General features: G+C 36.2%; 4 protein-coding genes across 4 annotated transcripts; 1 reads left to right on the top strand and 3 right to left on the bottom strand.

The window, feature by feature from the left end:
* Positions 1-35,151: 35,151 nt before the first annotated feature.
* Positions 35,152-36,413, top strand: K441DRAFT_668895 (phosphoesterase). The gene has a single exon (XM_067650068.1). It carries the CDS (start codon positions 35,215-35,217, stop codon positions 36,187-36,189), a length of 975 nt encoding a protein of 324 aa, XP_067498014.1. The 5' UTR covers positions 35,152-35,214; the 3' UTR covers positions 36,190-36,413.
* Positions 36,414-59,745: 23,332 nt separating this feature from the next.
* Positions 59,746-60,214, bottom strand: K441DRAFT_668893 (uncharacterized protein; the record flags this gene model as incomplete). The annotated part of the gene is made up of 2 exons (XM_067650067.1): positions 59,746-60,018; positions 60,103-60,214. Coding segments are annotated over 2 exons (300 nt in total), but the record flags the coding sequence as incomplete, so codon positions are not given.
* Positions 60,215-66,768: 6,554 nt separating this feature from the next.
* On the bottom strand, positions 66,769-69,884 carry K441DRAFT_668892 (GTPase-activating protein-like protein gyp7). The gene is made up of 5 exons (XM_067650066.1): positions 69,696-69,884; positions 68,202-69,606; positions 67,866-68,128; positions 67,491-67,809; positions 66,769-67,436 (listed from the first exon to the last, which is right to left on the bottom strand). The coding sequence occupies exons 1-5, from the start codon at positions 69,837-69,839 to the stop codon at positions 67,069-67,071; spliced, it is 2,499 nt and encodes an 832-aa protein (XP_067498012.1). The 5' UTR covers positions 69,840-69,884; the 3' UTR covers positions 66,769-67,068.
* Positions 69,885-70,125: 241 nt separating this feature from the next.
* On the bottom strand, positions 70,126-71,509 carry K441DRAFT_668891 (uncharacterized protein). Its single transcript, XM_067650065.1, has one exon. The coding sequence runs from the start codon at positions 71,250-71,252 to the stop codon at positions 70,341-70,343; it is 912 nt and encodes a 303-aa protein (XP_067498011.1). The 5' UTR covers positions 71,253-71,509; the 3' UTR covers positions 70,126-70,340.
* Positions 71,510-72,089: the final 580 nt, after the last annotated feature.

The following is a 72,089-nucleotide window of genomic DNA, read 5'->3' as shown; positions in this document are numbered from 1 at the left end:
TCTCTATATTTAACTGTCTCCGTATTATAAAAGGAGATAAATGGCTTACTGTATTTCGTACCTAATATAGACTATTTAAGTACTTAGTAATACCCTTTGGCCTTATAAACGCCCCGAGCTCGTTTTAATATTATATAAATAACACCTTATATTCCTACCTAGACATCTTCTATACTGCTTATATTAATAATATCCTAATATACAGTAATAACCTAACCGAATATTAGAAATATATTAACCTTATTTTATAAGCCCTATATGGAGCTAGTTTATAACTAGATATAAATAAATGCAAGTTCTATAAAATAGAAGTCCTATACCTTAGACTTCTTATTTCTATATATGGTATATAAATAGACCTAAAGAAAGTTAAAGTAATTATAAACTGGTAAAAACCCGAGAACATTAAGGATATAAGAGCCTTTATAGGATTTGCTAATTTCTACTAACGGTTTATTAATAACTTTTCCGCCCTAGTTTTACCCCTTATAGCCCTAACCTGAAAGGATAAAGTTTTTGTCTTTAATAAGGAATATAAGAAGGCCTTTACCTATCTAAAGGTTATATTTACTACTGCGCCCGTGCTCTAATACTTTAACCTAAACTAAATAAGTGTTATAAAAGCCGACTTATCTAACTACGTTACTAAAGGCATCCTATTTTAATATAACGAGGATAGAGTATTATACCCCATAGTATACTTCTTAAAATAACTAAGCCTAGCTGAATATAACTACGAGATCTACAATAAGGAATTATTAGCTATTATTAGATATTTTAAATAATAGTAACCCGAACTAAAAGGCGCTAGATTTCTAATTAAGGTCCTTAGCGACTATAAAAACCTATAGTACTTTACAACTATAAAACAGCTAAGTTATTATTAGGCCCGCTAGTTAGAATATCTATCTTATTTCTAATTTTTAATTACATACCGCCCTAGTGTTTAAGGTTAGAAGCCTAACGCCCTAACCTAACGCTCGTAAGACACGCTAGCCCTAAAAAAAGCGCGCTCTTATTAAAATTAGACCCTACTTTGCCTTAAACTATTTAACCCTCCTATTAAAGATCTTATAGTACACGTCCTTAAAATAACTAATTAATTAATTAAATAGATTATAGTTAATAAATACCTAAATAATAAGTTTATCTAAGAGATGCTTAAGCTAATATAAGATGGCATTAGACGCTTTAAAAAGATTTCTTTAAATAAATATAAAACCCGCGGAAACCGCTTATATTACTAGAACCGCCTAGTTATACCTAACTATAACGAACTTAAGCTTAAGCTCCTTAAATATATACACGATTTACTAGTAGCCGGCCACCTAGGCTAAGGAAAAACCCTAAAACTGCTCTAATAAGAATACTATTGGCCGAATATATATAATACAACACGAAGGTATATCTTTAGCTGCTATATTTATTGACGAGCTAAAGCTTTATATAAGACGTATAACGGCCTCTTAAAGCTACTGCCTGTTCCGGACCGAAGATAGAAGGATATCTTAATTGACTTTGTTATTAACCTCCCCGTGAGTAAAGGCTGCATAAATATTATAGTATTTATAGATTCACTATCTAAGATAAGGTATTTAATCGCCTGCCCTAATATATTAACGCCTATTATTGTCTAACTGTTCCTAGATTATATATGGAAACTTTATAGACTCCCTAAAACGATTATCTCCAATAGAGGCAGCTAGTTTATCTCTATATTTTAGAAAGAACTAACTACCTAACTTTGCATTAAAGTACTGCTGTTTATTATATATTACCTAGAAATAGACGGCTAAATAGAACGTATAAACGCTATAATGGAATAGTATATCTGGATATACACGTCGTATTTATAAGATGACTGGATTAACTAGCTTATATTTACTAAGTTTACTATAAATAATTCCGTCTTGGAAATTATAAAGGTCTCCCTATTTCTAGCTAATTACGGCTAGTACCTATAAATAGGTTTTAAATCTTTTAGTAATATTCCTTGCCCTACTTATTACGCCTTATAAGTTATAGAAGTAAATAAATTTATAGAGAAGATAGAGGAACTATAATAGTTCCTTACTAATAAAATAATATGGGCTTAATCTGTCTATAAAGCCGCAGCGAATAAGAAACGAACCCTAGTACCGGCCTACTAAATTGGTAACTTTATTTAGCTAGATATAAGAAACCTAAATATAAAATAACCTGTTAAGAAACTTAATTAGAAGAACGCTGGCCCTTATAAGATTAAGAAGGTTGTTTCCTCTTACGCCTACTAACTAAAACTCCTTAATACGGTTAAAATCCACCCTGTATTTTATACGTTAGTCCTCCGCCCTACTACCCCTATATTAGACGCCTTACCTAAACAGATATAAGACCCTCCTCTATTAGTTAAAGTGGATAGTAAGAACGAGTACTTTATTAAAAGAATTAATAATATTAAGTATAATAAACGGAAACGCTAATATATATATCTTATGAAATAGAGAGGCTTTATTAAGCCCTTATGGGAACCCGTTAACTCTATAGGACTTATATAAGCCGCAGAAGACTTTTACAAACTCTACTTAGAACTACTATAGCCCCACCTTACAGAAGCTCGAGTTTAAAGGGGGGGTACTATTATAGGACATCTCTGTGACACCTTATATACGCCTACCTGCTTCCACCGTCTATAAGACCGTAATTTGCCATGACCTATGGCAATCTAATAGTAATCTACCATATTCTACTATATTCTACTAAGTCCTACTAAATTCTACTATATTCTACTAAGTTCTATTAAATTCTGCTAAGTTCTGCTAGAACTATATCCCGAATTCTATTCTGCTCTGTATATATATTAACTAAGCAACTAAGTTAACAATATGTACCCTTTCTTCCCGTTTTCCTACCTTCTTTCCTTATATAACGTCTTAACCTTATTACACAGTTTATGTACATAGCTTAATAATATCTACTTTGCTATATATTATCGTCACTTATACTCACTCTGTAATAGTCCGTAACAAGAAATAAGGTCTTTATTAGCTAGTTAGATAATTCCGCAATTAGGAACCGGTTATATTAAATTTAAAAAATGCTACTCTTTAGCTGCCTATAATCTCTTAGCTAAATAAGTTAGTAAGTGCCCGTTATATAACCTAAAAGACAGACCCTAAGCTAGAGAAGCTTACTAATTAACTCTAGAGGCTTAATCTAGGTTACCTCAGCGAGCTTAAACGTGATTTTAATTGGAGTGGATATTCCTTCGGCCCGTTAGCAAGCTGACTAATATCCACCAAAATCACGTCTAAGAGCGTTTGGCAAGTTTTATTAAAATCATAAGCAAAACTCTTAGTTTTAGCAATTTTATAAGGGGATTTCCTTTACAACATAATAAAATAAAATCTTTTAAAATCCGTCAAATTTTTTTTGGGGCTATTATATATATTAAAGGCCTTTAAATTACATTATCCACCCCTAAATTTAAGATTAATTTCGTTGAAGTGAAAAATTCCTACTGTTAAAAGTATAAGCGCTTTTAAGTACTCTTATATACAGCCCACGTAAAGGTATAAAAAGCTAAAAATCTTATCATTTTATAGAGCTAGATCTCCCGAGTAATTTAATATAATTTTTATTTAAAAAATGTTGTAGGGATTTTAATTAATTTCGTTGGAAATTATAAGTCTCCCCTATTAAAAAAGCTCGTGCTTTTATATAAATCTCGCTAAAGTCTTTTAGACTAAGAAATCGATTAAATATCTGAAGGAGTTTAGCGCGCCAGCGCAATCGATTTCTTAGTATAAGTCCACTGAGGTAATAATTTAGGAACAGTTAAATTAGTAGGCGTTGCGTCTTTAATACTATTCCTTAATAGGATTCGCTAAGATCTAATATAGTATATATAGCTTCTAAATAATATATTAGTGCGTTAAGAATAAGTAGGTCTATAACCAGTATTAAATAATAATAGACTACTACTATTCTATAAGGGGGCGCTATAAAAGCGATATAAGCTAGGCCTAAAAAGGTATAGAGGACTAGGGAACCTTAGTGTATAATTACAGCACCTATTGTACTAAACGCGTACTTACGCGTTTGGTGCACTAACCACTTACTTATAACTAATTAGGGGGGAGGGCGCGTTAGTATATAGATGATATAGTCTACCTTAATAGAATTAACAGTCACCACTATCTAAAAGAGCATACGATACTATACGTATTTCGTGCCCCTGGATATAATTTACTTATATTATTAAGTTGATATAAACACTGATTAGTGAGCGCGCACAGATCAGCAATTACTTAACACCTCCCCCTAAGCGATACACAACAGCGACTACCCGTTTATATCCTAGTACGACCTGCTAGAAGGTCGGAAGTTGGGGATTACGGACTATATCACCATCTCTGTATACTTATTTAAGTCTTAGTATAGTTTACCGGAAGTTTATAAATGCGAATACAGACCTTTACAGAACCCCCTACCCTCCTATAAACCATTATAGACCTATTAATTGCCTTTACGGACTATTATAAGACCTCTTAAACTATTACGGACCCGTTAATTAATTTTACGGACCGTTATAAGACCTCCACCCGCTATAAGCTACTACTACCCATTACAGCTTATATAGACATACTACGCTATATAATATAGCAGATATAAGTAAGTAAATTAACGAAGGTTAAAAGAAGTGGAGTTAGGGAGTTAACCTTATATCTATAAACGGCGTTAACGACTATATTAATTTCAAAATCCTTAAATACGGACACTTTAAGCTTCTAAACGACGATCTATGGGAATAATATAAGGAAGACTTTGCGAACTTTACAGAAGCTATCTTTAAGGCTTACAACCTTGTAGCTACCCGTAACCTACAAACCCTCTTACGCCACTAAGGTGTATAGGTTAAAAAGGATAGGCGAGTTACTATTGCACGGTCTCTATACGATATACTACGTAAGGAGGACTAAATAAAATGGACTAAAGAGCAGATCCTAGATTATATTAAAACCAGTAGACTCTTTACTTCTTTTAAACTTAATAGGATCTCTAGTCTTATAAACGACCTATTTAACTAAATTTGTCCTATAAACTAAAGAGATCTTAGAATTAATCTTACGGGCTAAAGTATATCCAGTACTTAAGTTACGGACTATAATACCCCTATAAACCAAAATACGGACCAAAACCCTTCCGTTACTTAAGTTACAGATCCGTAAACTACCTAAGTAAAGACCTATAGTAAGGAGCTAGCTAACCTAGCTAAGCTCTATACCAACAAATCTAAGTACAGCAGTAAAAACGATAACTTTAACTTTAAACTAACTATCTTTACGGACCTCTGCTAGAAGGCTAATATCCCTAAATAAGAGTTTAGCCAAGCCTACTCCACTATACTGCGCGGCCTAGCCCTTAACTACTACTACACCAACCTTAAGAGCAACCCCCTTGGTGTCCCCTTTAATAAGCTATATAAAGCTACACGTAATTACTTTAAAGGGCTAGAATATAAGCGTAATATCCTTACCTAATAAAATACAATTAAGTTACGGACCGTAATTAACAAGAATACCGAAAAATCGACTATAGAGTGCCTGTAAATTCTTATTAGAGACCTTCGGCACCTATAGCACGGTCTTAATACTAAGCTTTAAACAAACGATTTCCTATATAACAAACTCATTACAGCCTACTAGGAAGTGGAACCCTATAAATACGCCTATTATAAGCCTATAGACACCTTAACTGGCCTTATTAACAATTTATGGTCCTCTATTATAATATATAAAGTCTTAAACCCGCTAGGCAGTACTTAAGCCTTTATTACAGACCTATAAAACCTATAAACTAACTTAGATACCTACTTTACGGACCACCGCTACCGCTAGCAGTACCCGTACCGACTAAGTCCCACCTATAACCCCCGCAGCAACTCCTGTATAAAAGTATACCCCCATAGACGAACTAACCAGAAGTGCTTTATATGCGGTAAGGAAGAATATTAGTCTATAAGGTATACCCAGGAAGAACGTAACAAGTCTAAAAAGAGATTTAATAGTCGAATTAACTAGTTTATCTTAGACTACAAAGGAGAAAAAGTGGAGGAGTCTTTAGACAAGTCAATAGAAGCCCTTATAATTAACTTTAACTTAGATACCTAGAAATAAGAGACCTTAGAGATGTTCTTAACTACTTTTAGACCTTTTACGGACGGCCAAGCCTTTAATATTACGACCGTATTAGCCAACCGCTCCTTTATACACTTAATCGCACCTAAAAACCAACCCATAAGCACACTTATTAGACCCGTTATAGACGTTAAAAACCGCGAATAGGACCTATTTGCATATATTACTATAGAACGCTATACCCCCAAAGAATTCTATGGCGTTATAATCGATATAGGTGCCTTTAAAAAGTCTACTATAGGTTATAGACAATACCTTATATATAAGACCACTATAAATAATAATACGGATATTAATGCTACGTAAATTGGGGCCGTAAACGTCTAATTCGGCATTAGCTTAACCGCATTAATTAAATCAGTTGCAGTTAAGACCCTAATTGGCCCAGTTAACTTCCATATAGTAAAAGCGGACACCCCTTTTCTACTCTGTTTTACGGATATAGATAGGTTACAGGTTTACTATAACAATATTATAGACACCTTAATTAGCCCCGTAACTGCCCTAGGAAGCAAGTATATTACCCTACTAATTATATAATAATTCGGACACCCGTTTCTTATATAGGGAGAGACTTTACGGACCTACATTTAGGAATCTTTTAACTATAACCCGTGCTACCTTACCAGTACTAAAATCTACCGCCTATACCGCCATTTCAGCTACCTATTAGCCGAAAAGCTGTATAGAGTCCTTAAACGCTCTAGACATAACGACGTTAATAGGAAGGCAATTAACCACCTAACTAAATACTGCTCCTTCTACTAGAAATATAGACGTTCCCTAGGCCGATTTAAGTTCACTCTTTATAAAGACCTTAATTTTAACCACTTAGTGTATATAGACATTATATACATCAACGGTAGCCTAGTATTATATATAATTGACGAGGCAACCCGCTATTAAGCCGCCCGTTAGTTATAAAATATATCTATAAAATATACTTAGAATACTTTACGGACCTGCTGGATTAACATATACGTTAGATCCCCTAAGTATATTACCCATAACGCCAGTAGGAACTTTATTAGTAAGAAATTCCAATAGTACGCTACGGCTATAACTATTTTAATAAAAGCCGTTCTAGTTAAGGCGCACTGGTCCGTTAGACTTATTAAGTAAGCTTACCTAGCTTTACGGAAAGCTTACTAGATTATTATAGATGAGTATAAGGACATCTAAAAGGAACTGGCTTTATAGATGGCCGTAAAAGCCGTTAATAATACCGCTAGCCCTAATAGACTAGTACCCACCCTCTTAGTTTACGGAGCCTACCTAAGGATAAGCAACCTAGGCCCTCTTGCCCCGTCTATTACGGAACGAGCAGCTATAATACGGAAGGTAATAGCCGAAATAGTTAAATTACGGGCCAAATAAGCTGTTAATAGCGCCCTACACTACCGTAACGGACCTAACACGACCTTAGTTTATAACCTCCCGCTTAATTCTAAAGTCCTTATATAGCGTAAGAGCGGCAACTAGATTGGACCTTATTGTCTACTAGCTGTAGAAGACGAAACGTACTGTGTATAACTTCCTAGCGGACCGACTAACTTCAGAAGCATATCCGTAAAACCCTACCTTTAGTCCAAAAATACCTGTGCCGTTAAACTAGATAAACTAGAAGCACCTACTAAACCAGATAAACTAGAAGCACCCCTGCCTACTTTAGAAGTCCCCTAGAAACCCACTAAACCTACCGTAAAGCGCGGTTAAGGACGCCCCTAAAAGTACCCCATAACTAAGAACCCTATAATAAAGAATTACCTAACCTCCGCAGGTATATCCGTAAGGCAACTTCCACCTATAGATATATTAGTTCTAGTATAGGAAATACTTTTTACGGACTTATAACGTAAGGAGATTAATAAACTACTTAAAAAGGGTGTTTTTACGGCCGTAACGGAGAGAGATATTCCGCAAGGCGTCCGTATATTTAACTTACGCTTTATTAATAAAATTAAGCACCCTAATACTAATAAAGCCTTTAAAAAATTAAGGCTTATTATATAAGCTTATAACGACCAGGGAAAGGACTTAGTCCTTACGCAATTGCCTATAATTTAACAGGTTAGTTAACGGATTATACTTATACTTATACCTAGACTACAGTAAACTAAACCTATAGCCCTTTACTTACGGGATATCTTATAAGCCTATATACAGTCTAATACCTACCTAAGTAGAGACATCTTTATACAACTACCCCTTAAGCTTAATTTGCAACTAGGAACAATTTTATAGGTTGTAAAACCCCTTTACGGAGTGCTAGAAGCTAGAAACCACTAGTTTAAAACGTATTACCAGTATTACATTAGCAAACTTAAAATGGAATAGTCAACCTACAACCCCTACCTTCTATATACCCTATTAAACGGCCTTAGTATTATCGGACTCTAAATAGATAATACCCTCTTCTTAGCTGACCGGACTTTTACGGACGCTAAAGAGACTAAACTATAAGAGGTAAAGTTCTTAGTAAAGCCGCGAGAGTAGTTAACTAAGTAGACTCTAATTAAGTTTAATAGAGGCTTAATTATATAAAAGGGCAACCTAATCTAGCTAACTTAGGAACGCCAAGCTTAAAACCTAAGGCTTATTATAGCAAAACCTACGGACCTTACTAGTTCCTACGGAGAGACCCGTAAGACTGTAAATATAAAGGACTAATACGTTGTACAGCATATAAGAGGCGCCTATATTACTATAGTCTGTTAACCTAAATCTGCCTATAATCTATCCTTTATGGCTTAAGTAATAGATCTGTAAGAGGAAAATATTAAGCAGCTTAATAAACGCATTTAGTGGCAAATTAATAATGCAATAAGAGGACTTACTTTTGTACCACTGAACCTAAATTCCCTTAGCTTACTAGTATTTACGGACGCCTCCTTTACTAATAATAGGGACCTATTATTATAAATCAGCTTCGTAATTGTACTTACGGACCGTAATTAGGATGCAAATATAATCTACTAGTCTTTAATTAAGTGTAAACGAGTAACCCGTAGTATACTAGCTTTTAAGCTATACGCACTAGCTTATGGCTTTAATATAGGAGCCGCAATTAAGTCAATAATCCAGAAGATCCTATAATTGGAGCAATTACCCCTAGTTCTATGCACCGATTTAAAGTCTCTCTACGACTGTATAGTTAAACTAGGTACGATATAAAAGAAGAGACTTATAGTTGACCTAATGTGCTTACATTAGGCCTACAAACGACGTGAGATTATAGAGGTTAAATAGATTAGCAGCGGAGGCAACTTAGCAGACGCTATAACTAAGGCAAAGCCGTACCAAGCTTTTAAAACCCTAATCGATATAAATAAGCTCAATCTAAAGGTTATAGAATGGGTGGAACGAGACTAACGGAGCACTTGTGGTTCATTTACGGCCCGTTGGAAGGTCGTACGGTTCATTTTACGGGCCGTAAGTAGGACTTACGGCCAGCTTAAAGCACCGTTTGGAAGGCAGCCTAGAAGGCACCTTAGGAGGGATTTCCTATGTATTTCTTTTGTATTTTACAGCTCTATTAAAGCGATTACGGAGGTTATATACAAGTAGGTCTATCTTTAAGTACCGCTAGTGTATAATTACAGCACCTGTTATACCAAACGCATACTTACGCATTTGGTGCACCAACCACTTGCTTATAACTAATTAGGGGGGAGGGCGCGTCAGTATATAGACGATATAGTCTACCTTAATAGAATCGACAGTTACCACTATCCAAAAGAGCATACGATACTATACGTATTTCATGCCCCTGGATATGACTCACTTGTATTATTAAGTTGATACAAACACTTAGTATATACTAAGTATAAACTAAAACGTGCTATAGATATAGAGGCCCTTATTATTTTATTAACTAATACCTAAAGCTTTAAAAACTAGTTAGCTATAGGTTTCTATATATAAATAAGAATAACTAAATCTATACTAGAATATATAAACGCCTAAAAAACCTACTCCCATATTTACTAAGTGATAATTAAATTTAGTTTTTTAAAGACTAGCTAAGGTAAAATGCGAATATTAATTCTAATATAATAGTAATAGGCATTTAACTAAATACGTCCTTAGTAGAGCTTATAGAAAGCAATAGTGCTAAAAGTAAAGAAGAACTTAGCAAGTCCTAGGAAGATATATACTAAGTAGAGTTAGTATATATTAGTATCACTAGGGATACCTATTGCAATAGGCCGGAATCGTAGTCAAACAGTCTTTGCTAGTTAATACGATGATAGTTAATTAATTCTTAAAGCTGTGCGAGGGAAAGGGGCTTAAGGCCCCTTTGCTTCGCTTCGCTTTGCTTATTATAGCTTAGTGCCATATATAAATATTCCGATATAGGTAGTTCTTTCTTTTATAGCCTAAGACCAGAATATATACAAATTGTACTAGACAGTACTGGGCAGTATTAGGTAGATTGCTATAGACTGCCGCATATTGCCGTATATTGCCGCATATTACCGCAAATTACCTAGGACTAGGTAGGCTTTTCTCCTCTCTTTACCTATCCTTCTATTTATACCTTAAGGTAGTTAGTATCTAAGAACTTTTCTAATGCCTTATTAGGGTTAGACTTAGTTATAGTATCTACCGGGTTATCTTAGCCGTTAATCCAGCGGATCTCTAGTAGTTTTCTTTACTCGTATAATTAGCGAAGGGCTATAATATTTATTATTAAACGCTTTTCCTTAGTGGTTCTAAGCTTAATAAGGCATTTCTAGAGTAAGTAAGAGTTAGTATAGACAATAGTTGAAATTTAGGAAAGACTAAGTTAATCTGTAATTATCTTAAGAGTAATATTAATAACAATCGCTATATCTACTCCTCCTACTATGCCGTAGATCTCTAATGCTAGGACGCTCCTAGTTACTTACTTGCTCTTAGTTAAGCTATAATAGATTAAGTTTTCCTTAATCTAGAATTCCTCCTCTATTATCTTAGTCTTATTTATAATAATGATTTTATATCTAATCTAGGAACTAAAATCTTTATTATTTGCAAATAATCTATTAATAAAGATAAAGAGCTTTGCTGTAGATAAGTTAAGGGCAATATAGTTAATGCCTCGATCTATATACTTTATCTACTATATAAGTCTCTTATTTAAAGCAGTAATATTAGCTTTAGTTAGATTTTAGTGTTGGGCAGTAACTAAGAGGTTAAATGCGGCCTTTAGTTAATAGATGGTTGTAATATAGGCTCTATAAGCCCGTTACTCTCTATAGTCGTTTTAGAAGTTAGGAGATTTAGCATCTATATACTTAAGCTTCTTTACCTATTCCTTTTAACGCAACTAGATGGTATCCTTATATTGTGTTAATACACATCTATTAAAAATTAATAGGTTTTCCGGTGCTAGGGCTTCCTTAGGCTTTGCGAGGAACTTAGCTTTGCTAAACTTATTATCCTCTAAGACTAAGAATTCTTCTAATGCTAAGATAAGTGTGTTATTAGTTTACATTCCTATAAGGCTAAATACCTCCTTAGTTATAATTAGGAAGCAAGGGTTATAGGTAAATATAATTATAGATAGCTTTTCCTTATAATGCTTATAATATATAGCCCACTAATAGGTTCTAGCTTTAGGAATCCCATATAATGGCTTCAGAATAACTATAATGGTATTTAGTAGATATATATAAATAATTTCCTTTAGAAGATTTGTAAGAATCAGTTGTTAAATAAAAGTCGTTAATTAGGTATAAGCTTAAGTAATATTATATAGCCATATCTAGATCTTCTTGTCTAGAAGTTAAAATTAAGATAGCGCTAGTGCCGCAATAACTCGTTAACTAGCTCTCTAGATAGTTAGGGATTGTATAAGAATTATTTCCTTTCCGTCGTCATTATACGCTTAAATAACGAGTCTAGATTTTTCGTATAGGGTATCCGTAGCTTTACCCTTAACTTTATAAACGATTTTTAAGTTAAAAATCCTAACACCAGCATGCTTAATAGGATCCTATTAAATAAAGTTAAAGACTCCTCGTCTAGTTAAGCCATTAACTTCCTGTTTTATTAAAGCTTTAAATAGTACTCTAGGAGTAGTAATTTTACCCTCTTTCTATAGCTTTAACGCAAGTGCTATATTAGCTTGCTCTTTACTTATTATAAAAGCTATTAGGGTTATTTAAGTATTAGTCTCCTTAATAGTAGTAAGGAAGGCTTAGTTAAAGTTATCTTTATTAGCAAAATGGTAGCGGGTGCTTTAACAGGTAATAATTTCTTTATTAGATACATCTTTATTACATAATCCCTTTGGTTATCCTTAACCACGTTATATAATTGGTTCTAGGTTAACTAGTTTAGTTTCCTTATTTAGTTCTTTTTCCTTATTAGATTAGTTAACTTAGTCCTTCTATTCTAGAACATCTAGTATCTCCTCTTTTATATAGTATAGTTTAACAACAGTTAATTGGAAGTTAGTTGGTCTATACGGTATATTAATTATATATATTTCGCCGTTAATTACTAATAGTTTATACGGTCTGTTCTAACCGTCCTTTTTACGCCATATACGTACTTCTAAAAGAATTAGTAAACTTAGCGTAGATATAGTATTTAGGCCGTTTCTTATAATAAGCGCATCTTTAACCTAGCGCTCTGCTTGGAGATAATAAACTTCCTTAATAGCTGCATGGATTGCTTTAGCTCTTTTAGTAATGGATAGCGATAGAGTATCTATTTTAGTCATTTATGGATATACCCCAAAGACTAAAAGAGTAGGAATAATTCCATCTGGTCTAGCTAAATCGTTAATAGCCTTTACAGCTATCTATAAACTTATTTCTTTATTAACCTATTTATCCGTAAGCTCTTCTTAGATAATTTTATAAGCTTATTATAATAGAGTATAATATCTTTTAACCTTTCCTATACTGTTATGGGCTTCTACAGGAACTTCCTTAATCTTAATTGCTATTGACTTAGCGTGTTGTCTAAATTTAGTTAATAAGAAGTTCCTTCCTATATTGTAAACTAAGTAATCCGGTGGTCCTTAGTAAGTGTTAATCTAGTATATTCGTAGTGTATCCTAAGCATTCTTTACAGATATGTCCCTTAAGAACTTAGCAGCTTAGAATAATATTAAAGAGTCTACTACTTGTAGAACTGGCTTACCATCTAAGTATATAAAATTAATAATAACTTTATAATTAAATTCGTAGTTATCCCTTAAGGTAAACTTAAATCTGCCGGGCGATTTTATATATATCTGGCAATGGTAACAGTATTTTATAAGGTATTTAATAGCCTTAGAATTTACTTTATATCTAGCTTATTAAAGAACTTTAGTTAGTTATTAAACTAATAAATAACTAAAGCGTTTATATAATTAACGTAATTTAGCTTTAGTTAAGTAACTTTAGGCAATACTATATTCTGGTTAGTGGAGCAATATCTATAAATAGCCCCATTTTCGTATAACTAGGATAATCTTATTGCCTTAAATTAGAATATTTTAAAGATTATCTAGCTTAATACCTATTTTATCTATATCTTAGATATAAAATAAAAACGGTATATTTGCTAGGATAATATAGAAGGTAATAATGCCTAGCGGGGTAGAAACTTAGATAGTGCCTTAGGATAATGTAGTGCCTTTACTAAATCTAATCTTGTAAGCTCTAGCTATGGTAGTGTTAAGTTAGACACTAGTATTAAGCTTTTATAATGCCTAGAATTAAGGTTAGCCAGCAGTTAATATACCTATAGCTCCACTATCTGGTATAATGCCCTAGAAGACCTCTGACGAATATTAGTCCTTAAATGTAAATACTAAGGTCTCTGGCAACTGTAGTGGTGGTACCTTAAAGATATCTTCGCTAGTAACCGTGTACTAGGTAGACTGGTTATTTAAAATAGCTATAGTCTAAGTATTATTAACTTCTCTAAACTCTATAAAATACGTACTATATTCCTCCTTAATCTTTATACTTATTATTATATAGTCTACTTCTCCTATGTTATTATCTAGAAGATCTTCTACTCCTTCCTATATAGCAAGGAAGCCGTAATACTAGGCCAATATAACTTTCTGCTCTCCTACATATTAGGCATATTATTAATACTTAGTATATACTTATTATCTATCTTCTGCTATATACTTGCTTAACTAGCATCTAGGCTTATTATAGATATAGCATTACTTCCGATGGGGTGGGTGGTGGTTGCGATATCCGCTATAGTAGTTTCCTCTACTTTAGTATCCTTCTCTATATAGACGTGATCCACGCCAGGAGCCTCTTTGGGGTCCTCTATATATATAATCAGTCCAATTCTAGTTATACTACTTAGTATTGCTTTAATTGTCTTGCTTCTAGGGGGCAGTTTACATATAGTATTATCGTGTTTCTCGGGCATGTACTGCTATTCCTACTACTAATCGCAACTAAGCATATATACCCTTAAATGTAGTGGCCGGGTTATATAATGCAAGACTATACTTATTAACACCTCTATAGGCACTAATAACTTAATCCCAAAGACTATATTCTCTTTAGTATTCTTTTAATAGTCTATATTAGATCTTTTAGAGTTTGTTAAAGAGCATTTATAAATACTTAAGTTGTGATTTTTCTAAGTTGGCGTTAATAATTTGCTAATATATAGTCTCTCTCTATTCCGATATATACAGCTAGTGGTTTTCCTTAGTCTTAAAGTATGTCTTTACTATTTATACTATTATAATAAAGTTATATAATCTTCCCGTAATCTTATTATAGTAAAAATCGCTTACCCAATCCTTAAGCATAATTAGAAATGCTATATAATATTATTCCTCTAGCACTCTAACTATAATACAACAATTATAGAATACTTATAGCTTGGTATTAAGAATATCATATACTTCTTCTCTATACTTCTTAGCATCGTTAGTATAAAACTTTATTAAGTCTATAAGCAGCTTAGTTAAAGTAGTCTAGGGTTATTATCGGTTCTGTATATTCTATTTAGGGTAGTACTAGTAAGGTGGTTAAGCTTATTCGTTACGTGGTTATATAGGCAATATCCTTATTATAATTACGGGCATTTATAACGGTAATGGCAATTTAGACCGGTTTATTAATGCGGGTAGGTTATATGGTGTAGGTAGGTTCTGTAACACAGGTGTATTTAGCTATAATAGCGGTAGAAGAGGGTAGGTATATTAATCTTATAGGATATCTTATTAATGCTACTTTACTACTGCCGGTATAGCTAAGGTAGCTTAAGGTGTCTCTAGAGTAGTCCGGGGTATTAATACTCCTACTAATCTTAGTGCTTGCAACTTACAATTTATAGGGTTCTACTATAAATAAAATTCGCTACCTTCTCTGAGCTGCTAATCGATTTCTTCTTTAGTCTATTTATGATATTCTTCTTCCTTAATAGCAATTTGTAAGTTTATAGGGAGGGTTCTCCTATCTCTGCCTATATAGCATCTATACACTTATAAGTGATCCCATAATATTTGGACTAAATTCTTATAACTAAGATTAAAGATATCCTTTGTCTATCCTTTAAAATCTTCTTAAAAGTATTCCTATAGAATTCGGTCCTTAAACTTCTCGTCTTAGTAGTACTAGATATAGTATATAATATATCCATTCACTATTTCTGTGTTAAGGTTAGCTTTATTTATAAGATTAAATAATTCTCCCCATTTCTCTTTATTGTAGGCGTATTTGTCTTATAATAATATATTAATTAACTGGTTTAAAAGGGGTTAATATAGTTAAAAGTAATATAAGGTTGGGTTTGTAGGTGGGTTAGAGGTAAAGTTAAGGTTATTATAATAACGTTCTTAACAAAGACTTAGAGCGTTAGTAAAGGGAGAGGTTCTTAGCTCACTAATTCTACTTAAGTCCTTATAAACGTTGTTGTTCTATATAATAGACGCGACTTAGAGGATTAAACGGAGGGAGAGGTTCTTAGCTTACTAATTCTGCATAAGTCCTTAGAAATCTTGCGTAGCTTCTTTAATACTTACTAAAGGTATATACTAGCTTCCTCTAGGAGCCTTTAAAGTTACTTCGCTAATTACCTCTAGCACGTTCCTATAAAGGGGTAGGGATATAATCCCAACATTTATAGTTTAGCCTCTTCTGGACAGATTCCTTGCTATTCTATAGTTAATAATTAACAACTACTAATTAGTGTTGGTATTACTAGGGATACCTATTATAATAGGCCGGAATCGTAGTTAAATAGTCTTTGCTGGTTAATATAATAATAGTTAATTAATTCTTAAAGCTGTGCAAGGGAAAGGGGCTTAAGGCCCCTTCGCTTCGCTTCGCTTCGCTTGTCGTGGCCTAGTGCCACACGTAAATATTCCGACAGTATATATTAATTTAGTAAAAGCAATAACCTAGTTATAGCCTATAATGTGGTTATATAATCTTAGAAAACTATAAGGAGATATAAGGGTAATAAAACCGCCTCTAAAACTAACTAGTTAGTAACTAGCAATAGTTTAAAATATATAACTAGGAGGATATATCTAAATCGCACTATAACTATAATAGCAGGTTCCTTAATCGCTAAGAAATAATAAGGAGACTAATAAATTAGATTATACTAAGCAGCTAAGAAGAGAAGTAGAGTAAGGAATAGGTATAATAATAACCGCTAAAGCACCGCGACTAAAACTAGTTAGGATAATAGATATACTAAAAGGAAATATCCTAAGCCCTATTATAATGGCAGATAAGATTTTATTAAAAACTATTAAAGTTACTATTAGTGACTGCCTTATATATATACTTAAAGTCGTAAAGTTATTCTTTAAGCCTCTCCTACTACTACTTATAGAGCCTTACCAATAAAAATAAGAAGGTGTTAAAGCATCTATATTATTAGCGCACCTAATATTTTATACTAACTAAACTGGCCTAATAACTGCTAAGGTAAACTAAATTAAATAGAAAGTAGAATTTACTTAGTTTTAATAATAATATCTAAAGGTAGAAGCATAGATAGGAGATAAAAGGACTAGGTACTTAACCAACTTTAGAGCGGAGCTTAACCTTATTAAGGAAAGTGTAGCTTTATAATACGGCTTGCCGATATTAAGTCTGCCCTTATAGTTATAGGGCGTACACCTAACGTCCGCCAATAAGACTTAGTTTAAGTTTATTAGATTAGTATATACAGCCCCAATAGTAATTAGTAATATTTTAATATCTATAACTTTTATTACTATAGGAGAAATATTATATAAGGTAAAACTTAGTCAGCTATAGGTAGTAAGGGCTAGTTTAGTAATAAAGCGAACTATAATAGGCTAGGTATCTTATATTATTTAATTAAAAGATAGCAGAGTTAAAATAAGGGTTTTAACGTCCTATAAGAATGTGATATTCCTTAAACTAGATAAAAAAATTAGTATAGGTAGTAGTTTAGAAAACGTGTAAGTAGTATAACCGTTAGAATTGTATCTAGGGTTACTTATAACCTAGTATATTAGAATAAAAAGGACGCTAAGGATAGAGAGAAGGAAGAGAAGGGAAATAAGATACGATTTTAATAAGTATATTTACTATTTTAGACACCCGCTAGATATAGCTATTAATGAAAAAAAGAATATAATACTAAATAGAGAGAGCTTAGCGGCGAAACGTTAAAGGAAGTTCTAAAGAAGCACTTTAAAAAAAGTAGAAGCTAGTATTTAAAGTAAAGGCTAAATCCCTTATATATTAAATATTAAAGATAACGGATCTATTTATAATATAAATAAAAAGTTATAAAAGTAAGGCCTAATAGAACGCTATAAGTATAGTAACTACGTATAAATAAAAAGCGGATAAAGTCTGCCTAGTTAACTTGTTAGTACTAAATAGAATAGTTATAAAAAGCATATTAGAGTGGTAAGAAGTAGCCCTATATTAGTAAAAGGCGTCTATTTAAGGATTACTGCTTAGTGTATATAATTATTTCCTTAAGTTATAATATACTAAGCTGGCCTATAGTATATGACTAAAGCTAGAATAATTAGAGCATATAATTATAAAAGATATTGTCGTCGTCTCCCCCTTCGCTCCTCCGTCGTCGTCTCTATGGCGCCGCTGGCTATATAGCCCCTGAGGACACGTCACCAGACGCCAAATACCAGACACATCACAACCTCTACTACAACCAGTCTACAGCCATCACGCTGCAGACGACCTCCACTACCACCCGTCTACAGCTATCGCACTGCAGACGACCTCCACCATCACCTGTCTACGGCCATCGCGCTGCAGACGACCTCTACCACAAACTGTCTACAGCTGCCGCACTGCAGACGACCTCCATAACCTGTCTACAGCCATCGCGCTGCAGATAACCTCTACCACAACCGCCACTTCTACCACCACCACTACCGCTACAATATGCCACACAACACCGCACTATAGGCGTACCGCAGATGCGCAGATAGGGAACTACAGCAGGGGGGGAAGGGGGCCGGCCCGTGTTACTTTAGCACGTAAAATATAAGGTGTATGGGCGAATTGGTATTTATACCCTATACAGACAACCTCGTGAAAATTTTCCTATGGGAGTGGGTTTATGTAACGAGGTTCGCCCTTATAAAATACCATTAGTAGGTTACTTTTGGGGAGAGTACCTACTAATTACTAATTCCCTACCCTTTTCTTAAGCAAGGAGAAGAAATAGGGTACAGAATTCCAAAAAAAAGTCGTATGGGGGTAATTGGTAGCTGCTTCCAAGCTAGCAAGCTATTAGGTTTCTCTTATTCTTATATGCAAAACTATTTTATTAAAATTAAAATCTATCTTTTAGAGCGCTTTTTCTACTCTAGGAACGGCAGAATACGGCAGAAATAGATAAAAGAGCCAGGATTTCCTTGGTGCGAAACTGGATATTAGTAAGCAAAATACCAAAACGAAAAAACACTAGCAGCTAGAGCTCCCCTAGCATTTTAAAACCGGGCCGGAGTGTCCACTTAGTTACTAGTGCATGTTAAGCTGCCTTAGAAGGATTCATGTATATAGGACTATAGCGCCATAGCCTAGAGGCTGTATGCGCAGTATTGTACGTAGTATAATACAAGGGATAAAAATAAAATAAAATAAAATAAAAGATATTTAGCTAAGAGAATAAAAAATCTTTAAGGCTATATTATTTAACTAAGAAAAGGCTTTAATATAGGAGTTCTCTAAAATAGATTATATTAGTAAGGACGTAACTCTATTAAAGATTATAACTATACTACATAAAGTATAATAAGTATTAAACTTTCCTATACTAAGGGCCCTATAAGAAGAGGTAATAAATATATAATAAAAATAACTAGCTTAAGAGACTCTAGAATATTATAAAAGCCTATATAGGAATTTATGGGTTCTTATAAGTAAAATGGAGCATAAAAAGTACTGACTAATTAATACGGCGATAAATATTAACTAAGTAACTATTAGGGATATAAATCTACTACTATATACTAATAAGTTCTTTAAGGAGTTTATAGGGTATAAAGTTATATCTTTAGTAGATTTCTTCTCTAGCTATAACTAATTAGAGCTAGATATAAAAAGTAGGAATCTAATAGCCTTTATAATACCTCTAGGGCTTTTATACTAAATAATAGTACCTATAAAAGGTATACATTTAGTAGCCTAGTTCGTAAGGATAATTACTAGAATCCTAACGTAATATATCCTATACTATACCTTACCGTTTCTAAATAATATTATAGTAAAAAAACCATGGATATTATATAATAGAGAAGAGAGCCTTTTAGGTATTCGTAGATATATTTTAAAATATATTATATAGCTAGACGGAGTACTTATAGATTTAAAACAAGCTAGGTATATAATCTTAAGCATAAAGTCTTATTTCTATAAAGATAAGATTATAGTAGTTAGCTGCCGCTATAATAGAAAAGGATAATATCTAAAAGAGTTAAAAGTTATAAAAATTATTTACTAGAGAGACTATAAAGATATTATATCTGCCTAAGTATTCCTAGAAGTTATTATATATTACTAAATATATGTAAAAGACTTTGTAATAAAGGTAGAGCTAATCTTCTAACTACTATAAGTAAATATTCCATTTATATAGGGTATAGAGTAGATAATTGCTATAAAAACTCTAAAGTATATAATTACTACTGTACCCGTAATAGACTCCTATCCGGGTTTATTACCCACTATTTTATAGTAATAATAATAATTGGCCACTATATAGAATCTATACTCTTCTACGTTATAAAGTTATTACCCTTTATACTAGTAATTCTTAAAATACCATAGCTTAAAAAGCATAACCTAAGGGTAAACTTCCCTACCCTAGAGCTTAAGTTTAACTCTAATTACTATACTTATAACTATCTCTTATAGTATATTCCCAACTATAACTAAGTAGTACTATACGGACGCATTATACGGCTAACGCTTAGATACCGTTAGCTAATAATAAAAGAGGTGCTTAATACTAGTAAGCTAATATATATAGTAAACTAAGTAGAGATTCTAAAAGACTAGACTACTGCTTCATCTCTTAAAAAAATTAACACTACTAAAACTATAAGTCCCCTATATATACCCATTTAACCTAGGTTAGCTAGTAAGATACCTAATCCTAAGTTATTTGCTATACGTATATACGACCATATATATAATAGCTAAAGGCGTTATAGCTAAGACTAAAACTAGAGTAATTAAGACCTCCTACCTATAACGCCTAACCTTATACCCGTCTCCCGCGCGTACTATATAGGGCTACTACCTTATTTCCGCCCCCCTAGGCTAACTAAACTGTACTAGCCTAGCCGTAGCACTAGAGAACCAAATACGCCCTAACCTAGACGATATTAGATGCACTTATACTATTAATTTTACCTAATTCTATAAATAAAAAGACGAAAAGGTAATAAGGATTTATATAGCGGAGCTAGTAGAACTGGTTAAATAAGAAGAGTATTAATAGCTGCTTAAGGAGCTGCCTATAGGCCTAATAGAAGTACTAAACCTATTAGAAAGGTCTTTCTGCTAGCTAATAGAAGGTAACTATATAATAGACGAAGCCCGTAAAGCGCTACCCCCTTATTTTTATAACTTCCTTAAAATAAACCTAAAAATAAAGTCTAAGTTTCTACGCTAAAAGATAGTTAATACTAATATTAAGAAATTTCTAAAAGGTAAACTAGGATTAACCCGCGAAGATATTTTATAATACTTACTAAAAGAGTTTTACGAATATATTAAATACTTCCTTTTTAAGAATATAGATAAGCTACCCCCTTACTAACTATAGGACTATAAAATTAAGATTATACCTAAAAAGTAGGCCCTATATTATAAAAATAGACTACTTTTACCTACTAAATTTAGTTATATAAAGAAGTGGATTAATAAGATACTAAATAAGGGTTTTATCCACAAATTAACCTTACTAGCCGCCGTATTACTTCTCCTTATTATATAACCTAGTAGCGGTATATAAATCTACCATAACTATTAAGGCCTAAATATAGTTACTATTAAGAATTGGTATTTATTGCTATTAGTCCGCAAAATACTTAACGCACTCTATGGTGCTAAATACTTTACTAAGCTTAATATAATTGCTATGTTTAACTAAATTTAGATCGCGGAAGGCTGTAAGTGGCTTATAGTATTTATTACCCAGTTTAGGCTCTATAAAATATTAGTTATACTATTTGGTCTCTATAACGCACCCGCTATATTCTAAAACTATATTAACTATATTCTATATAACGCCCTTAATAACTACTGCACTGCGTATCTTAATAATATCCTTATCTTCTTAAAAACACGCGCTAAGCATATAAAATGTATAAATAAAATTATTTAGAGACTTGGTAATACTGGACTCTAAATTAATATTAATAAGTTTAAGTTTTATGCTACTAAAATAAAATACCTTAGCTTAAATATCTTAACTAACGGCATAATTATAGACCCTAAGAAGGTGTAGGCCTTATAGGAATAGAAGGACCTAACGTTAATTAAGTGTTACGGAGTAAGTATAAGCGACGATAATATATAGCAAAGTAGATATTATTAAGCTATATATATAAACTGTGTAATAAGATTAAGACGTTATATAAGGAAAAAAGGTAGGAAACGGGGAGAAAGGGTATATATTATTAACTTAGTTGCTTAGTTAATACGTGCACGAAACAGAATAGGATTTGGGTCGTAGTCCTGGTAGAACTTAGTAGGATTTAGTAGAATATAGTAGAATTTAGTGGAACTTAGTGGAATATAGCAGAATATAGTAAATTGCTGTCAGATTACCGCAGATTACCATTAGATTACCATCTTATAGTCGCTAAGTTAGTAAAAATAAGTAAACGCGTATAAGGTATTATAGGGGAGTCCTATAATAGTACCCCCCCTTTAAACTTAAGCTTCTGCGAGATAGGGCTATAGTAGTTCTGGGTAGAGTTTATAAAAGTCTTTTATAACTTATATAAGTCCTACGGAATTAATAGGTTTCCATAAGGGTTTAGTAAAGCCTCTCTATTTCGTAAGGTACATATATTAGCGTTTACTTTTATTATACTTAATGTCGTTAATTCTTTTAATAAAGTACTTATTCTCACTATCTACTTTAACTGGTAGAGGGGGTTCCTAGACCTATTTAGGCAGGGCGTCTAATATAGGAGTTATAGGGCAGAGGATTAACGTATAGAATATAGGGTAGATTTTAACCGTATTAGGGAGCTTTAATTAGTAGGAGTAAAAGGAGATAACCTTTTTAACTTTATAAGGGCCAGTATTCTTCTAATTAAGTTTTTTAGCAGGTTGTTTTATATTTAAATTTCTTATATCTAGCCAGATAAAGTTACTAATTTAGTAGGCCGGTGCTAGGGTTTATTTCTTATTCGCTGCGGCTTTATAGACAAATTAAGCCCATATTATTTTATTAGTAAGGAACTGTTATAGTTCCTTTATCTTTTTTATAAATTTATTTACTTCTGCAACTTATAAGGCGTAATAAGTAGGGTAAGGACGTTACTAAAGGGTTTAAAACCTATTTATAAATACTAGCTATAGTTAGCTAGAAACGGGGAGACCTTTATAGTTTCTAAAACGGAATTATTTATAGTAAACTTAGTAAATATAAGCTAGTTAATCCAGTTATCTTATAAGTACGACGTATATATCCAGATATACTATTCCATTATAGCGTTTACATATTCTATTTAACTATCCGTTTTTAGGTAATATATAATAAATAGTAGTGCTTTAATACGGAGATAGGTAGTTAGTTCTTTCTAAAATATAGAGACAAACTGGCTACCTTTATTAGAGATAATTGTTTTAGGGAGTCTGTAGAGTTTTTATATATAATTTAGGAATAGTTAGGCGATAGTAGGTATTAATATATTAGGGCAGGCGATTAAGTGCGTTATCTTAAATAGTTAGTCTATAACTACTATAATGTTTATACAGTCTTTACTTATAGGGAGGTTAATAATAAAGTTAATTAAGATATTCTTCTATCTTTGGTCTAGAACAGGTAGTGGTTTTAAAAGGCCGTTATATATCTTGTGTAAAGCTTTCGCTTATCGGCAGATATAGTAGCTAAAGATATACCTTTATATTATATTATGTATATTTGGCCAGTAGTACTCCTGTTAAAGTAGCTCTAGGGTTTTTCCTTAGCCTAGGTAGCCGGCTATTAGTAGATTATATATGTGTTTAAAGAGCTTAAGCTTAAGTTTATTATAATTAGGTATAACTAAGCGGTTTTAGTAGTATAGGCGGTTTCTATAAGCTTTTTATTTACTTAAAGAAATCTTTTTAGAGCATCTAATACTATTATATATTAGCTTAAGCGTCTCTTATATAAACTTATTATTTGGGTATTTATTAATTATAATCTATTTAATTAATTAATTGGTTATTTTAAGGATATACACTATAAGGTCTTTAATAGAAGGGTTAAATAGTTTAGGATAAAGTAGGGTCTAATTTTAGCAAGAGCGCGCTTCTTCTAATACTAGCGCGTCTTACGAGTATTAGGTTAGGGTATTAGGCTTCTAACCTTAGACGCCTAAGCAGTACGTAATTAAAAATTAAAAGCGTGATAGATATTCTAACCAGCGAGCCTAATAATAGCTTAGCTATTTTATAGTCGTAAAGTACTATAAATTCTTATAGTCGCTAAAAACCTTAATTAGGAATTTAGCGCCTTCTAGTTTAGGTTGCTATCGCTTAAAACATCTAATAATAGCTAGTAATTCTTTATTATAAATTTTATAATTATATTTAGCAGGGCTTAGTTATTTTAAGAAGTATACTATAGGGTATAATACTCCTTCTTTATTATATTAAGACAGAATACCTTTAGTAACGTAATTAGATAAGTAGGCTTTTATAACACTTATTTATTCTAAATTAAAGTATTAGAGTATAGGTACAGTAGTAAATATAAATTTTAGATAAGTAAAGGCCTTTTTACATTCCTTGTTAAAGACAAAGGCTTTATCCTTTTAGGTTAGGGCTATAAGGGGTAAACTAGGGCGGAGAAGTTATTAATAAACCGTTAGTAAAAGTTGGTAAATTTTATAAAGGCTCTTATATCCTTAACGTTCTTAAGTTCTTACTAGTTTATAATTATTTTAACCTTCTTTAGGTCTATTTATATACTATTTATAGAAATAAGGAGTTTAAGGTATAGGACTTCTATTTTATAGAACTTGTATTTATCTGTATTTAATTATAGACTAGCTTTATATAGGGCTTATAAAATAAGATTAACGTATTTCTAATATTTGGTTAGGTTATTACTATATATTAGGATGTTGTTAATATAGGCAGTATAGAAGATATCTAAATAGGGACGTAGGGTGTTATTTATGTAATATTAAAATAAGCTTAGGGCATTTACGAGGTTAAATAGCATTACTAAGTATTTAAATAATCTATACTAAGTATAAAATGCAGTAAGCTATTTATCTCCTTTTATAATATAGAGGCGGTTAAATATAGAGATAATATTAAGCTTTATATAGTAGCGAGCTTTACTTAGTCGGTTTAGTATCTCCTATATTAACGGAATTAGGTATTAGTTTTTAACGGTAATAGTATTAAGAGCTTAGTAGTCTATATAAAAGTATAGACCGCTACTAAGTTTCTTAATAAAGATTACTAGTACAGCTATAGGCAACGAGCTTACTCTAATAAATCCTTTACTTAGGTTCTCGTCTAAATACTTTTATAGCACTTAGAGTTTATTTTANGANATNNNNTATANGGGTCNAAATCTANNCNNCTTTNCTTNTTTAAGTATAATCTTATAGTTATATAGTTGGTATTCCGGTAGCTTATTAGCTTCCTTTTATAAAAATATATCTAGGCGGTAATAATACTCTACTAGTACCTTTATAGCAGGGTTAGTATACTTCTTTAGTGCTAAGGCCTTTTTAATATTAGCTATAGTAACAGCGAAGATTATATATTTAGGTTTCTTAGCAAGTTATCCCTTGAAACGGCAGTGTCCTTAGAGGAAGTGGTCTGTGCGCGAACACCGGGATCAAAACAACGCGTATATCTATATAGAATTCAATCATTAATTACATCACCACCGTGCCTTCCAATCATACTAGAATTGATGCAGACCTTGTTTAGAAGACTTAATATAATATTCCTCCAAATCGAATTGCAAAAAACCCCTGCCCTAAGCCCCGACCGTTATATAGGTTCCTACGGCGCAGCATAAGCTAATTAAGTTGTTTAATAAGCCAATTAACTGCTTAGCTTGCGTAGAGGCCCGCAGGCATACTTAGGTACAGCGTATGGGGCGTCGGAAAGCTCTATCAGAGCTATCACCAAATACTATAATGCAAGCGCGCGATAGTAAGGAATGGCGGAAACGGGCTCCGAGGACCAATTTTGGGTGCAGTTCTACAAGATACCGTTCTGCAGAAAGGACGAGTGCTGGTTACCTTATATCGAGCGACTCAATTCCAAAGAATATGCCTATATATCAAATAGCTATGAAATCAAAAGCTTCGTATTTCTAAGAACGGCTGCTCGATTCGGCTGGTTTGATTGGTGGGCTCTTATCGATACCGTAAGGCCCAATTTTGCCGTGTCAAGGGATACTAATAGAGTAGCTCTAATTATACGGATATTTAGGGTGTTAAGCTTGCTTAGATTGTCCATAGTTTCTTATTTAGGTTTAGGTTTAGGTTCTTTAAGTATTCTTTTTATTATAAGGTACTAGTTCTTTAGTAGTTTTATATACTAAGCTTAAGCTTCTACTTAGTTTAGGGTGGTGTAATACTTAGTAATAACTTATGGAATTTAGTGGAATTTTTAGATCCTTAGTGGATGTCGGTGGATTTCTTATATTAGTAAAATTTGGTAGAATTCCTATACTAGTGGAATCTAGTAGATTCCTTAGGTATAGAGTAGACATTAGTAGAAATCTTAGGCTGGTAAATCTTAGTAAATTTTCTAGATTTTAGTTTAGGGTTAGAGTAGTACGTTATAAAGCATTCTTACTTATATCGCAAGGCGGTAAATAGAAGCTTAAAGTCGTTTTAATTAATAGTTACCTTATATACCTTTATCTAGGGTTATTTAAGAATTACTAGGTAACCTAAGGTAGTAACAAAAAGCCTAATTAATTCTTTGTGGTTTAGGTATTAGAGTCTTAGGTATACTATATAGGTAATTCAGCCTAAGACTATACGTTTACTATTAAATCCAAATATATTAATATGCTGGTTAAGGGGAATTAGAGTAAAACTATTATCTTATATAAAGATCTTATTAATAAATCCTATACTACTAGTTCCTGTATTAATTAGGACTTAAGTATTAGCCTACTAACTATTCTACTAAAGGCGGCAGTTAACAGTTATGCTATCCCTTAACCCGTTGATTCGGGTCCTACGGTTATCGATAAGGGCCAGCCAATCAAATCAATAGAATCAAGACCCGTGCTCAGGAATACGAAGTTGGTGATACTACTTAATTCTCATACAAAATTGATATATAAGTTTATTCTTTGGAGTTAAGTCGCTCGATATAAGGCCTCCAGCAGTCGTCGTTCCTGCAGAACGGTATTTTGCAGATACTGCAGCTAAAAAGCGTCCTTGGAAGACGCCTGCGCCTATCCCATTCCTTACTATCGCGAGGCTTCCTTATAGTATTTGGTGAAAGCTCTAATAGAGCTTTTCGACGTCCTATATGCTCTACCTAAGTATATCTACTAGCCGTTGCGCAAGCCGAGCAGTGAATAGGTTTGTGAGATATCTTAATTAGCTCGTGCAGCTGTGTAGGAACCTATATGATATCGTCTATAGAGCGTCAAGGAAGGTGTTCGTGTTTGTGTGTAGGAGCCTTTCGCTTCCGAATTGAGCGTTCGAATAAGGCGTTGCGTAGATTAATTCGGAACTGCTTGTGGCTGTCGTAACGGCCTTCGCGACAATCGGTAGGACGGTAAGAAGATAGTAGGAAGCAGTTTCCAATTACTATATCAAGCAGGAAGTGTAATAGAGGCTTCCAAGTCTGCCTGTGGATCCTCTGCGTTATAAAATACTGTCGTAATTAATCCGCAATATCTATACCGCATATATAGTAATTATAGTAGAAAATAAAGGTAGGAATAAGCAACCACTTTTATACCTTATTACCAAAGACCTTCCGAGTCTGTTTGGCGCCGCTAGAGGTAAGGGTAAGTCGTTTTTATAGGTCCTTAATTTTCTATTGACCTGACGATATATAACGTTATTAGCTTTAAAGCGTTATTATAGAGGCGTTTAGCTTACCGTCATTAATAGTACTTATAAAAAGCACTATATTGGCGTCTTTTTAAGCAAACTCTATCACCTGGCCGTCTTTAGAAAGCTCGCCATATAATTCTCCCCATAAAATTTAAGCTATATGGGTTAATTTAAGCTCTGCAAGCCTCTAGCTAATTTACTTAGTAGGCACCTTCTTTTTCTTTTTTTCTTTTGTAGTTGCAACTATCTTAATATCGCCTTTAAGGTCCCCCTGCTCCTTACGTTATATTTTAGTTATGCGAACGGTTCCTGCGCCTCTAATACTAAGGCCTTATAGTCGTCTAAGAAGCTTAACGCTTATAAATAAATTATTAAGCCAAATAACGTGCTTTCTGGGTAGGTAGAGGCGTTTGTCTATTTTAGTATCTTTTTAGAGGAGCAAATTAAGGACTACTGCCTGCGTCTTTAAAAAGCCTTTATTATTGATAAAAGACTTATCTAAATTAACAGGGCCTTTTTTATTACCTTTGGCGTGCCATATAAAGTCTAATATATAGCCCTTATTCGCTAAAACCTATATTTTAAAGCCTTCTAGTGTAGGTTTAGATAGAATATTAACGATTTTAGGTGCGTGGCCTATAAAGCGTTAAATCGTCTTATTGATGGCGAGGTGTGTTCTAGGCATGTAGAGCTTTCTATAGGTAAGCCGAATATATTTAGCAAGCTCCTTAACTCTATTAAATATAGATTTAGGTACTTTATTGGTTTTTGGCTATAGTGGTAAGGCTCAAAAGTAACGGTTAAGCTGCTAAAATCGGACGACTAAAATGTACTTTTTGACAATATGCTCCGTACCATGCGTATTTAAATCCTTCCAGTAGTCTTCAATACACGATTCTATAGTAATGCCTATATAAATGAGCACCCTAAAGTACGCGTAGAGTTCCTCCTTACATGTTGGCTGCTATAGACGTAGGTGTTTATTTTCCTCATCCGATGGATAGAGCTCCGCGTGCTTGTTTGTCTACTCTACAAGCCTATCCATAATATCATCTATAAAGAATAAGCTAAATAGCTTATAAGGATCATGCTGATCGACGTCTGAGGGAAATTTTGGCGAGCTATGGTCGTCCCAATTGTTAATATAAAGAGGTTCGAAATGGGGGAGCGGCCAGGGCTTTAGGGGGGGTGTTTTCGCCGTTTTATTTGGTGGAACGTTATACTGAGTCTTCTAAACAAGGTCTGCATCAATTCTAGCGCGATTGCGAGGCACAGTGGTGGTGTAATTAATGGTTGAATTCTATATAGAGCACGCGTAGTCTTGAGTCTGGTGTTCGCGTACAGACCACCTACTTATATGACCCCGACGGGTCAAGGGATAATCCTAAAAGTTAGAGTTTATAATATTTAAAGCATTTAATAAGATTCTAAGACAGAGCCGTCTTAGAGAGCAACTTAGCTCTAAAACCTTTCTTTTATAGGTAATTAGGGCGGAGTTCTCGTAGTATATTAGTTATAGCTTTATCCTTATAAGTAGTGCTTACTAAATATGGGGCTAAGACTTAGTAAAGATTAGGGTTAGTAACCGGAGCTTAATTAAGGCGATCGGCCGTCTATACCAGTTATTTATATATATATTTTAGGCATTAGGATAGAGTAGTAACTTAAGATATAAGTGTTGCTTCCGCACTTAAAATAAAGGCCGTATTTAATACGTCGTTTATATTTAGTAAATCCTTTTAGGGTATAAGAGAGGGTTCTAGCGTTAATATCTATAGCGTTGGGGTCCTTATAGGTCTTAGGTGGTTAAAGGGCAGAGTATTAAGGTGTATATTTTAGGGTAAGGCGTAGTATATTATTATATAGGCCGTTAATAATATTAGCGTAGGCAGTAAGGGTATCTAGTAGCTTAACTCCTATAAAGGAGGCCTTTAGTTCAGAGTTTAAGAACTCTACTAGGCAATTAATTAGGGCGGGTTCGTTCTATTTAGTCTCTTTAGTATAGCGGTAGAATTTAGTAAAGTATAATAGGAAGCTCTTAGAGCCTTATATTATCTTATTTAGTTTTCTTTATACTATAGTAATTTAGTTAGGGTCGCTATAAGATACTTCTAGTATAGTAACTAGTTCTTTTATAATGCTCGGCTAAAATAGGTATATAGTTTCTACAGCGTCTCCTATTAGGCGGCTTATAGCGTAACGCAACTAGCTATTAGAAGTTAGGTAGCAATTATTATTATTATTTAGCTTATTCTTAAATTAGTTAAAAAAGAAGTATAGTTTACTCCTTTTACCTAAATAGGCGGGAGGATTAGGGAGATATTTAGTTAACTTCTTTTTAGGGGCACTAGTTAGCGAATTTAGGGTTAAGGAACTAGTTCTAGACACGTTCTCTCCACCTAGTATTTATAGGTTAATGCCAGTAGCGGCGAGTAGTGATAATAGTAAGGTAGATAGTAGGTTTTGGCAGATCTCTTTAATTTCTTTTTTTAGAGATTTAATTAACTTATAATATCGGGCTTTTTAACGGGTAAGAGTGTCCATAAAAGCTTATTGCAGAGTCTCTATTTATTTAGTAAACATAGTATATAGGTCTTTTATAGACATAGAGGCTTCTAGGTTATTCTATATACTAGTTAGGGTAATATAGAGTATAGGTTTAATATAACGTAGTATTACGGAGTAAGTATAAGCAACAATAATATATAGTAAAGTAGATATTATTAAGCTATATATATAAACTATGTAATAAGATTAAGACGTTATATAAGGAAAGAAGGTAGGAAACGGGGAGAAAGGGTATATATCGTTAATTTAGTTGCTTAGTTAATACATATACGGAGCAAAATAGGATTTAGATTATAGTCCTAGTAGAACTTAGCAGGATTCGGTGGAATATAGCAGAATATATCAGATTGCTGTCAGATTGCCGTCTTGTAGTCGCTAAGTCGGTGGAAATAAGTAGATGTGTATAAGGTGTCACGGGGGAGTCCCGTAACATTAAGAAACTATAGTAATTTCTTAGCTTCGCGAACTTCTACCAATAATTTATCTAAGGCTACTCTAAGGTAGTTAAGCCTATAATTAGGCTACTAAAGAAGAATATTAGCTGGTTATGCGGCCCTAACTAAACATAGGCGTTCCAGACCCTAAAAATAGCGTTTATTATAGCACCGGTCCTAGCGTATTATAACTATATAAAGAAGACTATGGTAGAGATAGATGCCTTAAACTAGGCTTTAGGTAGAGTGCTCTATTAAGCCGATAAAAGTAATAAGCTTAAGCCAGTTATATTCTTCTCTGCTAAGTACTTAGCCCTTAAATATAACTATAAAATATACGATAAGGAGCTCCTAGCAATTGTTAAGGTACTAAAAAAATAGCGCCCCAAACTGTAAGGAACTAAGTAGCTATTTAAAATTATTACGGACTATAAGAACCTTTAAACCTTTATAATAATAAAATAATTAAACTAGCGCTAAGTCCATTGGGCTAAGTTCCTTTTCTAATTTAACTTTGTTATTACCTATAGGCCTAATACTAAAGCTATAATCCTAGACGCTCTTAGCCGTCTCCTAGGCGTTATACCTGTGTCACGGTACGGGGGCAGTGGCTACAAGCGTATGTATTCGAGGAGTCTACAAGACGTTACGCGATCGATCGTAAGGGTCGAGGGCGTAAGGAGGTGATATACCTACGCGTAGCTGACATAAGCTGTACGCGAGGTGTACGCGAGAGCACGGGGCTCTCCTATGGAGGCCCCTGCGGTGGGGTTCCGTGACAACCTGCTAATACTAATAACGAATATCTATAACACTAAGACCGCGTTATCTTACTATTAAAGAAGTTAACCCTACTATCCTAAAAGAGCTACTAAGCGAATCCTAAGACTAGAGTATTAAAGACTTTATTATAGTAATAGACCTAGAGCCTAAGAAAAAACCCCTTAAGAAGCTTATTAAGAATGCCTATATAGAGAATAAACTCGCTAGGAATATATTAGCTGCGCTATGTAAATAGGAAGACTATAAAGTACTCTATTAGCCTAAGCAGATTAAAAAGCTGCTCCGCTATAATAAATCTAAATATTTAATTGTTAATGGCCTAATCTACTATAGGAATTAAGTATTTGTCCCTAATTTACCTAAACTTTAACTAGAAGTTGTATACCGTATATATAGTTTAGGCCCTACGGGTTACCTAGGCCGCGTTAAGACACTAAACCTCCTTAATTAAATATATTAGTAGCTAGGTATTTTATAGTTTATAGCTACCTTTATAAGAGACTACGCTTTCTACTTCTGTATAAAGACCCTATACTTAGCACCGCCTAATTTTCTAAAACTACTAAAACTACTAGTCCGCCTATAGACTAATATATCTATTAACTACATTATTAACCTACCTAAGTGCCTTTATAATAGCAAAATATATAAATATATCTTTGTTGTTATTGACCGCCTAATAAAGATAAGACACTTTATTTCTGTTATTAGCCTAAATACTAAGAAGCTTATTAAAGTGTTTACCTATACTATCTATAAGTTATATAGTGCTCTAAATACCATTATTTTTAATAAAGGCTCTTTATTCGTTTCTAACTTCTAGTATCGCCTAAACTAGCGCCTAAAGGTAACCCTAAGCCCTAGCTTTATATAGTACCCTAAAATAAATAATTAAACCGAGATTATTAACGCAGTAATAAATAAGTACCTATATGCCTTTGTAAGCTTTACCTAAAATAACTAGGTAGATTGGCTTCCCCTTACCGAGTTTGCTATAAATAATAAGGTTAATAAAACTACGGAAATCTTACCATTCTTTGCCAACTATAGCTATAACCTATGTCTAGGCATTAAACCAGTAGGCCCCTAGCTATTAGCCCTATCTATATATATAAAGAAGGAGTACCTATAAGCTAATACTATTACCAACTACTTTAAGCGCATCTTAACCCAACTTAAAGCCCTAGCTTATATCTCCTAGCGGCACTATAAAGATAACGCTAATATAAAACGAGATAAAGGCATAATTTTTAAAAATAATAATATGGTTATAGTTAACCTTAAAAATATAAAGACTAACTAGCCTAAGAGGAAGTAGAATAATAACTAGGACGGACCTTAGCCCGTCCTAACTACCTATAGAGAAGTAGTTATAGTTAACTTCTTAGACTATATCTATGTTAATAAGTCTTTTTATACTTTAAAAGTCCGCCTTTAGTTCCCTAAAGAGATCTCTAGTTAAGTATATATTAATAAAGATGAACGTTATAATATTATAGGTAGGATAATTAAAAGGGATAATAACGGCAATATTACGAATAAGTAGGAATTTAAAAAGATCCTTAATATATATAATAAATAAATAAACGAGCATGGCTTAATATATTGTATTAAGTAAAAGTATTATAATAAGGAAACCTAGAAACCTAAGAAATCCCTAAAAGGGTATAAGTACGCACTACTAAAGTTTTATAAATAATACCCTAAAAAGCTAGGACCCCTAGACTAGGCATAAGATAAAGGAGAGTTATACTAAAACTAAGGCCGACAACAAAGATAATTTATAGTGGTTAAGATTTTATAGAACTTTAACCGCCGGTTAAAGTTATCTAATTAGTTGGTTTTTTGCCAAGAAATGCTATATAGTGGCGATATGGAGTTCTACTAATTTTATTCGTTAAATTAACTAATTAGGATTTTCTATACCCGGTATAGAAAATTGCTATTAGCTTAGTTAAGAGCGGTAAGCGGAAGTAATATCTTTGCAGTAAAAATAAGTTATTTATTTAGTTTAGGGACCAAACCTTCTAAGGAGGGAAGTACTATTACGGCACTAACCTAACGTATACTGTTTTATACTGTCTTATACTATCTAGTACTATTTCTTACTATTAGCTAGCCCACCACTAGCGCCTTAGCGGCTGGCCCTACTATTTATATACAATACCCCCTTTTACCTTCTTCTCCTCTCTATACCACAATGTAGTTATTTAGTCTACTTTATTATAGCACCGTAATAAATATTTAGTTAAATCTACGCCTTTAAGTCGTAAAAGAAAATCTTAATTAGGTTAAACTTTAGAGAAAGATACTTAATAGAGACGTTAGCGGCGTAGAACTCTATAAATTCCTATACCTGGTTATATAATTACTCTCTTACCTAACTCTTATATATTAAGGCGTTATCTAACACTAAGACTATATACTAGGTATATATTATAGTAGAATAGAAAACTTAATCTAGGCATTATATATTTTAGAAGTAATTAAGCCCTACTATATAAGAGTCCTAAGGAAGAAACTAATAAGTAAATATATAAATAAAATACTCTATTATTCTAAACGCTTAATTAATACTATATCAATTGCATAAAGGTTTATAACTAGTTCTCTTATTAGCGCCTAACTCGCTAATAAATATAAGGCAATTAGAGTCCTATATATATTAGCGTCCCTTTTAAGTAGTACGAAGATCTTTAGATCGCTCCTACGCTCTACGCTATATAATCTCCTTACTCTATATTAACGATATTAATACTATGATATTGCAATAGTCCTATAGAAACTATGCCATCTTATTAAGGTAGGTAGTAGAGCGATCTTCTAAATAGGTACGAAGCGCTTATATATAAGATTAGTGTACTATAAAAAATCTTTTATTTCTTACTTAGGTGCATACTTAAAAGCTCTTAGGGGCTGCCAAGGCTAGCCAAAGGCTAGCCCTTAGCACTTCCTTATAAGGTCCTTGGGCTTACAGCCCTTCTCTTCTTATTAGTTCGTCTTTATACTAAGGTATTACTATACCTACTTTTTATAATATCGTCCTCTTCTATCGACTCTCCTATAGCTTATGCTTAGCTTACCTACTCTCTACTATATACCTAGGTAATGCGCCTTATATATACCTAATACTATAATATTATATATCACGAAGTTGCTTATATTCCGCTTATATATTCACTTAGTCGCCTAATCTTAAGATTTAGGAGGGGTATGGCTCTCCATAAAGGTCTAAGTTAAGCTAGATACGGTATATAGTTAAAGGGTATAACTGTATAGCTGCCGCGATATATTTAACCGTCTGATCAAATAGAAAAGCTACTAAAATTTAATGGAGCTGCTATTTAGGAATCCTTTTAGGCATAGAAGGCAGATATAAGCGTTGCAAGCATGGGCTCGCTTAATTTGATTTTCGCAATACTTTCGCGCTAGGTGTCCCTCAGCATATAAATCTGCGATTTAAGGACAAAGTCTCACATCGATTATCTTGTCCATAGAGTTCAACCTGTTTTTGCAATATTCTCCCCAGAACCCCATGACCCCCCAGAATTCCCCCCGCGTTGTCAAACTTCCGAAGCAACGCCTCCGCAACCTTGCAGCAATTCTACTCAAACTGCATCCGCTGCATTCTTCCCCTCTTCGGCCTCCAACAGATTGCTCATCGCCTATAAAAGTTGTTTGCATATCAGATACACATAACGCTCAACCTGTCCTCCCACCTGGTGACATTTTGATCCACGCTGGTGACCTTACCGAGAACGGGTCATTCGACGAAATCCAAGCACAGCTGACATGGCTGTCTTCGCAACCTCATCGCCACAAAGTTTATGTCGCCGGAAATCATGATGTATTACTCGACGAGGGATTTCTAGAGAAGTACCCAGAGCGAAAGTACGGACAGACTCAAACAATGCATCACTTGAATTGGGGAAATGTGCATTATCTACGGGATTCTTCCGTCACTTTCGACTTTCCGTCCGCCAAGCCTAACGGGGAAAATATCAGCGGGTTCAAATCAAGAAATTTAACTATTTACGGTAGTCCATGGACACCGCAGTACGGCATATCGGCCTTCCAGCACCCGCGAGAACAAGATAACTGGACCAACCGCATCCCCGCAGATTCGGATATAGTAGTCACACATGGGCCGCCACGACTCCATCTAGACACTCGCGACTTCCATCATGCGGGATGCCCGTTCCTTGCCCAAGAGATAGCCCGCGTACGTCCGCGTATCATAGTGTTTGGACATATTCATGCCTCGTATGGAAGAGAAGATATTGTGCTGAACAGTGTTCGGTGGGCTTATGAGGAGATTTTAACTGATTGGGCTGGCTGGGAGGCAATGTGCAGGATGGGTTTTGGTATTTTACTCGCCAGAATACGTGCAATCTTTACCACCAAGGAAAAGATGATTAAAGCGGAAAAAATTACAGCGTTTGTGAATGCAGCCGTTGTGGGTGGGATAGAGAACCAGCTACAGAATCAGCCAATCACCGTTGAGCTGTAATGATAGGTTCTTCTTCCGTGGTATGCCAATAGTACTACATCTTCGCACAGATTCCCTGAACCGACGGGACTAATGTGTGTTTATCCTTGGCTTGAAATATGTCATATCTAATTGAAGAATCATCAATCACCAGTGATCGCGTCAATTGGAAAACTCGAATATTAGCCGACTTCTTTAGTATATCATACCAGTAATAGTAGCACTCTATAGTATAACTGCTCTTGCGGTGTAGACTGGAAGAAGCTAGGTCAAAAATGGTGTTCTTGAGGCGCGGTTACCCCCAATCTAAAACCTATTGCGCTAAATATGGACCAACAGGGCGTCAAATGATACTTGTGCGCCTGGCTGCCTCCTTCACCGCGATAAGGATGTTCCTTAATATCGACGGTATAGTCAATAGCCGCCCGTAAAGTTTCTGAATCTTTTAGCCCTGACTCTTCCATTGGTCACATTTCACTCTAGGCAGCGTATCCGGCGTTATATACTTACCTAGTAAACGCTGCCTTAATTAATAGTCCGGGCTGCTATATAGCTATTAGTACTTTATATAAAGTAGTTTAAATAAAGGGACGTTAATATATAAGAGGCTATCGCGTATATAAGACAGCTAAGAGTAGTAAATAGAGACTATTTTAATAATACCTATCGCATTCGCTAAGATGGATTTGAGGTTAGGGATATATTATATATAGCTTAAATAAAAATATTTTAGTAGTTATAAGTTAGATCTAAAGTAGCTAGGCCTGTTCTATATATATAAGAGCTACCCTATAAGGGATAGTACTTAATTAAAGATTTTAATAGTACGATATCCTGCAATTAAACTCTAGGGAATATTTTAAAGAAGTTCTATTAATAATAGATATCTAAGGTCTATTAGGAAGATCGGCTTGACTAATTAGGCGGAACTATACTATAGTTACTTTTCTACCTATTTATCCTCTTTTTAGCCTCTATACGTATTTACCTTATATACTAATGGTTTTACGTTACTATATACTATATAACGCAGTTTTAAATACTAGTGGCGTAGACTAAGTAGAATAAGGAAGCGTTAATAGTATAGTACCAAATGGGACTAAAGGCGAAGGTTAAGGCAATAATACCTATAGAAGATATAAAAACTATAAGAGAACTAATTGACTAAGTAATTAGGGTTAATAATAAACTCTACTAGTTTAAGAGAGATAGTAAGAGTATAAGTAAACTAATATAGACAAAGTAAGCGTTATAGTAGGTATTAAAACTATAGTATAGCGAACTAGACCTACTAGACCTAAGTAGTATTAAAGAATCTAAAAAGTAAAATAAGAAACTATAGAAACTTAGGGGTTAAGAATTAACTAATTAAATGACTAAGGGGTAAAGGCTAAACTAGGGATCTTAGTAGTAGAAGACATTTAGACAGATTCTATAATAAGATAAGTAGTTTAAAGAAGGAGCTTATATAAATTATAGAAAATAAAGATATTACGCTAGAGACGATAGAAGCGGTTAGAGTATTAATATAGTAAAAGGTACCTAAGATATAAACGTATAAGAAGACGCTAGTGTACTATAAAGAACTAAGGAGTATTTAATTAAATACTTTGTATTTTATTATAATAACGTATACTAAATTTATAAGGACGCTAAGTACGGCGTAAGCTATTAGCTATAAAAGCCTAAGTTATAAAAACTCCAAGGTACGCGAAAATTAAATAATAGGTAATATGGGCTCTATTATAGGAAAGATATTTATATATATATATATAATATCTATCACATATTAGGGGGGCTAATTTGGCGCGGTTACGACCCGGGTTAATACGAGGTTAGGGCCACCCCTGCTAATAACGCGCCCGAACCCCACACGAGGTCGCGCAGCGACCGCCCCCGAGTACTTTCGCACGCGATTTTGGGCGAAAAGGTACATAATTTGTGTTAGATCGGTACTTCTAGACGGTCGCGTAATGTTGCTCTAAATTTACAACACCTAAACGGGCTCTATTCCTACATTAAGGCGTCTTAGTTACTATAGTGCAGTCCTATATTAAGACATCTCGGTCACTATAGTATAGTCCTACATCGAGGCGTCTTAGTTAATACAGTGCAGTCGTATATTAAGGCGTTTTAGTTACTATAGTGCAGTTCTACATTAAGGCGTCTTGGTCACTGCAGTACAGTCATATATTAAGGCGTCTCAGTTACTACAGTGTAGTCCTATATTAAGACATCTTAGTCACTAGTATAGTCCTATATTAAGGCGTCTCGGTTACTGTAGTAAAATAGGTATTATCTACTACTTAAGAGGGAGCCTCCCCTGCCCTAAATATTCTTATAAAGCCAATCTAAAGAATACCGGCCTCGTAGCTATTCCAGCTGGTCAATAGCCTGTCTCTCGTCTCTTGCCGTACCGCCTTCTACGCGCCGTCTTATATCCTTAATAATCTTATAGCAACGGCTATAGAACATAGCCTCGCTGTCAACCCGCCAGCGTGCCCCCTAGTAGCAATTAAGAGCTTTAATTAACGGCCTACCTACTAGCCCTAAAGTCTACTTAGTCCAGAGCTAGAAGACCGAATTACCGCCTTAAAGCATTTTATATTTCCTTAGCAGCGCCTATAGGTTAAGGATAAATAGGAGAGATAGTTGAGTATTAGCTTGTGCCTACACTAGTAGGGGCGATGCGGATATAGTAGACGGCTAAGCGGGCGGTGCGGATATTATAGACGGCTGAGCGGACGGTGCGGATATTATAGACGGCTGAGCGGACGGTGCGGATATTATAAATAGCGGCTAAGCGGGTAGTACGGATATTGTAGACGGCCGAGCAGGCGGCGCGGATATAGTAAACGTTATAATAAACGGCGTGGGCTCGCCTAAAGGTAGATATATAGACTCCGTAGGCCCTATCTAGATACCTATCTTCCCTTGCTAGATCTATATAGGTGCGAATAATGCTAATAACCTTTCTATTTCGCTAAGGCGTTCTAAGATCGTCTATACGCGTAATTAAACCCCCTTTACCTTAGAGATCGCGGCCTTATATTTTAGCTTAGCTACGGCCTTATAGGCGGGCCAATATTTCCGCATTATTAGCTTATCTAGCGTAACTACGTCAGCGAGTGAGCTTTCTACCCGCGCGGCAAACCTCCGGTACTCCTTACAGCCAAAAAGGGGGTCCTTCTATAGGGGGTAGAGCGGGAACTGCTTGCGTAGGATTACTAAGTCCTATAATAGGATTACCCTAAGCGCGTAGAGGAGGCGTAGAAATCCTAAACCTATAAGGTCAAGCTATATAACCTTATTATCGGCCCTACCTAGGTAGTAGGCCTCTATGTGTTTTAGCCAGACGTTAGTCTTAGGCCATATCTTTAAACAAAGGGCCTCCTCTAGCACCTCCCGTGCGTGGGGAAGAAAGTAGCCCTTTCCTTCCTTTAGGAAGCCGGTAATCGACCGCATAAACGTATAGGGTAGGTAGCTAAGGTAGGCTCCCGTCATCGCGTTCGTATTCTAGCATCTAGCCCGTCTAATTTAGGTCTCCTTAACGCCGCTAAGCTCGGCATATCGGACGCTCTACTTATAGGCGCTATAGGTTTTCTCCTTTAAGTAAATTCCTACCCTCTAGAATATCTTTTTATTCTATTTAAACTGCGTATAATAGCTTAGCGGCTGTTACGGTACTTTAATACTACTAGGGAAGATATATAGGTTATAGTAGTCCTCCAACTGCCGAAAGGATGGGAAGCTCTTAGCGCCGTCTTTACCCTAGCAGTTAAAGAAGTAGAAGGCTACTATAGAGAGGGGGTAAAGGATAGGGTCAGCGTTCCGCATATAGCCTATATACTCAACCTTACCGTGCTAATTCTACTTCCCTTGTGTTATTAATATAATTATACACGGCGCTAACTCGTCTAGTTTAGGCCCTTCGTTCTCTAGTTTAATAAGGATAAGGTTAGTAAGCTAAATATCTTATCTACTTTTACTACGGGTAACGGTAGTATAGCCTAAGGAACGGGTTAGAAAACGGCAGCTATATAGACCGGGTAGGGTATATACAAACCTAATAAATGCTTAGCTGCAGTTTAAAGGTAAGACTTAACTAAACCTAGCATCTTAGAGCCTGTTTCCCAGCACTAAGTAATCGCCTTTTTAAGCCCTTTAACGTTATAGCCGCTAGTAATTATAAATAGGCCTCGATTAATAAAGTTAACGCGTTAAATCCGGTCCTTATTGCGGCGGACGCTATCTAGTACTGCTGAGAGCTTTACCCCCTATAGCGGCTGCAAGGTCTTACCTTTTAACTGCCACGCATAAAGCTTAGTAATAGTGGAGATATAGCTATTTACAACTAAGTATCGGACTATCTCGTTAAATAGGGCGTCTAGGGCCTCCTCGTCCCATATCTCCCCTTCCTCCTTTATAGCTTCCTCCCCTATGCCTGCGGCTGCCCCTACAGCTGCCCCTACGGCTGCCTTCCCCCCTAGCTACCCTACCCGCTTAACTATCTTCTACCTCTTCTTTGCCCGCTTACTATCTTTCTATATCTCTTTCTATTTTGACTTCCGTTTTTAATAGCTAGCAGCCTATAATTCTCGGTTAATGACTTACTGCTCTAAAAATAGGTAAAGCTTATCTTCTGTTACCTAGGCGCCGTCTATATTACCTTTTAGTCTTACGCACCAGTCTTCCCACTCTTTCTACTTTAGCTTATACGCCCTTGTAGTATTCTTCAAGCGCTAGGCCTTATAAATATTATATAGCCGTACTATCTAGGCCTTAAATTCGCTCTAGAAACTATAGGGGGAGGAGGCTAGGGGGGCTTCCGTCGACCGTAAAGTAGATTGTAGGGTAAGGAGATTTTTGAAAGACTCCATATCCGTAAAAGGTAAGGGGGAGACGCGTAAACGCGGCGCGGGTAAATAAAGCCACTAAACGCATAAATATTAAAGGAGAAGAAGGAGAAGAGGGCTTTATATTATACAATTATAATTACGGTAGGCCTTTCTATATAAAATCAGAAGCCCTACGCAAGCCAGCGCGGGCATAAAGATAGAAGAGGGTTGGAAAATAGATCGTCGAGGCGACGGTGAGGTCGAAGGCGCGCTAAGGCCCTCCATACTAACCCAGTACTAACCTAGGCCTCAAAAACGCGTCCGAAAAGTAGGGGCCACTACCAAAGGGGGGGGTGATATTTGGACGATATGTCGCGGACCTTAGGGGGTCGTGCGTAACCCGAGGTTATGCCAAGCCTAACCCGGACCTCCGATACCTAAAAATCCGATAAACCTATTTGGAATAAATATAGAATATAGCGACGAAAAGGTAGTAAGAGCGGCTTACTAGGAGTGCGTAGACCTTAAGGACATATTAATAAAGGTAGAGACTATTACGGACTTTATCTTAGCAGTGGTATAGCTACTTAGAGAGGATATAAGCAAATTAGTTATAGATATATAGGAGGCAATAGAACCAGTTAAACTATAAAATAAGGGGTAACGTAATCCACGAGCAAGCTGGCTACACGAGCATCCTAGCCACCTACCCCATTACCGAGGGCAAATAATGCGAATTATTTAACCACGAATAGTTATATAGAGTGTAGCTATTTACTAACTACTTATTTAACGTCTAAGGCACCTACGTGCATTATATCCTGTTAATTTACATATATTATACTTGCGCACTGCCCGTTGCGGTCGCTCGGCCGCTGCCTCTACTACCCCCTTTGCTGTCCCTTCCCGGGCAGCTTGTGTATAAGAAGCCCCTTCTGCTCCTAACAGGACACCCCCCTTAGCTATATACGTGCGCCTCTTTGCTCTCTCCCTTTTCTAGCGCTGATTTTCCGTGCGTAGCCTCTTATTCTCGCCTATAAGCAGTACAGCGCTTAATATTACCATTTTGCACCCCTTAACAAGCTGGCTAAGGGCTTATTCTATTAGACTTAGTAGGCTATATATACGCCGTTTAAGATGGCGCTTTATTAGGGCCATCTGCTATTATAGTTAAGCAATATTATAAGGTGTCTTAGCTATCTAGGATATATCTAATTACGAGCGTTAGGGTAATGGCGTTTAATATTTAGTATATAGCTATACTAGTACGTAACTAGGGCTATATAGAACTAGGCCGGTGGTAGCAAATCCTGCCTATATATTGTTTTAATATAGTACTGCCTACCTAGCCTGCCTATATAGCGGTAGGAATTCGTGCTTATTAATATAGTTAACGCTACGGCCTATAAGCTATTTAACAAGGCCTCTATATAATTACTTAAGGGCTAAGAAATAGCTAACATCTAGCGGCTGCAGTAGATGCGATAAATGCGCCAGTATATAAAGGATAACTATTTGGTAATTTAGGCAGAACTAATTAAATTTAGGTAATATATGGCTATTGTGGCCATCTAGTACTAGTAGCCAATGCGTGCTAATAGTATAATTCTTTGTATACTTATAGAATAGAGATAGCCAGATTAGGCCAATTTTATTAGTTGTCTAGCTATTCTTACTAACGCCGATTGACCAGTTGTATAGAATAATATTATCCTTATACTAGGCAGCTTAGTATATTATTACTTCGAAAATAATAAGTAATAGAATTACGGCCCCTAGGGCATTAATACATTTAATAATTATAACCCATTCTTAATTACCTAGCTATATAGTTTTAGGCTAGCCGGCCCTATTAGTTTCAGTAATAACTTTTATAGTTATAATAACACCTATTTAGAAGCCAGTTTTATTAAAATTCTAAGTATCCTTATTAAGAATCCTATATTAAATCTTTATATTCTAAACGCGTTTAAACCAGGCCCGAATAAGTACAGAATCCTTATATTTAGCACACTAGTAGTTATACTTGCAATTATATTTAGATTATAAGTCGTTATAGCGTTTAATAAAGGTCTGTACCTAATTCTAGCCAATAGGTTGTAGGGTAGTAGATCTAGCACATTAGGCAGCTAGAATAGTAGCTATCTGCCGTATAATCGCGATTTGTGGCGGCATACCGCGTTAATCCATTGATAGAATCTACTGCTTAAGGCTCTCTTCTTGTGCTAGTATAAGACGGCGATTTGGTGCAATAGAATTACATTTTGCTTTAATGCCTTTAACGCGTAGCTAGGCTGTGCTCCGGGGCACACTATAGGCGCTAGTGGCGGCTTAGAAACTTGTATTTTGGCCTTACTTATACGCATAGATAGCTAAATCAATTCTACCCTCTCGATAGAGGGCTTTATGTTGTTGTGGTGTAGCCATTAAGGTAGTAGTTAAGTAACGCGTCGCGACTTAGGTGGGGTGGCTAGGATGCTCGTATAGCCAGCTTGCTCTTAGATTACGTTAACTAGGTTATATAATATATTATAGGATTAAAAGTGTCACAGTACGTGCCGACTGTCAAGGTACGAGGTACGAGGTGACTGTATATTATTGACAAACGATATCGTGTGAGGATCTATGTAGGAGGTAAGGCGGTATATATACGCGTCGCTTAGGGGTTAGGTCCGTGCTCGTGTTATAATAATACTAAGTTATAACAACGTGTTAGGTTAGTGCTATGACAGTATATCCCCCTTTAGAAGGCGAGCTCCTGTAAGCTAAGTAATAGTAGTAAAAATACGGAAGTAAAAAAAAATAGATTATATATATCCTTATCCTTCTAGTCCTTAAAGGTTCTTGTCCTTCCAGTCCTTAAAGGTCCTCGTCCTTATAGTCCTTAGACCCTCCTACCTATATCCCTACTATATTGCTCTTCGCTAGTGCTTGTCTTAAGCACTAAATAAAGGCAAAGGTAAAGGGGTAAAACGAAGGAGATAAGAAAAAATTTATCCACGGGGTGTATGGCGGATATTAACACTCAAAAGGCTTAAAGTTGCGGAGATTAAGGTTAAGGCGTAGACTTAAAAGGCTTGGGGGTTACAAAGATTGAGGTTATTGCGTAGACTTAAAAGGCTTAGGGTGCGGAGATTGAGGTTAAGGTATAGATTCGAAAGGCTTGGAGTACGGAGATTAAGGTTAAGACGTAGATTCTTATTACGGTAAACTTAAAGTATATTATTGTTAAAGACGAAGATAGAGACGGAGACGGAGATGGGGACGAGATCGTAACCTATAGTTTTACACTATAATCAAAACACGAGGATATAGCCCGTAGGGTGTCTCCCTATAGCCGGCTTAGAAACTTAGAACGTAAAGTAAAAGCATAGCTAGAAATAAACTTAGAGATAAAGATTAAGATAAGGAACTATAGCCTACAGGGTAAACTCCCTATAGCCGGCCTAGGAAACTTAGGTGGAGACTAAAAAGAGGAACTATAGCCCATAGGGTGTCTCCCTGCAGCTAGCCTAGGAAACTTAGGTGGAGATTAAGAAGAGGAACTATAGCCTATAGGGTGTCTCCCTACAGCCGGCCTAGGAAACTTAGGTAGATAAAGAAATCGGCTTAGGTACTTAAATAGATTTAATAGAGATTTTACTGGGTTGGCATTGACGTAGAATAGGGGTAAGAATCCCGCCTAGGGTAGGGTTATAGCTTTAGAACGTAGCTTTAGAACGGTAGAAACAAAGCCCTACCGGGGGCGTATAAGATGACACGACATACTATCACAGTACGTGCTAACTGTTAAGGTATGAGGTATAAGGTAACTGTATATTATTAACAAATAATGTCGTGTAAGGATCTATGTAAGAGGTAAGGCGGTATATATACACGTCGCTTAGGGGTTAGGTCCGTGCTCGTATTATAATAACACTGCAGACTTGCGGCTAATAGAATACCCTGTCAAACCTATTAAACAGACAGGGTATTAGCTGACAGGGCTGTCTGTTAGACAGCTGTTATAACAGGGCTTAGCAATCTAAAATTTTCTAACAGATAATATCCCCTATCTACGACCTTATTAATATAGCCTGCCCTAATAAAATTCTATCTAATGATCTTTACAGTAATAACTCCTTTAAAAGTAACATACCTTCTACTCTTTTAAACCCTATTAAAGCCGATGCTAATACGGGCTTAACCTCAACACATCAAACGACCGCGTTCTCTAGATTCCACTCCTCAATCTATAAACATACTCGTACGGTAATAGTAGAAGAAAAGAAGCGAACGAAGAAGAATTACTTCTGTAAATATTGCTCTCCTAAAGATCTAAAAGGATATTACGCCTTAACGCAAGGACTATAACTTTATCTTAAGAAATATAAAGTTTAATGGAGTTAAGAGGAGAACAGTCTACGTACAATAATAAAAGATAAGGCAGAAAGTTCTATTTAACAACTATACTAAAGACTTCTGGCAAAGGGAGAAATACAAGGTCTTAAGGGCAAGGTTCTAAAGCGTATAGTACAGAAGAATACTATAAAACAAGCACTTTTAGATCTTATTATCGTACGACGGCTTCCATTCTTATATGTAGAATGGAAGGAGTTTTATACTTTTATTAAAGCATTAAATTAAGAAGCACCTTTATTCGTCCCTAAACATTATTTAATAATATCAGACTGGATCTCTAAGCACTTTATTAAGAGTTAAGATATTATATAAAGAGCACTTTAATCTATAAAGACAAATATCCACCTTGCCGTTGATATCTAGACCTATCCTAATTATTCTCTTCTCCTTAGAATCTGTGCCAGCTTTCTTAATATCTAAGACGAATACCAAAATATCTTAATTGCCCTTTGTACGGTATATAGTTAGAGTGGTATAGATTAATAGGAGGCACTTTATCCTGTCCTTATTAAATATGGAATTATAGTAAAGATTGGAGCTCTTGTTGGCGATAATGCCGGATTAAACGATGTTCTTTGTCGTACGATAGGCTAATGGCTTAGGCTTAAATATAAAATTACCTGGAATGCAATATATTAAAGAATTTACTGCTAAGGGTATGTTATTAATCTTATTATCTAGGCCTTCCTATTTAAATTAAAGAAGGATAAAAAGCTTGTAGAGTTATATAATAAAGAGGATTAGGATTAGGAAGAAGAAGAGGATAAGGAAGAGCCCGTATAACTAGTACCGCAGCTAGTAATGGCAAAAGATAAGAGGAAAAAGAAGGGCGAAGAACTAGAGCTATCGTCGGCCGAAAGAGGTAAGAATATTTAAGATATTATAGGCCCTATAGGAAAGCTTTATAACCTTATTATACATATCCGCAAATTAGCTAATCGTATAACATAGTTTAAAGAACGTGCACTTAAGATTATTCCTCTTAATAATTGTATAAGATGGAATAGTTGGTATAATATGTTAAGTGTAGCTCTAGAGGATAGAGTGAAGGCTAGGCTTTAACTTTACGTAGAATATTACTAGAATATTCTTATAATAAGTGAATAGGTATATCTTTGTACGATTTATAACTTCCTTTAGTCTTTCTATAAAGTAACTCTATTTCTTTAGGGAGATTGTATAACACTAGAAAGGGTTCTAGAATTAATTAATATTCTTAAGGATCTAATATAAGACGTGTTATAGTGCTGCAATGAAGTAGACTAAATAACTACGTTGTGGTATAAAGAGGGGAAGAAGGTGGAAAGGGGGTATTGTATATAAATAGTAGGGCCGGCCGCTAAGTCGCTAGTAGTGGGCTAGCCAACAGTAGGGAATAGTACGAGATAGTATGAAACAGTATGCGTTAGGTTAGTGCCGTAATAGTACTCCTCTCCCCTAAATGGTTTAGTCCCTAAACTAAATAGATAACTTAAAAATAGGCAGTGTATAGGGTTGCCTATTTTCTACCATAAAGATATTAGTTCCGCTTACCGCCCTTAACTAAGCTAATGGCGATTTTTTATGCCGGGCATGGAAAATCCTAATTGGTTAGTTTAGTAAGTAAGGTTGGCAGAACTCTATACCGCTACCCGAATTAGTCCGTATAGCGTTTCTTAGCGAGAATTTAGCTAATTAGATAACTTTAACCGCTAGTTAAAGTTCTATAATATCTTAACCACCACAAATTTTAATGCGGTGGTCGGCCGCGACCTTAGCGTAACTTTTCCTTATCTTATGCCTAGTCTAGGGGTCCTAGCTTCTTAGGGTGTTACTTATAAAAGCGCTGTATAGCTTATTTGTAACCCTTTAGGTCTTCCTCTAGCTGCTAGGTTATATCCTTATAATATTTCTATTTAATCTTATAAGTTAGGCCCTAGGGGTCTTTATTATGTATATTAAGGATTTTCTTAAACTCCTATTTGTCTTCTATATTGCCGTTATTATCTCTCTCTACTACTCGTCCTTGTATATTACGGCGCTCTATAGTATTAATATTTGCTTGGCTAGGGATCTCTTTAGCAGCCTAGAGGCGGACCTTAGATATATAAAAGGATTTATTTACTCGGATATAGTCCGGGAGGTCTACTATAACTACCCCTTAGTATACTATGAGTACGGGGTATAGGCCGTCCTATTTATTGTCCCATTTCTTCTTAGGTCTATTTGTCTTTATATTTTCTAAGCTAACTATAACTATATTACCTTTATAGAATAACGCGCTCTTATCCCTATAGGTATTAGCATTATCTTTATAGCGTTACTGTAAAATCCGGGCTAGGTCCTTAAGCTATATTAATATCCGCTTAAAGCGGTTGGCTATAGAGTCTGCGCGGAAGAACTCCTTCTTTGCTTATGCTAATAGTGTTAGTAGGTAGGGGCCAGCAGGCTTAATTCTGAGGCGAGGGTTAAAGCTATAATTTATAAAAAATGGGGAGATACCTGTGCTCTTGTTGACTTAGTTATTTATAGTAAACTTGGCAAGCGGTAGGTAGTTAACTTAGTCGTTCTATATAAAGCTAATAAAAGCATAAAGGTATTTATTTATGGCGGCGTTAATAATTTTGGTTTAGCCGTTCGTTTCTAGGTGCTAGGCTAAGCTTAGTTATAAGGTTGTCTTAAGGTGTTTACTTAGTCGTCGCTAGAAGTCGCTAATAAATTATATGCCGCAATTAGAGATAATTGTGCTTAGTACACCGTAGAGCTTATATATGTTATTAATAAAGCTATTAACTAACTCCTCTATTAAGAGTCCTGTTACTAAAACGAGGTATTATATTTTAGTTAGGCGATCCATAATAATAAGGATATATTTATATGCCTTGCCGTAGCGTTAGTATACTGGCAGCGTTGTGATATAGTTAATTGAGATATTGGTCTATAGGCGGGTGGGTAATTTTAGTGGCTTTAGGAAACCGGGTGGGGCAGAATAGGGGGTTTTAGTATAAAAGTATAGGGTATAGTCTTTAACGAAGGTAGCCGTAAACTGGGAGATTCCTAGCCACTAGTATAATCGGTTTAAGAGGTTAAGAGTCTTAACCTAGCTAGGGTGATTAGCGGGGCCGCTGCTATAAGAGCGATAGGTAACTTCTAGGTAGAGGTCTAGGGCGTTAGGGACGAAGAGATGTTAGCGGAAGTAGATCTGTCTGTTAACGATACTATATTCTAACTTATTATAATAGAGTAATTTCCTAATTTTCTTTGGCTAACGGCGAGCTTTCCGATTATATAGGGCTGCTACTATATCTCTTGCGAGTTTATTCTCCTAGTATCCTAGCCAGATTAACTTATTTAGTAACTTTTCGGCTATTTTAGGGTCTAGAGTGGCTATAAACTCCGCGTTATTAGAGTTACGGGACTTATATAGTAATTCTTCTAAGATTATAGGGTTAACTTTCTGGGGCGGTATAATGACTTAAGCTTGGTAGCGGAGGCGTTTATTATTAACGTCCTTAGGCCTTATTCCTAGTAGCCGGCTTAGGGCGTTAAGGAGCGTGGCTTTGCTGCTAGGTCTATATATAATTATAAAGTTAAACTATAAAAGGAACTCTGCCTACCGGACTTAGCGCTAGTTTAGCTACTTAGTAGTTATAAACGTCTATAGGTTCTTATAGTTAGTAATAATTTTAAATAGCTCCTTAGTCCCTTATAGCTTAGGACGCTATTTCTCTAAAGCCTTAATAATAGCTAGGAGTTCTTTATCATAGATCTTATAGTTATATTCCGGCGCGGAGTGCTTTACGGAGAAGAATGCGACCGGTCTTAATTTTCTATTATTGTTATACTGGGAAAGGACTCCGCCGGAAGCCTAATTTAATGCGTCTATCTCTACCACTGTTTTCTTTATATAGTTATAGTATGCTAGTACTAGTGCTAAAGTAAAGGCTCCCTTAAGGGCCTTAAACGATTTAGCTTATTCTGGTCCCTATAGCCATCTAATATCCTTCTTTAGAAGTTTTGTTATAGGTGTAGCGATAGCAGAGTAGCCTTAGATAAATCGTTAGTAGAAGTTCGCGAAGCTAAGAAATTGTTATAGTTCTTTAATTAATATCGGGTCCTTTTATTCCTATAAGGCCTATATCTTCTTAGGGTCTATAGTTATGCTATTAGTCGAGATAATTAAGCCGAGGTATTTTGTTTTAGTAGAGTAGAACTTAGACTTATTAATATTAATCTGAAGTCCAGCATTGCCGAGTCTTTAGATAACTTTATTTATATGCTTAGTATGCTTAGCGTGTGTTTTAGAAAAGACAAGGACGTTATTAAGGTAGGCAGTGTAGTAGTTGTTAAGGGTGTTATATAGAATATAGTTAATATAGTTTTAGAACGTAGCGGGTGCGTTATAGAGGCGAAATAGTATAACTAGCATCTTATAGAGTCCGAACTGGGTAATAAATGCTATAAGCTACTTATNGCCCTCCGCAATCCAGATCCGGTTAAACGCAGCAATTATATTAAGTTTAGTAAAGTACTTAGCGCTATAAAGTGCGTTAAGTGTCTCGCGGATTAGTAGCAGTGGGTATTAATTCTTAATAGTAACTGTGTTTAGGCCTTGGTAGTTATAGTAGATTTGTATACCGCCGCCGGGCTTAGCAGTGAGGAGAAGTAGTGCGGTAGCTAGTGAGGTTAATTCACGGATAAAACCCTTATCTAGCATTTTATTAATCCACTTCTTTACACACCTAAGTTTAGTAAGTAAGAGTGGTCTATTTTTATAGTATAGGGCCTGGTTTCCGGGGGTGATCTTAATTTTATGGTCCTATGGTTGGTAAGGGGGCAGCTTATCTACGTTTTTAGGGAGGAAGTACTTAATATATTTACTAAACTTCTTTAGTAGGCGTTGTAGAATATCTTTACGGGTTAATCCTAGTTTGCCTTTTAGGAATTTTTTAATATTAGTATTGACTATCTTCCAACGTAAAAGCTTGGGTTTGGTTTTTAGATTTATCTTAAGGAAGTTGTAGAAATAGAGGGGGAGCGCTTTATAGGCTTCCTTTATTATATAGTCGCCTTCTACTAGCTAGCGGAAAGACCTTTTTAATAGGTTTGGTACTTCTATTAGGCCTATAGGCAGCTCTTTAAGCAGCTATCGGTGCTTATCTTATTTAACTAGTTCTACTAACTCTGCTATATAGATCCTTATTACCTTTATGTCTTTTTATTTATAGAACTAGGTAAAATTAATAGTACAGGTGCATTTAATATCGTCTAGGTTAGGGCGTATCTGGCTCTTTAGTGCTACGGCTAGGCTAGTATAGCTTAGTTGGCCCAGGGGGGCGGAAACAAGGCGGCGGCCCTATATAGTACGCGCGGGAGATAGGTATAAGGTTAGGCGTTACAGTAGCGTGGTTTCTATTATCTGGGTCTTAGTAGTTCTATAGCCAGTCCTTACTATAACGCGAGCTGTTATGTGCGTATATGGCATATGGCTTAGTTTTAGGTATTGGGCTGGGCGGCTAGGGTTTAAATAGTGCCTAGGTTAGGGTTAGTTTCTTAATAGTGGCGGCGTAAAGCGGACCTTCTTCCTTAGTCTCGGCAGGGCTAGCTAGCCCGTCGTTTTAGTCTTAAGTGCTAGGTTAGTCCAGTCTTCTACTATCTCGTTTCTTTATAGCTATATAGGCTCCCCTTTATTAGGAACGTCTTCTACTATTAGGGCTTTATATATAGTTCTAGGCACTAGGCTTAATAGTGCTAAGTATTTATATAGGGCGTCCCTACTAACGTCGGCTATCCCCTACAGAAGGTAGTGCCTAAAGTAGTAGTCTAAGTTAAAGCGGATCTTAAGTTTCCTAAAGCTAGGACAGGGCTTATGCTTCTAAAGCTAGGGCATGCCTAGAATAATTAGGGTAGTAGGCGAGAGTTTAGTAACGAAAAAGAGTATGGCTTTAGTATAAAGGCCGATTAATATTCGGGCGGTAAAGTAGTCTATAATAAACGAAGTTGGGATACTATCTATAAGGTATAGTGGCCTAGGTGCCAGCAGCTTCTTAGTTATAATATTATACTTTCTTATAATAGACTCTGCGTTAATAAATGCTATTATAGTACTACTAGAGTCCACTAGGCTTACTATATTAATATAAACTTAGGGGTATAGGTTATGTAATAAGGAGAGTTAGGTTTAAATAAGGATTAATTTCTTATTACTATTTGCTAATCTAAGATTAAGTAGCAGTTTACTAATAGAAAGGACTAATTGATCTAGTAACAGGGACCTAATCTTCTTATCTTCCTCCTTATATAGTTTAGACCCTTAGGCGCGACTTAGTCTAAGGGTCTACCTTTTAACGACTGGGGTATAGGGCTGTCTTAGCGGGGCGGTCCAGTATCCGTCTAGCTGGCGGTGTCTATCTCTATTTTAGTTAGGGTATAGGAAAATAATACCTCGCTAATGACGTGGCTATATTCGTATTTACTAGCGCGAAGTCGCTAATACTAGGCGTTGTTAACGGGTTAGGCTCCTATATAGGGCATAGTTTAGAGTAACTAAGCCGTAGGGTTAAAGGGGGGGGTTATCCGCCGCGGCTATAATAGGCTCCGCGGTTACCGCGTTTATAATAGGCTCCACGGTTACCGCGTCCGCGGTTATTTATTTGCATTGTTTAACGGGGTAGTATTAGAACTAGGTTTACTATCTTAACGGGGTTATAGGCATCCTTTTAGTAGCTAGGTAGGCTATAGGCAAGGTATAGTCTATTATTAACGCGGCGCTTATACTCCGTATCTAAGATTTTATTAAGGTCTATAGGTTCTCTAGTTACTACTAGGGTTGGGGTTAACATAGGGGCAGGGGCTTGGGTAGGTAGGCGGTGGTTAATATTCTTCTTAAGGTTGGCTTAGTATATATAGTTTGTGAGGTTCTTAGCAAATATATCTATCTACTTACTCTAACCTATATAGTCACTATTGTTAATTTCGTGGGCTAGTCTAAGTACTAGCTCTTCTATCTTTAGAAAGATAAACTTTCGAAGTAGGTCTACCTTCTATTTATCTATCTTTTTGGCGCGGACCATTAGCTTATTAAGCTCTCCCTTTTAGGATTAGTAATTATGCTTGCCTTAGGGGAAATAGTTAAGCTTATTCTTTGCGACCTAGGTTATATTAAGGACCTTATAGTAGGCAGTAAGGTCTTTAAGCATATCTTCCTTAGTAGGCCATTTCCACGTAGATATATTATTTAGGTTCTTATATATAAGCTCTAGGCCCTACTTAATAAACTCATAGGCCTTATTCTCTAGTATATCCGAGATATAAAGAATCTAAAACTAAACTATATTAAAGTAGTCTTAGTCCCAGTTAAAGACTCCCTTAATCTTAATATGCTAGGTCTTAAAATTAGCTTATTATTCTAGTGGGGTACCTTTTCCGCTAAATATTGGCGGGTCTTTAGATCTCCGTTTTTTCTGCTAGGTTACTACCATTATTATAGGGGTTAATTATTTTAGAACGGTAATAGTCTCTACTTAGGAGTTAATAGTTCCTATCTAGGAAGCGATAAGGGCACTAAGGTTTTCGTTAGCTTTCTTATTGGCGGTGTTTGTGTTATATATATACTATAGTCCTACTTTAATATTATTAAGGAACTCATTAGTATAGTTAATAAGGGTAAGGTAAGCTTTGCTAGGCTTAAAGGTCTTAGGGTATAGTGGGGAGCGGCGGATTATCCACGCGATATTGGGGTATATCTCTGTAAATAGGTCTGCGAAAACGTCGCGGGGGTTCTAGGTTTTGGCTATTTCGGCGTCATTAGTGTTGCCTATCTAGGCGCTAGGTAAAAACTAAGGATTATTTTAGGACTATACTAGGGACGTGTTAGTTTTAGCAGAGGCGCGTGTAGGTCGCGATTGCTCTGGGGCGGAGGTTAATTAGCTAGGGTATAGGGAATTAGTAATCGCGACGGGGCGCAAATTAAAGATACTATAAACTGTCACAGTGCTGCAATAAAGTAGACTAAATAACTACGTTGTAGTATAAAGAGGGGAAGAAGGTGGAAAGGGGGTATTATATATAAATAGTAGGGCCGGCCGCCAAGTCGCTAGTGGTGGGCTAGCCAATAGTAGGGAACAGTACGAGATAGTATGAAACAGTATGCGTTAGGTTAGTGCCGTGATAAGACGCATTGGTATGTTATACGATACTCTTAATATTTCTTTAGCTAATTTTTTCCTACTAGGTAATAGCCACTAAGGCTAAGGATAAGTTTATGGTACTTTAACTCTAACGTGCTAAGGAAAAGCTTATAAAGTATATTAAGAAGCTAAATAATTCTCCGTACTATCTAGCGGCATAAATTCTTAACCTATAATATTGTACGGCTTTCCTTAAAGATAAGAATGACCATATTATAATTAAAGGAGAGAAATAGCTCTACACCGTATAAAAGCTCTAGGAGGGATTCCGTAATAAGGCACTACTTTTAACTATGCCGTATAAGTCTAAAAGTACTAGTAAGTCTGCTCTCTAACCAGAGGAAAATCTCTCTACCTTTTATAAGGCTCGTTGGCTATATATTTTAAAGCATACTTGTCCACAAAGCCAGGATAAGTTTAATAATTATATTAGTAAGAACCTAATTATGCTAGATAGTAAAATAACGGCTATTTAATGGTGGAGCTAGTAGTAAGAGAGATATAAACGACTCTTATAGCTTGTAATTAAAGTTCTCTCTATACCTGGAATGAGTAATAAACCAGAGAGAGTATTTTTAGGCTCTTGACGTAGAGTTTTATGGGATCGTACGAAAATAAGTATACGAATACTTAAGGCGACAGAATGCTTAAAGGACTGGGCTGATTAAGGAATTCTAGGTATCCCTTTATAGTTTCTTTATTGTATAGTAGCTGGTAGAGGGTTTTAAGATAATAATAAATTGAAATTTCCCTTTATGGTTTAGGCTGTCAGACCCTGTTCTAATAATATCTTAATACTGTTAGCTAATAGGCTGGCTGTTTAACAGGGCTATCAAGCCTATTACCCGCAAGTCTGCAACACTGAGTTATAACAACGTGTTAGGTCAGTGCCGTGATAAAAAGTTAAAACGTAAAAATGTAGGAATATAAAAACGAAGGACTTACTAACGTACTAATGTACTAACATACTTAGTACATTTCTTAGGAGTTAGGTTATGTATTTAAAGGACTATAGTCCCTACCTTAGATAGTTCTTTCCTTATACTAAATATTAGAATATAATTAGAGTTAATCTATTAGGCACTTACTCTATAGTTAGATCTTATCTTATATTTCTACCTATATACCTAGCCTATTAACAAGACTACTATCCCTTAGCACGTCAGGGTCCGTAGACTAAGTGGCCCGTGCGCGAACACCGGAATCAAGACTACGCGTGCTCTATATAGAATTCAACCATTAATTACACNACCACCATGCCTCGCAATCGTGCTAGAATTGATGCAGATCTTGTTNAGAAGACTTAATATAACGTTCCCCCAAATAAGACGGCGAAAACCCCTCCCCCTAAGCCGTGGCCGTTGCCNGAATTCGAACCTCTCNATATTNACNATTGGGACTACCATGGCTCACCAAACCTCCCGTATTGCGTTNATCCANANGATCCTTTTGAGTTATTNAATCTATTCTTTANAGAGGAGNTTATNGATAAGCTTNTAGAGTGGACAAATAAGNACGCGGAGCTNTACCCGTCGGANAAGGAAACAGAATACCCACGCGTATNGCAGCCGANATNTAAGGAGGAACTCTACGCGTACTTTGGTGTGCTNATTTATATNGGAATNACCATAGAATCGTGCATTGAGGACTACTNGAAGGATTTAAACANGNATGGCACGGAGNATATTNTTAAAGAGTACATTTNAGTCGTCCGATTTNAGCAGCTTNATCGCCACTTTCGGGCCTNACCACNGTGGCCTAAAACCGATAAATNACCNAAAACTANATTNGATAGAGTTACGNAGCTCGCTGAGNATATTNGGCTTACTTGTAGGAAGCTCTACACGCCTGGAACCCACCTTGCCGTTNATNAGACGATTCAGCGCTTTANGGGTNGTGNACCTGAAATTNTTAATATCCNATCTAAACCTANACCCGAAGGCTTNAAAATATGGGTTCTGGCGAACGACGGCTATGTATTAGACTTTATGTGGCACGCNAAAGGTGATAAGAAAGGCCNAGTTNATTTAGATATGTNTTTTATTGATNAAGGCTTTTNNAAGACGCAGGCAGTAGTCCTTGATTTCCTCCTCNAAAAAGACACCGAAANAGAAGAACGCCTCTACCNACCTNGAAAGCACGTTGTTTGGCTTNATAATCTATTTANAAGCGTTAAGCTTCTNACANAACTANNAGGCCTTGGTATTGGAGGCGCAGGAACCGTTTGGACAACTAAAATAAAGCGCGAGGAACAGGGGGACCTTGAAGGCGATATTAAGGTGGTTANAACTGTAAAAGGAAAGGAGAAGAAGAAGAAGGTGCCTACTNAGCAAATTAACNAGAGGCTCGCAGACCTNAAATTAACCCACGNGGCTNAAATTNNATGGGGAGAATTGTATGGCGTGCTTTCTAAAGACGGCCTNGTNATAGAATTTGCTTGGAAGGACGCCAATGTAGTGCTTTTTATGAGTACTGTTGACGATGGTAAGTTAAATACCTCAACAATGAGGCTTAAAATCTAATNACGTNATACATCGCNAGGTNGCCATANGAAAGTTACNATGCGGAAACGTNNTNCCCTTACTGCTAGCGGTGCCAAACAGACTCNGAAGGTCTTTGGCGATAAAGANGAGAAGGAATTGCCTATTCNTACCTTNATTTTCTACTANAATNACTANATNTGTGGGGTGGATATTGCAGATCAACGACGCTTATATTTTACAACNCAGAGGACCNANNTANGGACCTNGAAACCTCTATTTNACTTCCTAATTNATATAGTTATTAACAACTGCTTCCTGCTGTCTTCCTACACTCCTACCGATCGCCGAGCAAGCCGTAAAGACGGCCATAAGCAATTTNAAATTGACCTCCGCAANANATTATTTAAACGCTNGATTNGCAAGCNAAAGGCACCTANANANAAACATCTTCCTTGACGTTCTACGGATGATATTATATGGGTTCCTACAGCGCAGCATAAGCTGATTAAGCTGTTTACCAAGGATATCAATTGCTTAGCTTGCATAGAGGGTGGCAGATATACTCAGGTGAAGCGTACAGGTGGTAGGAAGTCTCTATCAGAGCTTTCACCAAATACTACAAGGAAACCTCGCGATAGTAAGGAATGGGAGAGGCGTGGGCGTGCTCCAAGGACTCATTTTGGCTGCAGTATCTGCAAAATACCGTTCTGTAGAAATGATGACTGCTGGAGGCCTCATATTGAGCGACTCGACTCCAAAGATTAAGCTTATATATCAATATAATATGAAATCAAAAGCTTCGTATTTCTGAGTACGGGCATCAGATTCAGCTAATCTGATTGGCTGGCCCTTATCGATAACCTACGGACTCGAATTGACGTGCTAAGGGATAGTATCGACTATAAGGCTTCGTTATAGAGACTAAGACCACTATAGAGTAAAGATTAGTAATAGGAATTATAACCCTATTAGATACGACGTCTATTACTTTATAAGACAAAAGGAGAAATATCTAAATAGGACTAAGTAGATGACTATTACTACTAACTTACTATTTAATAAAAGTAAAAGGCTAACGACTTAAGATTCTTAAGATGAGATAAAAGTAACTTAAGAATCTAAAACGTAAACTAGAGTAGCGGCTTAGCATTTTAATAAGCAGATAGGTATAAGACGTAGTCTTCTAAAGATCTAAGACTTTAAAGAATAAATAAGGGCTAAATTAGAAGGGAAGTATAGCGCACCTTTAACGAGTTAAAAAGTCGATACTATAATTAAAATATTTAAGGATCTTAAAGATCTATTAGCTAGACGTAAACTAGGAAAAAACTAGGTGGGATTTAAGAAATAAATTACGACGTAGTAAGAATAAAAGCGGTACTAAGGGCTTATAATACTAGGATACTTAAGGAATAGAGTACCTATATAAAAGATTACTAATAGGCTAAGAATAGGCATATTAAGAGCTAAGTAGCTATAAGAGCTAGAATAAGAAGAGGATATAGAAATCCCTATAAGATTTAAGGAATAATATAGTAAGAGTTATTATAAAGCAGTAATAAAACGTTGTTTTTTTATAAAAATATTACATATGCTAACGGAACAATATTAAAGGTAGTATAGATAGTAAAGAAACGATAATTATGAAAGTTTTTATATATAGTTAAATAAGCAAGTTATACTAGACTAAGCTATTATTGAAAGATATATAAGTTATATTAAAGGAGTATTAACTATAACGTCAAGGGATCTACAGAAATAATCGGAAAACTAGAAAAGCGATTAGTATATCTTAGTTCCAGTAAAAGAAATAGTATAGTTTAAATCGCCTAAATAGAGATTTAAACTTAAGGATAAAGATAAGCCTAGGGCTAACCTAAAGTACCTAGTATATTATATATTATTTATAGACGACTTATATAAGATATATAAGGCACTAAAGGTAAAAATAAGAAATACCTAATAAGAATATATTAACCACTAGATAAAAAGAAATATAAAAATACTAAGTATATATACGGCTAGTATCTAGTAGAAGTTTAGGAGTAAAATAACTTAATGCTTTAAATAGGGGGATTCCTTATAGAAGAATACTTAGATAGAAAATAGTAGTAGAAATACTTAGAGAATATGTATCGATAGTATATTAAAGAAAAGATATTAATAAAGTATTAGCTAAAGACGGGCTAAGTATAATAAGGATTAAGCTAATAGTTAAGAAAATGGAAGACCTATAGAACTATAGGGAGCTAGTAATAGAGCCTTAAATCCTTAAGGGAATTTAAGGACAATACCTAAATTTATAAGTTAATTAGTAAAATTAGAAGTTTAAAGTTCTAATAGATAGTAGAGTAATACGAAACTATATATTACTAGTAATAGTTAAAAGATAGGGTTACTATATAGGTAAAGGAAATACCCATATCTATTAGTAATAATTTTAGAAGACCTAATAGCTTATAGAGAAGGCATAATTAATCTTAAAATAGACCCTGTCTAAATAGCTATTAAAAGGACTAAATAAGACATGTTTTAATATCCTACTAATAGAAAAGGATAAGGTGGTTCTAAAAATACCTTAGTTATAGAAATATAATTTAAAGATTAATTAGATACTAGGATAAGTTAATATTTAAGATATTTAATAACGTAGAATATAATAAGCAACTAAGATAGTATAGTACTAAGTTAGAGTAATATATAAGGAAACTAAGCGAGGCTTAAGTTATGTACTAAAGAGATACTATAGTGTAGGAAGGTAGGGCCTCTCTTAGATAGGAAGTTACAATACTATAAGTCGGTTAGTAGTTAGTTGTAATTAGTTAGCTAGAATTAATTAGTAGAAAAGTAGTTAGTAAGAAGATAAATAAAGAATATATTCCGTTGGGTTTGTAATATCTAAAAAGGAGAAAAGCCGAAGGCTCTATAAATATAGGAAAATTAGGGTAATGCTAAGACACTAAGCGGTAACCTATTCTACCCTACTATATACCTCCCCTACTAAAAACGTTATCCCCTAATATCGTATACTATAGAAAAATAGCTAAATAAAAGCATAGCAAAAGTAGAATAGAAAAAGGAAAGTGTCGGAACACATGACCTAAGGCTAATATCACGTAATGTCGTAATCGTAGTCTTGTTAGGTTGTATCATTGTTTTTCTAATTGTATATGAAGAGGTGCAATTTAAGGGGTTTCCTGAGCTCGCTTAGCTCACGTGATTGCGACCATAAATTCCTTTTCGAACTTGTTTAGATACTGGCGGTACTTAAAAAATGAAACTACTAGTATAAAAAGATAGTAAAAAGAGACACTATTAAACGTCGTATGTTCCTAACGTTTCACCTATTCCCTATTATTTACCACTAAGATTAATTTCGAGCTTTGACTTGAGCTAGGAAAAGGGCTTGACGAGCTTGCTCTTGCTGTTGAATCTCTTCTTGACGTTGAGCTTTGATTTGAGCCTGATAAGCTTGTTCTTGTCGTCGAACTTCTTCTAGACGTTGAGCTTTGAGCTGAGCTTGGCGAGCTTGGTGAGCTTGCTCTTGTGCTTCCTTTTGCCATTCACCTTCTATCCACTCTGTGAGTACGCTTATAAGAGAGTGACGTCGATTGGTTGGTCGAATTTGAAATCCTTGGCTTTTGAGGTACGTAATTAGCTCTTGTAAGGTCTTTCTAGTAACAAGAGCAAAATCGGCTATTATAAAGCCTTGAGTTCGTAGAAATTGTGGAATTTGTACCGAATCGGAAAGTTGTGTGGCGTCCCTTATAATTCAAATGGTTCTTTCATCAGAAACGAAGGTAGGCATAATGGCAGGTAAATAGGGCCGTTGGTTGGCAATAGAGGGTAGGTGAGCAGGTAAGGCCGTCGGTTGAGGTATAGTAGGCTGGCAGGGCCGTCGATTGAGGTATGGTAGGCTGGCAGGGCCGTCGATTGGTAGAAGCCTAGCTGGTAGTGTTCCTGACACCAGAATCGATCAGTTCGCTGCCGTACGCTCTAAAGATTAACAGGAAGGTAGCAATAGTAAAAAGAGAGCTGCCGAACGCTCTAAAAGCTGCCGAACGCTTTTTGCCTTTCTACTACTCTTTACGACAAAGCAAGTAGCTGACTGCCGAACGTTGTACAACTTGCTTAATCCATAAGACTGCCGAACGTCTTCTTAAATTATAATCGCAGAATGCCCTAGGTCAAGTGCTTGATCTATGCGCATTCATTGATCAATGTCGGAACACATGACCTAAGGCTAATATCACGTAATGTCGTAATCGTAGTCTTGTTAGGTTGTATCATTGTTTTTCTAATCGTACATGAAGAGGTGCAATTTAAGGGGTTTCCTGAGCTCGCTTAGCTCACGTGATTGCGACCATAAATTCCTTTTCGAACTTGTTCAGACAGAAAGTATATCCCTAAAAGAATATAGATAAGCTTATCCTTAGCCCTCTTATAGAACTATTCTACAGCGTCCCTCCGTTACTTATAGCTAAAATCTAATCCCCCTACTAGTAATAATGGTAGAAATGGTAAAAACGTAGATAGTTGGCGCGGTAAAATGAAATAAAATACTTAGTGGTAAAATACTTAGTAGAGGAACTTAATGACAGTAAGTAAGTAGTAGGGCATCTAGTAGTAGAACTTTTAGTGGTAGAAATCTTGGTAGCGACAGACGGTTAATAGTAGTTAGTTAGCAGCAGTTAGTTAGAAGTAGTTAGTTTAAATAGTAGTAATAGAATAAAATAGTTAGTTAAGATAGTAGTTAAAACAGTAGCAGTAGCAGTAGCAGCAGCAGCAGCAGCAGCAGCAGCAGTAGTAGTAGTAGTAGTAGTAGTAGTAGTAGTAGTAGTAGTAGTAGTAGTAGTAGTAGTAGTAGTAGTAGTAGTAGTAGTAGTAGTAGTAGTAGTAGTAGTAGTAGTAGTAGTAGTAGTAGTAGTAGTAGTAGTAGTAGTAGTAGTAGTAGTAGTAGTAGTAGTAGTAGTAGTAGTAGTAGTAGTAGTAGTAGTAGTAGTAGTAGTAGTAGTGTGGTAGTGTAATTTGGCCCCTTAGAGTTAATATTTAGATTAGGTATATTACGGGACTGCTGTTCTACACGCTACGCTATATGCGTAGCTAGCGTTATAGGATTCCTTTTTTATTTATTTATTTACTTAATAGATATTTTATCCGCCCTAATTGCCCCTATATAGATTTGCCGCAGCTATATTCCTTTTAAGCTCTTTAGCAATCCTCTTAAGCCTCTATAATAGCCGTATATAGCTATTAATTCTTTAAATCTAATGCCTATTTATCTAGCGTTCGTATATAATACTTCGTCATCGTAATAGGCATAGGTTTAAGAAAGCTTAGGCCTTTTATAGTTATATAGATCGGTCTAAAGCCCTAAAGTATTTAATAACTTAAATAAAACTAATAAATATATAGTTTTCCTTAATACACTCTTTTCTTCCTTTTTTATTAACTAATTATAACTAACTAACTAACCTACTAACTAACTGATAGTACCGTGCCTTCCCATTTAAGAAACACCGTACTATTCTATATATTTTATAGCATTCCATATAGGGATAATAGTAAGCTCTTTAGATTAGAAGTCTGGTACTCTATACATAGAAGACGTATAGAAATAATCTAGAACTGTGAAATAGAAGGACGTATAGAAAGGGAGGTAAAGAATTATAAATATATTAGTAATTAGTATATAGCTACCGCTATCAGAATAAACTAATAATACTTGCTAAGTTTTCTATGCGGGAACGGTAGTCGGCAAATAGCGATGGGAAGGCGAGTATATATTATAGTAAGATAGAAGATAAAAGGGAGAATTACAGTATACTAGGAACGATAGAGAAAAGTCTTCTATATTTTATTTACTATATTTACAATAATCTATATAATTATTCTTGCACTTATAGGAGCTACTTTTAAATTTATAAGAATAACGGCGATAGTACTAGTAAAGGGATTGTTAGGAATATTAGGCCTATTTTATAATAACAGTAGAGGCGCTAAAAAGGAAGAGGAAAGTAAGTAGCCTATTAAACCGCGAAGCTCTCCTAAACTAAGGGCCTATAATAATAACCCTAACTCCTATAACGTTAGGGACTAACAATCCTTAATAGATAGAGGATAAGGATTATAAGGTCCACTAGCCTATCCCTAAAAAAAACTATAGCTTAGCCGCCTTTTACTAGACTACTAATAAAATAAGATAAGGTATATATTATAGTCTAGCTTATACTAGCTTTAGAAACTCTTAAAACCCCTTACTTTATAGGATATAATTTATTATAATTTATTAAATAATATAAACTACTATATATCTAATACTATATTACAGATAACAAAAAGCATTAAGGACTTTCTAAATATTATAACTATTAAATTGTCACGGGAGTTACCCACGCACGTTCGTCCCGTAACACCTGCGCACGTCCCACAACCACCCCTATTTCTTTGACTACGTTGACCTGACCTGTTCTGTTTCTGCATCTAAATGTCTTTATATCAACCACGCATAGTTACGCGTACGTAGCCTTCTTTAATTACTACCCCGTTTAGTACATTGTATTCCAGCTCGTGCTTACTCCTGTGATATAAATAGATCCAAAACCTACCTAAGTTTATAATTAGTAACTAGATAGAACTTATAAGAAAACTTAAAATAGACTACTAAGGAAGTAACTACTTTTAATAAGTTAAAATAGTAGAATTCTTAAAAGCTTATTATAAGGGTTATTTTAACCCTTACTTAGGTGCATTGCCTAAGGGCCGCTTAGGGGTAACCAAGGCCTAGCCGAAGGCTAGGCTTAGCACCTCCTTATAAGCACCTCGGGCTTATAGCCCTTTCCCTCCTTATTGGTTCGTCTCTCCCTATACTTAGGCTATTGCCTACCCTTATTACTATATCGTCCTCTTTTATCGACTCTCCTTATAACTTATGCTTGGCTTGCTTGCTCCCTACTATACACCTAGGCAATATACCTTATACTTATATACTATAGTATAGAAACAATCTATCTAGTAGTATACGCGAATACTATTCCTTATACTGTTGTCGGGCGTATAGATATAGCCTATACGCGATTTCAAGAACATTAAACCCTCTACTACTAAAACGTTGCGGTAGAATTGCCGACCGCCTATAAATAAGCAAGTTTAATTAACTAAACTTGGGCTATAACTCTATACGCGATTTTAACCATATAAGAGCCTATTAAAATTGCGCATGGAGTTCTAGCCTAAGCTTAGTTAATTAAACCCGCTTATTTATAGGCGGTTAGCAATTATACCGCAATATTCTGGTGATAAAGATGTGAAATTTCGTATAGGCTATATCTACATGCCTAATAACGGTGTAAGGAATAGATAGTTTACGTTAATCTCCTAAAAGGTTACTAAGGCTAGTAATTTAGAAAACTATAAATAAGGGTACTGGTTTATAAGGAGACTTCTATTTAAATATTAAAAATATATTCTAGCTAAAATAGGAGCTAACCTAGATAGATAAAAGTCTTTTAACTTTTATCTATTAAGGAAAGCTATAAAAAAAATAGGCTTAATTTGTATAATGGCGCTAATTAGTTATTAATAATAAATTCTAAAGAATAAGGCCTTCGTTAGCTAGTTGGACAATTTTATAGTTAGTAACTAGCTATAATAAAATAAAGAGATGCTACCCTTTGACTGCCTATAGTCTCTTAGCTAAGTAAATTAGCAAGTACCTATTAAATAACTTAAGAAATAGACCCTAAACTAGAGAGACTTACTAATTAGCTCTGGAAGCTTAATCTTAAAACGGTTAAATTGGTAAACGTTATATCTTTAATGGCGTTTCTAAATAGGATTCGCTAAAATCTAATATAGTATATATAGCTTCTAAATAGGGCGTTAATACGGCAAGAACAAATAGACCTATAACTGGCATTAAATAATAATAAACCGTAGTCCCTGTATAAGGGAGTGCTATAAGAGTAATATAAGCCGGGTTTAGGAAGGTATAGAGAATTAGGAAACTTTAGCGTATATTAGGTATAAGCTTAGGCGTGTTATAAATATAGGGGTTTCTACCGTTTTATTAATTAGTATCTATAGCTAAGGAATTAATTTATTATACTTTCCTATATATAAATAAGAATAACCGAATTTATGCTAGAATATATAAACGCCTAGAAAATATAATTTTATATTTACTAAGTAATGATAGGATCTAGTTCCTTAAAGACTAATTAAGGTAGAACGCGAATATTAATCCTAATACCTTAATAATAGGTATTTAACTAAAGGCAGCTTTAGTAGAGCTTATAGAGAGCAGTAATGCTAAAAGTAAAGAGGAACCTAGCGAGTCCTAGGAAGATATATATTAAGTAGAGCTAATATATATTAATTTGGCTGGAGCCACAACCTAGTCGCAGCCTATTCTATAGTTATATAATTTTAGGAGACTATAAGGGGAAATAAGGGTAATAAAACCGCCTTAAAGGCTATCTAGTTAGCAACTAGTAGTAGATAAAAAATATAACCAGAAGGATATATCTAAATCGCACTACAGTCCTAGCGGTAAGCTCTTTAACCACCATTAAGTAATAATAAGGTTAATAAAATAAACTATACTAAATAGCGAAGATAGATAGAGCGAATAGCAGATATAATAATAATAGCTAAAGCTAGTCTGGATAATCGATATACTAAAAGGAAATATTCTAAGCCTAATAGTAATAGCGGACAAGATCTTATTAAAAACTATTAAAGTTACTATTAGTAACTACCTTATATATATACCTAAAGTTATAAGGCTATTCTTTAAGCCTTTTTTACTACTTCGTATTATAGAGTAAGTATAAGCGACGATAATATGTAATAAGGTAGATATATATAAACTATATATATAAACTATATAATAAGGTTAAGACATTATATAAGGAAAGAAGATAGGAAAACGAGAAGAAAGGGTATATATTATTAGCTTAGTTACTTAGTTAATATATATACAAAGCAGGATAGGATTTAGGTAGTGGTCCTAGTAGAACTTAGTAGGATTTAGTGGGACTTAGCGGAATATAGTAGAATACGGCAGATTACCGTTAAATTGCTATAGGTTGCGGCAAATAATGGTCTCGTAGCCGGTCTCTAATTGCTAAGTCGGTAGCGGGTAATTAAGACGTTAATTAAAGATATATATAGGTTAAATAATACCTAAATAATACTATAGTATTAAAGAATAATATTATATACGTTTTTAACAATTATATAATAGCTATAGGTATTATTATAAAGTATTTCTCCTATTTACTAAGTAATAGAGCTATACTAACTATATAGTATAGGACTACTACATTTAGAAATATATATACTAAATCTTAGAAGATAGGTTTTCTTAACTGAAAAATTAATACCTTAACTATATCTAATAGCCTAAGGGTAAATATAGGAGTAATATATTAATAATATAGAGGATTATAATAAAGGACTATAGACTATATTTTAATAGTTAAAGATAATAGTAAGCTAAGGCCCTATATATTAAATTCTATACTAAAAGGTTTCATAAAACAAGACTAGGAATACTAAATTACCTATAATACTTATAACTAATTATAGACTAGTATAAAGGCTTAGATATAGAGTTATATAAAAATCCTTAAATTAGCCTAGGTAATTACCAGTATACTTTTAATAGGCTTTTAATAGATCTTTTAGTAATCCTTATATCTTTTCTCTAGTTATATTTCTTTTAGTTAAGGCTTTCTAGAAGTTTAAAGTAGGGGTTAGTTAGCTAGATAATATATAGTAGTAGACTAATATCTCTCTAAACCCCTTCTAGGATAAGCCCTTAATAATCTCCCTTTACTATAAGGTAATAGCGATTGGGGGCCGACTATAAAAAGGGGGAGGGGAATAATATAAGGGATATTATTACGGTTACCTAAGGTTGCCCTTAGGACAACCCTCGGACTCCCTTTAAATAGCTATCGGTTACGTACTAGAGGCATGTGCCCGTAGTATATAGTCTTTCCAATCCTAGAGGCCTTACCTCCTTAAAGATTTATCTCCTTTACAATCTATCCTATTCCTATAATCGTGCCTTATAGCCCCCTGTCTACGAAGTCCCCTTACACTTAGTAGCTTACTATTAAGCTTTATAGCAGTAGACTAGACCTAAAACCCTAAGGTAAATTAACTAAGGAACTTAATGACTATAGAGAATAATATAACGCGTATATTTAGTATTATAGATAGATTAAACGTTACAGGACGACCGTATATTCGCTTTTATATACTCTAAGTAAGAAGAAGGCTAGCGACTAAAGAGAGTTAAAATCGCGATATAGAGTACCAGCCCCAGGCAGGCCTGCCAATCAGTCAATTCAACTCAATTCAATTCAACTCAATTCAATTCGATTTCCTGCACAGAACATATTCTACACCGTGCAGAAAAGCACGTGGCAGACTCAGAATCATGCAGAATGCACGCTGCAGAATTTGGGTCGTGCTTTTCTGCACAGTGTAGGATATGTTCTGTGCGGGAAATTGAATTGGATTGAATTGAATTGAGTTGAGTTGAATTGATTGATTGGCAAGCCTAGACTACCAGGCTTATAATCTAGAGAGCTTATTATTACTTCCTATATAGAATGCTATAAAATATATAAAAGGGTAAGGGCTCTCGTAGAGAGAAAGGCACGGTAGTGTCACTTAGAATTAATTAGTAGAAAAGGGGGCAGTAAGAAGAGGAGATATATTAAAGAAGCAGTCGTCTGAGTTGTTAAACACTCCAGGGCTACGGCCAATCTATATAACTATAGAAGTTTAGGAGGACAGGAAATCTCCATTTTGGAAAAGCAGGATTACTTCAGAGCATGGATATATATAGCTGGGCACCACCTTATACAAGCCAGCGTAGGAATCGTCAGTGCCAATCATTGCGTTATCAGGATACCCATCAATGCCTCGACAAATCTTTCCCAATCACAGACGCCCGGAACACCCCAGACCGATACAGAGAACCGACAGAAGGCTTTAATGCCCAACACCACCCCCACGCTTAACGATTTCAGACTTGTCAAGCTTCTCAACCTTACGACTGAGCAGATTCCGCAGCTCAGGGCTGATAACCTTTTCCTTTTGTGCACCAATGCCCTTTGCCACAGCATCACCAGCACTAAGCTTGCCCCTATCCATCCCTGAAGAGATGGCAGCGGTTTCTATTGACCCTGACGACGGAGAGGCTGGATGAGGGGAGCCAAGCTGACGCTGGCGCATGGCTGGGGCCGCCGGGAAATTATCCTTTTTGTCAATAGTCTCGACGGTGCGCTGGAAACGGCGGAAAAGAGACTCAGCGCGAACGAGAGTACTTTGTAAATCTATTGTGCCGGAAAGCTCGTTGACTATGTTCGGTTAGTATGTAACTAGAGGGAGAAGGAATGTAGAGGGAGACTAACTGTATTTCAGTACTTCGTCGAAGTGTTTGAGGTGCTCCATAATCACGTCTCGATGTCTCTCAAGGATTGCTAAAGCAATGAAAATGTGGTAGTTACTACTAAGATAATCTGTCCATAGTGATTCCCAAAGGCGAAGTACGTCGACCCATTCGAATTCTCGTTTGTACCAAACAAGGAGCATACGGAAGAAGAAAAAGAAGTTTGTCGAGTCGGCAGACTGCAGATGAAGATAAAGCTTAGGATCCATAAGCTGCACGAGGTGGTCGAGCGTTAGAAGTTGTTGCCGCATGCCAGACTGGTCACGGAGGAAGTTGCGTTCCTACGGAATATGTTAGTTATATTCCGCCCTTAGGTGCACAAACACGGCAGATTTACCATACGGTCCATAAATCCAACAAAGCCCCAAAATGCGGCTGCGTCATCCTGCATCACAGCATAGATGGGAGCAAGGAGATCACTCATGCCTTGAACATAGCCAAGGTCCTTGTTGTATTCGTTGTATGTTAGGAGCATATCTTTCATTTGCTCCAAGTGAACGTTTGTGCCGGCATCTGCGAAAGGAGACTCAGGATCTGGGTGTGGGATATCCTCTCCAGCAAAAATTGGTATAGTGCGATCTGTTCTGTGTACATCCTTTTCTATAGCACGGACCCCATAGAATGGGTTAAGTCAGTCTCATGAGCGTTCGGACAGAGTTTATGGCGATCATACCTATCCTTGTCTTCTGCTCTTTCCACCATTCCTCTTCCTCTGCCGTATTATGGCCTTCAATCATTCGCTCCCACCAGGCGCCTTTGAGCCTGATGTATTCATCGCGACGACTATTCATATTTGCATGCCGCTCCTCTTCAGAGCTATCCCATTCATAGACACCAAGTAAGAAAAGCCAAGCTTCCTTTCGGACTCCATCATCGGGATGCAACCCTCCATGGAATATACGTTCTTTGACTTCATCCGGAGTAATCTGTAACCTGCCAGTGTGGGGGTCAAAAAACCCTTTCCACTCTCTCATGGTCACAGGCTTTCTACGATCGCTTAACGTCATGTTGCCAGCCTCCATGTCCAGGATCTCGAACTCCCCAACTGCGCTGTTCTCCATCTCCAAAACATCTTTTGCAGTCCATATCCGCTGGTTGCGCTCCCTTTCACTCTGCTCTGAAATTCCCATAGCCCACCTGGCTAGATAAATTCTTGCGCTATCAAACTCTTCTTGCAACACTTCCACCTCAGGGTTCTTCATTAGTCTTCGGACCTGCGGTGGAATCTTTGGGTTTTCTGCCACTGCTTGTGCTGTCCTCCTTGTGAAGGTGGTGACCTGGCTAAGCTTTTCTAAGAAGCTCCATCTCGCTTCTTTCAATGCTTTTGTTACGGGGTCCATGCCGCCATCTCTTCCACGCGGGGCTGAAGAAGAAGAAGAAGAAGCTCCGGCGTCGTTGCCAGCATCTACACTACCTCTTGGTGATTTATCAGTCTTGGATATTGTCGCCCTCCTCCCAAATGATAGCTTGTCCTCTTCAGTTGGCTCAATCAGGTAGATGCTCGGTTCTGCGTCTGACCGTTCTACGGTAACATATCTCTTGAGCCAACGCAATACCTCGTCGCCGCCCCAGAACATGCCTCCTCCGTCCCCGAATGGATCAAAACTCTCCCTCGCTAGCTTCTTCCGCTGCATGATTGTAGATTGACACTCGCTGTCATGGAAGAATAGAGCAGGAAAGCTGTCTCCAGCCCGCGTGTTAACCACAACACTACCAAACCACCATCCTATACTCGGTGGGCGGACTAGCAGGGAGTATATCTCGCTCACAGGCACGGCGAACGCATAAGTGCCTACCGCGCTGCTATGAGTTGTTGTCGTCGGAGGCGGTGGAACGAGGTAGGATTGCTTAGGAGGAGAGGAAGAATCGGAGAGGTCGACTTTCACGTACGTATCATAGGCATCACCTAAAGATGACTCTGGAACCCAGGCAAGGAGTAAGGATGAGGCACGGATACTCCTCGCAGATGAAGACGAGGTCGGACGGGCGTCGTTGGCTTGGATCGGGGCTTTCTGCTGGACGAGAGCGATAAAGCCTGGAATATTATCTCTTGCGGATGGTGTTGGGTGTACATAAACCTATGGGTAAGGAGATCAGCTATTTATACCATTGTTGAGATGCCGGCGAAGGGATCCATCACCACAAGAGGAGGTATAGGGTAGGTTACCTTGCTTTTGGTATAAAGCAGCTTAACTCCTCTGCCACTGCTGATATGCCGGATCGTATTGTATTCACCCTCTTCGTCATCGCTCATATCGTAGAAAGATGCTGTGGGAGAAGGCGGACTTCGCGGGGAAACTGGGGAGGCCATTATAGGATGAGCGGATGGTAGAGAGAAGGGGGCATAGGGATAGAAGAGCTAGTGGATGTCACCGATGATGCAGTAAATGTACAGTATTTTGCTGTAGGGCAAAGTTGATCAGCTGGGGCGGCGGGATGACGTTCCTTGTCGCGGGGCTTTGCAGCCAGGGTGTGCGCGGCTTCCACTAGGTGGAAGGCTACGCCTCCACGCTATTGAAGGCAATGAACAAAACATTTATCGTGATCAAGAGTCACCGACTATGGGTAATTCTAAACGTGAAACTACCAATTGATTTCCCCATTAAAAGGATACATAGTCTTATGATCTATGTTGCCCCGTGTGCTAGAACGCCAGATACACCCAAGCACCCAAGCCATATCTAGAAAAATGTGCCTTAAAACTGCTCCTTGACACCTACAATGAACCCGCTAAACATCCCATTAACATCTACAGCAGCACAGACAAGGCTTGAGACCCCCCCGACGATATCATATAACGTATGACCATCCGTTACCTGGGCTTGGGCCCATTTGGTAACCCGATTCTCTCACGCCCTACTGCACGTGGTCCACCATACGATCTTCCACTGTCGTAAGCTCCACCATACTCGCCGCCACCAGTCGACCAAGGTGAATTGGCAGACGTATAAGGATTCTGTTCTCTTGTGCCCTGTTCGCCTCCCGCGGAATACCCACTACGGTCGTCTGGATACGGGGCGCTTGGTCGTCCTGGTTGCGCGTTTATATTACCGCGTTCGTAAGCATTTCGTAGACCTGCCTGACCTACGCCTGGTGTCTGGATTGGACTAGCACTGTTTGTAGAGGTTGCAGTGCTTGGTGTTGGGCTGTTTGACCTTCCTGATCCCCACAATCTCGCTTTAAGTCTCTCCTGTGCTGTTCCTCCGGAGCCGCTGCTCGGTGGTGGCGAAGGCTCGGCGGGAGGGCGTACAGATGATTGCTGGCTAGCTGCGCTTTGATAACTGCCTGCCCTTTGGCTTGGTAATGGTCTTGCCGACTCTGTTGGAGGATATGAATCGACTATTCCTGCCCGTCCTTGCTGCCCACGCCCGCCACCTCGCCCTTGAGCAGCCCTTCGTAACGAGACGGGTTCCTGTTGTTGCTGCTGTTGTTGTGGAGAGTCCCACAGATCACTCAAGCCCCCACCGCGACCCATTGCCGGTTGACCTGGTTGCCTCCCAGCCGACGAAACGAATTGGGTTGGAGCCGGCTGCGGTGCCTTCGGATCGGGGGGTAGCCATGGTGGGAAAGGCCTGCCTTTCTCCGTATAGTATGCGCGAAGTACTCTAGAAATATGCGAGTCATCTTCGGTATCACCATCCGCTTCATCGGAAAGGAGCGTTCTTCGAAGGGAATTGTAACGGGAGGTGGTGGTTGTAAGGAGGTTCGAGATATACGATGACATGCTGAATTGAGGTTCCTTTGACGTCTTTAGCGCATCCAGTTGTTCATCGACGTATGTCGAGCAGGAGGGGATGTGAGATGAGTGTTGTGGGGAAGTAGAAGCGAGGAGGCGGTTATGCTGCTTAAGCCGAAACAGTACTGCTGCATGTCGAAATTTGCCAGGTTCCTCTTAAGAACTGTCAAGGAGATTCAATTTGCTGCAATTCGGCGCCTCTAACCGTCTGCATGTTCTCAATCCCACCTTTAAGGGTCTTAGCCCTCACAGAGCTAGAGTGAAGGAATTCGATACGTATCGCATCCACGAACGATCGCAACCGGATTACTGAGAATATTTCAACCAATGCTATCCGGCGTCCATCTGGAAGTGGTCCGTGCGGAACACCGAGCTCAAAAATACGCGTATATTGTATGTAGATTCAAGCAATAGATTTTTATCAACCATGCCTTCTAAACGTACTTCTGATGATATAGATCTTGTTGAACCGACCTGATATTGAGTTGATCCAAATCGCAAGGTAAAAGAACCATCCCACAGCCCTGGCCTCTGCCTGCTTTCAACCCCCCCACACCCTTCTGATCACGGAACCTTAATCCTATTGGCTAGTTCTTATCGATAACAGATGGACACAAATCGGCGTTCCAAGGGAAGAAACGTACCTTTCTTCGTTATTAGGAAGCTTAGACAATGGATCCAGTAGCCTGGTTTTCTATGCGTCACTCCGTTTCACTTGCGCATCATGTCTAAAACATAGATTTAATCCCTTCAGAGCTCCATTTCGAGGCCTTCTATCATCTGGGCACCTTGCAAAATGTTTACATATCCGCGCCGTCGAAACAC

The sequence above is a fragment of the Cenococcum geophilum genome (genome assembly GCF_001692895.1).
Source record: "Cenococcum geophilum 1.58 unplaced genomic scaffold K441scaffold_66, whole genome shotgun sequence".
NCBI lineage: Eukaryota > Fungi > Ascomycota > Dothideomycetes > Gloniales > Gloniaceae > Cenococcum > Cenococcum geophilum.
This window is presented reverse-complemented; position numbering and strand designations above follow the sequence as displayed.

What these genes read in the sequence shown, in the direction of transcription:
- K441DRAFT_668895 (XM_067650068.1), top strand. Translation starts at nt 35,215, where the DNA reads ATGACCCCCCAGAATTCCCCCCGCGTTGTCAAACTTCCGAAGCAACGC.
- K441DRAFT_668892 (XM_067650066.1), bottom strand. Translation starts at nt 69,839, where the DNA reads ATGGCCTCCCCAGTTTCCCCGCGAAGTCCGCCTTCTCCCACAGCATCT. An exon ending in TGCTTTATACCAAAAGCAAG is followed by an intron (nt 69,607 to 69,695) that starts GTAACCTACCCT and finishes CCTTACCCATAG; the next exon opens with GTTTATGTACACCCAACACC. An exon ending in CGACGAAGTACTGAAATACA is followed by an intron (nt 67,437 to 67,490) that starts GTTAGTCTCCCT and finishes AACCGAACATAG; the next exon opens with TCAACGAGCTTTCCGGCACA.
- K441DRAFT_668891 (XM_067650065.1), bottom strand. Translation starts at nt 71,252, where the DNA reads ATGTCATCGTATATCTCGAACCTCCTTACAACCACCACCTCCCGTTAC.